At 33.3% G+C, this 72,089-nt stretch overlaps 2 protein-coding genes and 1 long non-coding RNA gene across 4 annotated transcripts; 1 reads left to right on the forward strand and 2 right to left on the reverse strand.

Annotated features, from left to right (window-relative positions):
• The first annotated feature begins 21,237 nt into the window (after positions 1 to 21,237).
• LOC148197037 (uncharacterized) lies at positions 21,238 to 25,781 on the forward strand. 2 transcript variants are annotated; one of them, XR_015780042.1, is made up of 4 exons: positions 21,238 to 21,644; positions 22,216 to 22,387; positions 23,659 to 23,696; positions 25,544 to 25,781. It is a non-coding gene; the product is annotated as an uncharacterized LOC148197037 (long non-coding RNA). The 2 variants fall into 2 exon arrangements; XR_015780043.1 differs by lacking the exon at positions 23,659 to 23,696 and having other exon boundaries at positions 21,240 to 21,644.
• Positions 25,782 to 26,651: 870 nt separating this feature from the next.
• On the reverse strand, positions 26,652 to 31,629 carry LOC148197038 (cytokinin riboside 5'-monophosphate phosphoribohydrolase LOG1-like). Its single transcript, XM_088092243.1, has 4 exons — positions 31,092 to 31,629; positions 27,582 to 27,674; positions 27,333 to 27,476; positions 26,652 to 26,928 (listed from the first exon to the last, which is right to left on the reverse strand). Exons 2-4 carry the CDS (start codon positions 27,666 to 27,668, stop codon positions 26,833 to 26,835), a joined length of 327 nt encoding a protein of 108 aa, XP_087948369.1. The 5' UTR covers positions 27,669 to 27,674; positions 31,092 to 31,629; the 3' UTR covers positions 26,652 to 26,832.
• Positions 31,630 to 41,619: 9,990 nt separating this feature from the next.
• LOC124847367 (MLO-like protein 9) lies at positions 41,620 to 47,731 on the reverse strand. Its single transcript, XM_047324849.2, has 14 exons — positions 47,460 to 47,731; positions 47,190 to 47,247; positions 46,804 to 47,024; positions 46,401 to 46,517; positions 44,314 to 44,374; positions 44,091 to 44,179; positions 43,822 to 43,896; positions 43,536 to 43,624; positions 43,330 to 43,379; positions 43,088 to 43,128; positions 42,807 to 42,980; positions 42,644 to 42,679; positions 42,457 to 42,585; positions 41,620 to 42,278 (listed from the first exon to the last, which is right to left on the reverse strand). Exons 1-14 carry the CDS (start codon positions 47,577 to 47,579, stop codon positions 41,817 to 41,819), a joined length of 1,722 nt encoding a protein of 573 aa, XP_047180805.1. The 5' UTR covers positions 47,580 to 47,731; the 3' UTR covers positions 41,620 to 41,816.
• Positions 47,732 to 72,089: the final 24,358 nt, after the last annotated feature.

Genomic DNA, 72,089 nt, shown 5'->3' on the forward strand with positions numbered 1-72,089 from the left:
ATAATTTTCATTTAAATGAAATATTTATTAAATTTTAAATAAAAAACGAAACCGTTAGCATATTTAAATTGTTTTTCTATTTTAAATTTAATAATTATTTAATTTATTTTAATATTTTAATATATTTTAACATATCAAATCAAATTTTATATTATTATTATTATTTCATTTTTTATTTTCATTTATTATTATTATTTTTATTTTAATTATTTTATTTTTATTTTTTTAATATAACTATTATTATAATATAAATCATATTTTAATAATTATTAAAATATAAAGTTATATTAAATAATATTTAAATTTTAAATTAAATTAAAATTGTTAAGGTGATGCAAATTGACTTTATTAAGAAACAGAAGAAAATAAAAAGATATTTATTAAAGTGCCTTTTGATAAGAAAGTGAAGAAAATAAAAATATATTTATTAAAGTTAAAAAATAAATTTTTTGAGAAAGTTGGAGGTGCAAGTTGAGATTAAAAGGTTAAAAATGAAATTTTTAAAAATAATGTTGGAGGTATAGGATGAAACACTCTAATATAAGTAGTAGCATGCGAAGCAAACAACTTTCGAATGAGGCGTGGTAAGAAGATGGGAGTGGTGGAGGGATCATCACTCAAGATATTGAATGAGCATTACTATGAGAAAACCAAATTTGCAGTGTTTCTCCGTGCACCTCCATCTTTTCTTGCTGCACTCTCAAAAAGACAACATTACCCCTTTAAGAAACACAATGTTTCAATATCTAACATTTTACCAAACACATTTAATTTTTACCAAACTAATTTAACAAGACTTCGATATTTATTTACCTGTACCCTTTTCTTTTCTTCATGCATCTCCAAAAAGACAAAATATGCTCTTTAAAAAACAATGTTTCCATATTTAACTTTTTACCAAACACATTTAATTCTTTTCAAACTAATTTAATGAAGACTTTGATATTTATTTACTTACACCTCTTTCTTTCACTTGTCTTCTTTTTCCTTTGTGGTTCGTTTGTGGTTCCTTTTGTGTCCCACGTAATCCTTTCCTTTGTTGCGGTTGACGAGCTGCTAGTTCCTTTTCTTGCAAACCCTTGGGTGTTTGTGCGTAGTGGTTCTAGTGTGTGGATGTGTTTGTGGTTCTATTCCTGGTGTTGAGGTCGCCTTCTTATGTAGGTGGTGATGCGTGGTATACTCGGAAAGTTTTGAAACCCAGTTAAGAAGTCAACAGTTTTCGAAAATCGTTTATTTTGTATGCGGTATTCAAAACCCAATTAAGAAATAAACAGTTTTTGAAAATAGTTGATTCCTAATTTTTTTAATTCAATTTTATTATTTTAGTTCATTTTATTTTGTTTCTTATTTAATTTTTTAATATGTTAGAATTTTTATTCAATTTTATTATTTAAATTATTTTTACTTTGTTTCTTATTTAAATTTTTAATATGTTATAATGTTATTATTACTATTAATATTATTAGGGTTAAATATGTTTTTGATCCCTTAACTTTTAGTGAAAATTGGAATTAGTCCCTCTTCAAAACTTTGGACTAATTTAGTCCCCAAATTTTAGAAATGTGTAAATTTAGTCATTTTAACCAAATTTTGTTAACTTTATTTGATGTTTCAAACGCATTTCTCAGTTAACATTGAAGCAAAAATGTGTCAAATGGTATAAACAACTCAAATGCTATCATGAAACGCACTTGAAACATCAAATAAACCTAACAAAATTTAGTTCAAAGGACTAAATTCACACATTTTTAAAGTTTGGAAACTAAATTAGGCCAAAGTTTTGAAGAGAGACTAATTCCAAATTTCACTAAAAGTTAAGGGATCAAAAACATATTTAACCCATATTATTATTAATATTATTATTAATAATAATATTATTAGTATTAATATTATTAGTAATTTTTACATAGGTTATTAATATATTAAGATGGACAATTATCTATATGAGTTGATGGACTCATAAATAAATTTGAGTTTCATGTCAGAATTTTCTTCTTTCATCAATGAAGTGGTGAAGGGTGACTACATAAGTAATTTTACCACCGATAAAATATTTCCCTCATGCAATGAATTAATTGAATGAGTTCGAGGGATTATCTTTGATCTTGGATTTGTTATGATTATTATAAGATTTGATATGGTGAACTCGAAAAAAAGACGTTCGTCTTATTAGGTTATGAAAGGAGTGGGACATATAGGAAGTACAAACTTGATGTCAAGCCGAGTGTATCAAGCACAAGAAAATGTCAGTGTCCCTTTAAATTGAGGGGCAAACCCTATTCTAATGGAGATGGTTGGGTGTTAAAAGTAAGGTTTAAACCCTCTTTTGGTCCTCATATTTGTTGGTGAATCTCAAGTGGGTCCTCGCTTTTTAAACTGTCAAAATTGGGTCCATATACTTGTAAAATTGAGCCAATTTTGTCCCCTCCGTTATGTTTTGACAAACGGCGTTAAAAGATGTTGAGCTGTATTTTTTTTTAAAATGGCATGATATTATGTATTAAATTAATGGGTTATGCGTTCTAGAATCAACAATTCCACGTGGGAAAGTAAATTATTTATGGTCTTGGGTCTCCAGCTTCTTCTCTGTCTCCGGCGCCAATTTCTTGTTCTTCTCAATTCTTTCTTCTTAGTTCAATCTTTATTTCTCACAGTCAAATTTTTCACTATGGCTCCAACCCCTTCTTCCAAACAAAACTACCCCACCCAAATGAAGACTCCATAGTCCAAGCACCGTCTTAATTTCCATGGCCCCAAATCAGCACTGCAAATGCACCCTTCTCCCAACCCAAATTGTGCTGCAAACAAGGAACCCCCTCCTGAACACCCAATTGAAGTAGTTTCCAGAATTCGTGACTACCCAGATCGAAAGGATAAGCCTTTATTTGTTCTTCAAACTAGTTTCAACTCGAGTTTTATCTGGGTTCGAGCTGATTTTGGGTACTGGGATTTCACCCTTGATGGGGTTTCTGTGTTTGAGAAAGAGGACCTGGATGTGTTCTATAAAAAGTTTGGGGAGTCGAGGATCAATGGAGTTAAGCTTGGGGACAAGTGCACCATCATGATGTATGGACCAACCGGTTCTGGGAAGAGTCACACAGGCATTGGTGCCGTTATCACCATCACAGACGGCGCGCTCAGGCGACAAGCTAACGCGAGATCTGCGACCTGCGGATTCTAGTTTGGTCACAACAAGTTCGATAAGGACAAAGGCTTCAATGTGCAGGTTCTCGTTCATTGCAGGACACTGAGTCCAACTCCGATTTTCAGTTCATTGAGTTCGGTTTGTGCGTGACTTGTTGAAAGTCGCTAATGGAGTTTATTTTGCTTCTGCTATTGTTCAGGTCGTTGGGTGAAGATGAAGCGAGGTTGAACACGCCCATTGTGATTTCGTTTAACGAAGGTAGAAGAGAGGTTTCGGCTATGCAGAATATAGCCAACAAACAGATCACATCTTATTGTTTGGATGTGGATTACTCTGGATTTTACGAATTCTTCATCCTGGTGAAAGTATTTATATTCTTGAACTTAATATGGAATGATCGAATACACAATGGAAGGAGGTGCAACAAAAAAGGTAATCTTTTTTCTGGTTGGGTCAGAAGAAGATGTTGGAACCGACGAGGTTGACAGTGGAAGGTTGTGGCTTAACGGTGTTGATGGTTATGTAGCATGGTGGTGGTTTGGGCGAGGATGGTGGCGGGCATGGCTAACGACGGCTAGGGTTTCTATGGAGAAGACGAAGTTAATGGGTGGGAGAATTTTTCTTTTTTTGTGAATGGAAATTTCTAATGTGGAATTAACACATAATTCATTCAATTTAATACACAATGCCATGCCATTTTAAAAAAATTACAGCTCAACATATCTTAACGCTGTTTATCAAAACTTAACGGAAGTAACAAAATTGACTCAATTTTACAAATATATGGACCCAATTTTGGCAGCTTAAAAAGCGAGGACCCACTTGAGATTTACCAACAAATATGAGGACCAAAAGAGGGTTTAAACCTAAAAGTAATATGCGGATATCACAACCATGAACTAACTCAGACTTTAGTTGGTCATCCTTTTATTAGGAGGTTAAATGCTCTTGAATAGTCATTACTTGTTGACATGACTAAGAGTCAAGTAAAGCCTTCAAATATTCTATTGACTCTTAAAGAACATGATGATTCTAATGTGACAAAAATAAATCAATTATATTATGTAAGGTATACATACAAGCGATCTTTAAGTGGGTCGAGAACTAAAATGCAATAATTGATGATGATGTTGGATCGAGATAAATACATCTAATGAAGTAGATGTGTGGATGATTCTGAAGTGGTAAATGACCTCTTCTGGACACATTCTGATGCAGTACATTTGTTGAATGCACTTAATATTGTTGATGGATGCCACGTATAAGACAAACAAATATTGAATCTCGTTGCTTGAGATAGATGACGTCACATATATAGGGTTAACCTTCTCAGCCGTATTCGCATTCTTATCAAGTGAAAGTCAAAATAATTTTAGTTGGGCATTGGAAAGGTTTAGAGGTTTATTTATGACATCTGAGGGCGGTCTACATGTGGTTGTTACTGACATAAACCTTGTTTTGATGAATATCATTGACAATGTATTTCTTGAGTTTATCAGATGCTATGTCGATTCCACATTTTGAAAGCTACTAACATCTTTATGCTGTTTGAAAGTATAAGACTATCCAGATAAACATAAATGCTTTTAACAAAGAGAATTTTTTATCATCATCAAAAAGCGGGAGATTGTTACCAATGACGAGCATTGATGCCTTGAAGTGATTTTGATGATGATACACTTGAAAGACTTGAAGAATCTATATTGTAAATATTAAAAGCATACATTGTAGAAATCATTGTATAAGAATCATTTTGCATTTGTAAAGCACTTAAAAGTTTCATTAACTAATGATTTTTTACGGCAATAATCGATTATCATAGGGGATAATCGATTATCACATGCCAAAACATAAAAGGGTTGGTCGCGACAATAATTGATTATCATAGGGGATAATCGGTTATCACTGCTTATTTTGATATTGTCCAGGGTTCGGCAATCATCAATTATCAATAAGGATAATTGATTATTACGTTTTCTTAAAACCCATAACGACCTGAAATAATCGATTATCACTTATGGTAATCAATTATCATTGGCAGTTAAGAGTAGGCTTTTCATTTTTTGACCCTTGGCCTATATATACAACCCTTCTAAACCTTTAAGAGGTCACCTAAACTACTTGATAGCACATATCAGTTCTGAGGAAGTTCTCTGAGTTTAAGTGTCAGTTTAATCAAGTATTGTGAAAAGGAGAAGCTTGTGTTTAGTCCGTCTAAGGTCCAAGCGATTCTCTTCAAGTTGATTAAGTTGATTTCTTTCCATCATGTGTTGAACGAAGGTGTATTGTGTTTCTACTCTTTACATTATTCTGATTGTAATCTGAAACTGAATTATAGTGAAAAGGTTAGTCCATCTTTATAGTGATTAAAGACTGGACGTAAAATCTGTTGATTCAAATTAGGATAAAAATCCTGTATGATTTTCTCTATCCTTTTACTCTTTGTTTACAAACTGTTCGATAAATTAATGAAAGAAAATCATATTTTTTAATAAAAACCAATTCACTCCTCCCCTCTTGTTAAAGCAAAATACAAAATGTTAATGGATTTTGTTGAGATGTGGGATGTATTGATGGAAGCATGGGAAAATGTGATGGACTGTGAGGAATAGTCCATGTTTAGTGCTAATGTTGAGTATGTTTCTACTGCATGGCCTTTATTTTTTGAATAGGTCAATCACACTTGGATCGTTCCATGTAAGACATACTTCGTTAAGGCATAGACGAACAAAGTTATTCATTTAAGCAACATTATAACAAACATGTAATTGTTATTGTTATCTTTTTTTAGTTATTTATATTAATGTCATTTGTATCAGGATTGAGCATGCATACTGGAGCCTGAAGAGAGTATTGAGGACTAGTATGAGAGACCTATGTTCTTATCGGGATGTTATACATAATGTCGTTTTCCTCCACATAATAAGATAAAGGCGTTGTTTAAAAAATGTCTTAACCTCATGAATGAGGCTTATAAAGGATACAAATATAAAAGGCTTGCTAGACAACTTTCAAGATATGATTTGGGTCTCATTGTTGAAAAACTTGAATGGGTGAAGCATATAGGATTGGACAGTAGACGTTATCGATGCGTCCTGAGATCAACATATGGTCTAGCATGTGCTTGCGTATAATGAGTTAGTAGTGATGTGTTTCGTGGACCTTCTGAAAATTCACTTACTTCTTCTTCTTGTCAAGCAAGATCTTCTTTCTCAAGAACATGCTCATATTGCTCTTCACTGACAATGTTCCTCAATAATATCAGCATCAGCTTCTTGAGTTTGTCCTCTATGAGCTCATGCTATAGGTCTTCTTCTTATTTTCCCTTTTGATGAACTCTCACCATAGCTAGATACACCTCTTATTCTAATTGTATCTATGACCAACAAAATATATTCAATACTTAAATATACAAACAACAAAAATATCAAAAACAAAATATGTTTTTAAAATATCAACAAAATATAACAAAAAAATTACAAAATTTGAAAAAAAAAAACACATTAAAAAAAAACTTAAAACCTATTCGCAACCACATATATTAACAAAACAAAAAAACAAAATAAATTTAAAATTAGCCTAAAAACCTAAACAAAATATAACCAACAAATTAAAACTAAAAACCTATTCAAAATACAACAAAGAAAATAATAAACCTAAATACATTTTCTAAATACATAAATTAAGAAAACAAAAAAAACAAAACAAAATATAAAAAATTAAAAAAACAACAAAATATATAAAAAAAAATTACAAAAATTTTAAAAACATAAACACAAATTAAAAAAAAAAACTAAAAACGTATTCGCAACCGAATAACAAAACAAAAAAAAAACAAAATAAATTTAAAATTAACCTAAAAACCTAAAAAAAATATAACAAAAAAAATTGAAACTAAAAACCTATTCAAAATATAACAAACAAACAAATAATAAACCTAAACACATTATCTAAATACACAAATTAAGAAAAGAAAATAAAGACAAAATACAAAACACAAAATATATTTTTTTTAAAAACAACAAAATATAACAAAAACAAATTTACAAAAATTGAAAAAATAAATAAACATAAATTAAAGAAAAAAACGAAAACGTATTCGTAACCACATATATTAACAAAACAAAAAAAACAAAACGAAAAAAAAAAGTTAAAATTAACCTAAAAACCTAAACAAAATATAACCAAGAAATTAAAACTAAAAACCTATTCAAAGTATAACAAAAACAAATAATAAACCTAAAAATATCACTAAAAAGATTAAAACTAAAATCTATTCATAAATTGGTTAAAGTTTCGTTAGAAAACTATTAAGGATTCAATGAATTTCGAATATCAATAAGTCTTTAAATGGATTTCGAAAATCAATAAAGTTTTAACTGATTTTTGAATACTGATTAAGCCTCCAACAACATCAAAACGCATTTCAGAACAATCAAAGTTCATATTATTTAATATAGTGAAAACTAAGTATGAGATTGATCTCCCTTATGTTAAATATATACATAAAATCTTTTGTTTAAAATAGAATAAATGTGAAGTTGTGAGAACCTGATAAATTAATACACACTAATTCATTCTCTGATCACTATTTTAATGCACCGTGACACGTCAAAATGCACTCACACTTCCACTGCATGCGCCTGCCATGTGTCACGGTTGGAGCATTCTGAGAAGGTTAGTGGGAGACAAGTGGCGTGTGGAGGTTGGGGAGTTTATTCTGCATGGGAAGAGAAAAATAATTCTGAAAAACTCTCCCTCTTCCTCCTGCATGCTTCATCTTCTTCTCAGAATTTCTGCTTTCAAATTCTCTGCCCTCTCTCTAAACCGTTTTCATCTTCTCTCTAAGATAACTCACCATCAAACCTCTGATCTCATTTCAGACACCATAGAAACCTTCCCTGCAATGTGAACATCATTCTGATCCGAACAGAATTGAGAACTGAACTGGTAAGTTCTCGTCTTTGCACCTTCGTCCATTTAGTTCATGCAAACCAAAATTCTGGTTGCATGCATGAGTTAGAAGTCTGATCTGTTTACGATTTTGGTGTGTTAGATTAAATTGAAGTGGTTGAGTGAATTTCTGATAGAAAGCCGTGAGAGCACGAGAGAAACTCTAAGCATTTGGAAGTGCACTGCTAGATCAGGTAAGGGAAGCTTATAAGTTTAATTCATACTGCTTGATTTTTGTGATATGAGTTGCATGTATGGAAAGTCTGATGTTTGAGCTGTTATGAACGGTTACTGATATCTGATATGATTTCTGATGTTGGTTTAATCTGTCATGAACAAATACTGCTTGTATGTATTATATATGTTGTTTTTGATTTTGATTAAATGCATGTTGATCTGATCATGTATAAATGGAGTATGGTGATTGTATAGTTGGAATGATTCAAATGTTGAAATCTGTATGATGATGATGTTTAAGGTGAATTAAATCTGGAATGAAAGTTATAAAGTTATAAATTGGAAATCTGGAAAATTTTGCTAAGGTTGAGAAATCTGAAATTTCATTCTTTCCCACTGATAAATGACGTTCGTCCCTGTACGGTCTTAAACCGTTCGGCATTTCAGTAAAGTAACTTAGATTGGGATTCTTTCATTTGGAAGGAATTCTGCTCATGAACGAGCGTCCCAAATTGAATGTCTGAGCGTTCGTCTAGCTCAGCAATATTTAAATATTTAAAACTTTATGAATAAGTAACGCTCGGTCTTATACCGAGGCGTTCGTCCTAATTAGCGTTCGGCCTTATGTTGAACGTTCGTCCTTGATAGCGCTCGTCCTTATGTCGAGCGTTCGTTTTTCATAAGCGTTCGGCCTTATGTCGAGCGTTCGTCATTCGTAGCGTTCGGCCTTATGTCGAGCGTCCGTTCTCAATAAGCGCTCGGTCTTATCACGAGTGTCCGTTCTGAATCTCGCTAGGTCTCTTACCTTGCGTTCGTACTAAGTGAATATTCAATTGATAAAATAGCATTCGTTCAAAGTATTTAAATATTCATTTTTTCTTTGCGTTCGTTCCATTCCTGGAATTGGATTCATATGTAAATCTCTTGAAAAATAATTCTAAGTGTTCTTGACCCTCCTTGGTACATTAAATCTGGTTCAAGTTTCTATCATGATTATTTTCTAAGTACCAGTACACTTCAAGTCGAGTCAGTTCATTTAACAGAATCCACAGAAATTACGTTCGTTCTAGGTATTTTTCCTGAGTATCCAGTGAAGTTATTTGGACGTTCGTCCTGAGTGTTCAGTGGACTGTACGTTCGTTCTGTTATTCTCTTACAGTTAAAGATGAAATTGATGTTACATCATATTGAATTACAGTGTGAACACTATATGGATTGAATCTATGATTATGGATATTGGATGAGCGTTCCAGGGAGGAACGTCTCTTATATGATTGAATATTGAATTGGTAAAGTATGACTGTGGTTAGTTAATGCTGGTTTGGTCCATCCTGATATTCCGTGATGCTCATCTTCACGTAGAAGGGGGTAGTCATGTGTGGGAATGGCAGGAGGTCTTTCGTATCCCTCACTTAGCAGGGGCGAAGGATTTACCTCAAGTGGAAGCTGATTAGGTATATCCCGGCTACTACACCACTTGGGTGCAAGGACGCCTATAACTACATGGTTCATACAGTCCGGACGGTCTGTCTTATATATCTTTCTATGTTAAATTACATGATTAAGTTACTTGATGTATGTGTGAATCGAATTACGAACTGTATGTGTGTTGTATTAATTAAACAGTATAAGCTTACCCTTGCGTTTTCCATTTGTGTTGTCTACTGTCCATGTGCTTTCGTCTTGTCAAAATGCAATGATCATCCGTTGTGGATGTGAGCAGATGGTGATGCATCCCTTGAAGTCATGCTGGAAGAAGAAAATTTGGAGGATGCAAATCTGGTGGAAGTTGAAGTTAAAGCCGAGCCTTAGAGCACTCGTTAGTTTAGTACTGTATATATATATTAGCTCATTTTGGGACTTTCAGTTATCATCTTGTAAAACCGTTCGTTATTAGTGCTCGTTATTTTGAGCTGTAATTTGTAACTCTGAAACCTTAAGTTGTTTTGCTTTATAATTCTCTGCACTTGGATACGCTCGTTATTTGTACACCAGCCGTTAGGCTTTGAACCTTGGTTCCTGTTAATATTAAGACTGTTTACTGTTCACTGTTAATTGTAATTAATTCTGAATTATGGTATTACTATATTTTGGGATGTTACATTAGTGGTATCAGAGCAGTTTTGTTCTTCTAAGGACACTGTAGGTTATGAGTGCACTATGTTTTTGCTGTGTGCTTATTGCTTGTTTAACGAGTTATTGTTTTAACTCTTGAACATTATTAACGATCGTTTTTCTCTGATCCAGAGAACTAATGGCGCCTAGACTCCCTCCTCCTCCGCAACCGAGCGAGCCTGATACGTCCAACAACACCAGGTTGTTGGAAACAGTGGTGGAACGACTGCATCAACAAAACACCACTTTAATGGAGCAGAATGCTGTTCTGATGCAGCAGAATCAGAGCGCCATGCAAAGTTTAGAGGCCTCTCGCGCTAACACTGAAGCAACTCAGAGGCAGCTGATGGATATTCTTGCTGCTACCAGAGGCACGCCAGGAGCGTCCTATTCTAACGCTGCCCAGCCTGCTACAGAATGGAGCTTGGAGAGTTTTCTCCAACATCATCCGGTGAAGTTCAATGGAAAGGGTCTTCCTGATGAGGCAGACCAGTGGCTAAGGGATATGGAGAGGATCTTCAATGCTAAGAGGTGTCCGGATGAGAACCGTTTAGCGTACACTGAGTACTTGTTGACGGGAGAAGCAAGCCACTGGTGGGCGAGCGCTAGAGCCATCTTAACGGACGCTCAACAACCAGTCACGTGGGAAGTTTTCAGGAATAAATTTTATGAAGAATACTTCCCTGACAGCGTTCGTTTTGCAAAGGAAGTTGAGTTCTTACAGCTGGTTCAAGGGGGTATGTCAGTTTCAGAATACACCAATAAATTCAAGCACCTTGTGCGGTTCAATACTATGGCAACCAGTGAGGAGTGGCAGTGTCGGAAGTTTGAGAACGGTCTAAGAAGTGATTTGAAGGTTATGATTTCAAGTTTGTGCATAAGAACGTTTCCTGCCATGGTTGAGAGGGCCAAAGTTTTGGAGAAAAATATGGCAGAAGCTGAACGACACAAGAAGCAACAACAAGTTAGTAGGGGACCAATTGTGTCCAGGGGAGGTTCTGTTCAAAGGAGACTACCTTACGCTCGTCCGAATCAATCAGCCAATACGAGTGGTTCTCAAGCATTGATTCCTGTCGGACAAACTGGACAAGGAAATGTAACTTGCTTTCAATGTGGGGGGCCGCATTATCGTTCGTCCTGCCCTCAGCTAGTGGGAGGAAAACACTGCAATCGATGTGGACGAAATGGACACGTGGAGAACGAGTGTAACATGAGTGGAAGAGCAGTGATGAGACCACCAAACGCTGGAAGAAATCAGCCCAGGGGGGGACGAGCACAAGCAGTAGGTCGTGTGTACGCTATCACTGGAGCGGAGGCAGCAAGCGCAGGTAATCTTATAACTGGTGAATGCTTGCTGTTTGGAATGCCTTGTCATGTACTGTTTGATTCTGGGGCGACGCACTCCTTCATCTCGAAGGCGTGTGTTGAAAAGCTGGGAATAGTGGAGAGGGATATGCAGTTTGACTTGGTGGTATCAACACCAGCGGCTGGAGAGCTTAGGACATCTACCGTGTGCATTAGATGTCCTATTGTGGTTGAGGGGCATAGTTATAAGGTGAACTTAATCTGTTTACCTTTGAAGGACTTGGAAATAATTCTAGGAATGGATTGGTTGGCTACCAACCATATTATTATAGATTGTGGGAAGAAGGAGTTAGTCTTTCCAAATGAAGAAGAGGAAGAACTGTCAATCACTCTTGGGCAGTTTAAGGAGGACATCATGGAGGGAGCAAGCTGTTTCCTTATCATGACGTATGAAGGCAATGAGATAGAGCGTTCATCCAATGTTGATAACAGTGGAGGACGAACAGTAGTGGATGAATTTCCAGATGTTTTTCCGGATGAAGTACCTGGTCTACCCCCCATCCGTGAGGTAGAATTCACAATTGATTTGGTAACCACTGCTGCACCCATCTCGGTTCAACCATATAGAATGGCACCAGCTGAGTTGGCCGAACTCAAGAAACAGATTGAAGAATTGATGGACAAGAGGTTCATCCGTCCAAGTGCTTCACCATGGGGAGCACCTGTGTTGTTGGTTAAGAAGAAGGATGGCAGCTCACGGCTATGCATTGATTATAGGCAACTTAATAAGCTGACCATCAAGAACAAGTATCCACTGCCAAGGATAGACGATCTTCTAGATCAGTTGCATGGTGCGTGTGTGTTTTCTAAGATTGACTTACGTTCGGGCTATCATCAAATTAGAGTGAAAGAGGAGGATATTCAGAAGACTTCATTCCGGTCTCGATATGGTCATTATGAGTATGTGGTGATGCCCTTTGGAGTGACAAACGCACCTGCAATCTTCATGGATTACATGAACAGAATTTTTAGACCGTACTTGGATAAGTTTGTTGTGGTGTTTATTGATGACATCCTCATTTATTCCAAGAGCTTTGAAGAGCATGAAGACCATTTGAGAATTGTCTTGAGCGTGTTGAGGGAGAAAGAGCTGTATGCCAAGCGTTCAAAGTGTGAATTCTGGATGAAGGAGATCCAATTTTTGGGGCACGTTGTTTCTGCTGGTGGTATTGCAGTAGATCCAGCCAAGGTGAAGGCAGTGCTGGATTGGGAGAGTCCACGCTCTGTCACGGAGGTTAGGAGCTTTGTGGGACTCGCGGGCTACTACAGGCGGTTTATTGAAGGATTTTCTAAGATAGTAGCCCCTCTGACTTACCTCACCAGGAAGGACCAGCCGTTTGCTTGGACAGATAGATGTGAGGAGAGCTTCCAGGAATTGAAGAGGAAATTAACAAGCGCTCCTGTGTTGGTCATTCCAGATACAGCCAAACCTTTTGAAGTGTATTGTGATGCATCATATCAAGGTTTGGGCTGTGTGCTGATGCAGGAAAAGAGGGCAGTGGCTTATGCTTCCAGACAGCTGAAAATTCATGAGAAGAATTACCCCACACACGACTTGGAGCTAGCAGCAGTCGTGTTTGCATTAAAAATCTGGAGGCATTATCTGTATGGTGCAACGTTTCAAGTGTTTAGTGATCACAAGAGTCTCAAGTACCTCTTTGATCAAAAGGAATTAAATATGAGGCAAAGGAGGTGGCTTGAATTCTTGAAGGATTATGAATTCGAACTGTTGTATCATCCTGGAAAAGCTAATGTGGTGGTTGATGCCTTGAGTAGGAAGGCCGTAAGAGTTTCTGCAATGATGGTGAAGGAGCTGAACTTGGTGGAGAGTTTTAGAGATCTAAGATTACAATTTGATTTAGGAGCGAACGTTATAAAGTGCTGTAATCTTAGAATTTCCAGTGATGTGTTTGACAGAATTTGGATGAAGCAACGTGAGGATGAAGAACTGGTGAAAATTTTGAGCGTGCTTGGTACAGATCAGGCCAAGGAGTTTAATGCTGGGACGGACGGTATGCTACGTTACCTTGGTAGGACGTGCGTTCCCAATGATGGCGAACTGAAACGGATCATCCTGGAGGAAGCGCATCATAGTCGTCTTAGCATACACCCTGGTATGACTAAGATGTATCAAGACCTTCGTTTATCCTTCTGGTGGCCTGGTATGAAGAGTGACATTGCACGTTTTGTGTCCTCTTGCTTAACTTGTCAAAGAGCCAAAGCTGAACATCAAAGACCAGAAGGATTGCTGCAGCCATTGGAAATTCCAGAATGGAAGTGGGATAGCATCTCTATGGATTTCGTGACTCATCTGCCACGTACAGTCCGAAACCATGATTCAATTTGGGTGATTGTGGATAGATTGACTAAGAGCGCCCATTTCCTGGCTGTTAATTTAAAGATGTCCATGACAAACTTGGCCAAATTGTACATTAAGGAGATTGTTAGACTGCATGGAGTTCCTTTAAGTATTATATCAGATCGGGACACGAGATTCACATCTCGTTTTTGGCAGTCATTGCAAGGAGAATTGGGAAGCAAACTGCAAATGAGTTCTGCTTATCACCCTCAGACGGATGGCCAATCTGAGCGAACCATCCAGACTCTTGAAGACTTGTTGAGGACTTGCGTTATAGATCATATGGGAGTATGGGATGAAGTTCTGCCGCTTGTTGAATTCACATACAATAACAGCTTTCAAGCAAGCATAGGAATGGCACCGTTTGAAGCTCTTTATGGAAGGAAGTGTAGAACTCCTTTGTGTTGGTTCCAAGAAGGCGAGAATGTGTTAACCGGACCTGACTTGATCCAGCAAACAACCGAGAAGGTGAAACTGATCCAGGAACGTTTGAAAACGTCTCAAAGCAGGCAGAAATCTTATGCTGATAAGAGAAGAAGACCCTTAGAGTTCTCTGCTGGTGATCACATTTTTCTAAGGTTGAATCCAATCATTGGAGTGGGAAGAGTTCTTCGTCCAAAGAAGCTTTCACCAAAGTACGTAGGACCCTATCAGATTCTGAAGAAGATTGGATCAGTGGCGTATGAACTGGCTTTACCTCCTCAACTGTCCAACCTTCATCCAGTCTTTCACGTTTCACAACTCCGGAAGTATATAGCTGATCCATCACACGTACTAGAGTTAGAAGACATCCAAATTCGCCCAGACCGGACACTGGAGATGCAACCTGTTTGTGTGGAAGACAGCCGCACCAGACTCTACAAAGGCAAAGATGTTCGTCTCGTGAAAGTGGTGTGGAATGCCAAGACTGGTGACTCAACATGGGAGGTGGAAGAGGCTGTGAAGAAATTGTACCCTCACCTATTCCCTGGTAAGCTTTAGAATTTTCGAGGACGAAAATTTTTGTAGTTAGGGGGAATGTGAGAACCTGATAAATTAATACACACTAATTCATTCTCTGATCACTATTTTAATGCACCGTGACACGTCAAAATGCACTCACACTTCCACTGCATGCGCCTGCCATGTGTCACGGTTGGAGCATTCTGAGAAGGTTAGTGGGAGACAAGTGGCGTGTGGAGGTTGGGGAGTTTATTCTGCATGGGAAGAGAAAAATAATTCTGAAAAACTCTCCCTCTTCCTCCTGCATGCTTCATCTTCTTCTCAGAATTTCTGCTTTCAAATTCTCTGCCCTCTCTCTAAACCGTTTTCATCTTCTCTCTAAGATAACTCACCATCAAACCTCTGATCTCATTTCAGACACCATAGAAACCTTCCCTGCAATGTGAACATCATTCTGATCCGAACAGAATTGAGAACTGAACTGGTAAGTTCTCGTCTTTGCACCTTCGTCCATTTAGTTCATGCAAACCAAAATTCTGGTTGCATGCATGAGTTAGAAGTCTGATCTGTTTACGATTTTGGTGTGTTAGATTAAATTGAAGTGGTTGAGTGAATTTCTGATAGAAAGCCGTGAGAGCACGAGAGAAACTCTAAGCATTTGGAAGTGCACTGCTAGATCAGGTAAGGGAAGCTTATAAGTTTAATTCATACTGCTTGATTTTTGTGATATGAGTTGCATGTATGGAAAGTCTGATGTTTGAGCTGTTATGAACGGTTACTGATATCTGATATGATTTCTGATGTTGGTTTAATCTGTCATGAACAAATACTGCTTGTATGTATTATATATGTTGTTTTTGATTTTGATTAAATGCATGTTGATCTGATCATGTATAAATGGAGTATGGTGATTGTATAGTTGGAATGATTCAAATGTTGAAATCTGTATGATGATGATGTTTAAGGTGAATTAAATCTGGAATGAAAGTTATAAAGTTATAAATTGGAAATCTGGAAAATTTTGCTAAGGTTGAGAAATCTGAAATTTCATTCTTTCCCACTGATAAATGACGTTCGTCCCTGTACGGTCTTAAACCGTTCGGCATTTCAGTAAAGTAACTTAGATTGGGATTCTTTCATTTGGAAGGAATTCTGCTCATGAACGAGCGTCCCAAATTGAATGTCTGAGCGTTCGTCTAGCTCAGCAATATTTAAATATTTAAAACTTTATGAATAAGTAACGCTCGGTCTTATACCGAGGCGTTCGTCCTAATTAGCGTTCGGCCTTATGTTGAACGTTCGTCCTTGATAGCGCTCGTCCTTATGTCGAGCGTTCGTTTTTCATAAGTGTTCAGCCTTATGTCGAGCGTTCGTCATTCGTAGCGTTCGGCCTTATGTCGAGCGTCCGTTCTCAATAAGCGCTCGGTCTTATCACGAGTGTCCGTTCTGAATCTCGCTAGGTCTCTTACCTTGCGTTCGTACTAAGTGAATATTCAATTGATAAAATAGCGTTCGTTCAAAGTATTTAAATATTCATTTTTTCTTTGCGTTCGTTCCATTCCTGGAATTGGATTCATATGTAAATCTCTTGAAAAATAATTCTAAGTGTTCTTGACCCTCCTTGGTACATTAAATCTGGTTCAAGTTTCTATCATGATTATTTTCTAAGTACCAGTACACTTCAAGTCGAGTCAGTTCATTTAACAGAATCCACAGAAATTATGTTCGTTCTAGGTATTTTTCCTGAGTATCCAGTGAAGTTATTTGGACGTTCGTCCTGAGTGTTCAGTGGACTGTACGTTCGTTCTGTTATTCTCTTACAGTTAAAGATGAAATTGATGTTACATCATATTGAATTACAGTGTGAACACTATATGGATTGAATCTATGATTATGGATATTGGATGAGCGTTCCAGGGAGGAACGTCTCTTATATGATTGAATATTGAATTGGTAAAGTATGACTGTGGTTAGTTAATGCTGGTTTGGTCCATCCTGATATTCCGTGATGCTCATCTTCACGTAGAAGGGGGTAGTCATGTGTGGGAATGGCAGGAGGTCTTTCGTATCCCTCACTTAGCAGGGGCGAAGGATTTACCTCAAGTGGAAGCTGATTAGGTATATCCCGGCTACTACACCACTTGGGTGCAAGGACGCCTATAACTACATGGTTCATACAGTCCGGACGGTCTGTCTTATATATCTTTCTATGTTAAATTACATGATTAAGTTACTTGATGTATGTGTGAATCGAATTACGAACTGTATGTGTGTTGTATTAATTAAACAGTATAAGCTTACCCTTGCGTTTTCCATTTGTGTTGTCTACTGTCCATGTGCTTTCGTCTTGTCAAAATGCAATGATCATCCGTTGTGGATGTGAGCAGATGGTGATGCATCCCTTGAAGTCATGCTGGAAGAAGAAAATTTGGAGGATGCAAATCTGGTGGAAGTTGAAGTTAAAGCCGAGCCTTAGAGCACTCGTTAGTTTAGTACTGTATATATATATTAGCTCATTTTGGGACTTTCGGTTATCATCTTGTAAAACCGTTCGTTATTAGTGCTCGTTATTTTGAGTTGTAATTTGTAACTCTGAAACCTTAAGTTGTTCTGCTTTATAATTCTCTGCACTTGGATACGCTCGTTATTTGTACACCAGCCGTTAGGCTTTGAACCTTGGTTCCTGTTAATATTAAGACTGTTTACTGTTCACTGTTAATTGTAATTAATTCTGAATTATGGTATTACTATATTTTGGGATGTTACAGAAGTAAAGCTAAAATACAAATAAAAAATAATAATAATAAAATTTTAATTTTAAATTATTATTTTTATTTTAAACAAATATCATGATTACAAAATAGTATGATATTTAACCTCAACCCCGTTAGTATGTAAATACAAAAATACCTCTTATCCATTACATGATTTACATGTAGGTTTAATTTTTTATTTTTCCATCTATAAACCCAAGGTTGCTTTTTTTATACTCCCATCATTATTTTTTTATGCATTCCATCATTTTGAATTTTATTTTTTGAAATGCATTAAATCACTTTTGAAAAGATTTTTCCGGAAGACATTAACTCACTTCTCCGAAAAGCACATGTTCACTTGTATTTTGAAAAAAAAAAATCAGAAGTTTTGATGGGGTGCAGGAAGAAGATTGATAGGGTATAGGAAGTAATACCCCTCTTTCTCCTTCGGGTGTTGCTCCCTACACCACCACGGAGTGCTTCCCCGTTCCTGTTTTATCCCTCAATAAAATTTAATTTTTATGGTTAATAGTTTTCAATTTCTACGCACTTCAGTAATGACCTATTACTGGTCCCATCTTGAATGCATGCAGCTGCAAAGTGGTGAAGGTGCAGTTAGTGAAGGTGCAGTTGAGAGGTTCGTCCAAACGTCCAAGTATATTATAAACCTTAAAATAAAGATTTTCACCTTAAACGGACGTGAGCATCTGTAAGCGGATGTCAACCGTAGAAGGTAAAACAAATGTCACCTTTTCTTAATTTCATAACATCCTTTATTTTGGTGCCTTCACGCTCTTTCTAACAATGGAACACCTTCATAAACACATACTCTATTGAGCATATAGAGCTATTTTTTTAACAAGATATCCGAGATGGATAAAATTCCATGTTTTTTCTACACCCAGAAGCCTCAAAGACTAATCCAGAGGTTGCTGCACTACGACAACCAAGGGGCTTGTCACAGTATGTTTCCCATCAGACCAAACTATGAAACCACTTTTGACACTAGAACTTCCAAGTGTAAGCTTAATAGCCCTAGTTTTTACCCTAACAAGAAAGTTCAATTTCTGACCAATCTTCCTGAAAGTCAGGGTGTCTGGTTTCACTGTGACCACCATCCTACCTGGTGGCTTGATGGTGACCTTGTACACTGAATTAAGGTCGCTGACATTTGTTATAGTCCTGATAAAATGTGTAGACATTGTCTTCTTTCCTATTGCTGAAACACTGCAGAGAATGAAGGGTAATTCAGATTCCCAGCATGCCCTGCCCTTTTAGCTCCATTACAATTTGTCCACTACCCCCATACACAATCGGGTACATCTGAGTCGGAGTTAAACCAGGTCCACCATAAATACTAATCCCGGGCATTATTTTTCCATTTCCAAGCTTAAGACTCGCCGGAAAATCTCTGTCTATAGTTCCAGCGCCTACAGTGGTAACCCACGGCGCCACATTCGTCACTGTGAGGCCACCGACACCACCATTGCTAGCTAGGAGGAGACAAACATGCCACCCGAGGTGGCGCCGAAGCCGCCAATCGCAATCTCGTCGAGGTGGTACGACACCACCACTCCTCCGACGCTAAGCGACACCACGTCGACACCGTCAGCCACATCAGCATCGAACGCGGAGAGGATGTCGGAGCCGTAGCACCCGCCCATCCAGCAGACTTTATAAACCACCAACCGCGCTTTCGGCGCCATGCCGGCGGTGAATCCTTTCGCGTAAACCAACGTTGCACCGACGACACTTACCTTCCAACGGCGATGGGCCAAAAATAAAGAGAAGGAAGAAGAAAAGCTCAAACAAAAATGGGAAGAGAATAGAGAATACGTGAGAGATGTGGTGGTGAGGAATGCAGCTGTTGCGGGAGTGAATAACGACTAAATAAGGGAAGGGTTTTGAAATATATTAAAAAATCCTAAATGGTAAAAATAAAAAAAGTTTTAACAGAAAAGTAATTTTGGAAATAAAATAAACTTGGGAGGTGGAGGGAGCAACGACCTTCTCCTCCTCACTTTCGTGGCATAATCCATTCTGGTTCTAGTCCACATTTTTCTTTCTTTCATTTCTCCTTCTCCTTCCTCTCTTCCTTGCACAACGGTCATATAGCAGTCCCTCACTCTTTGGATTCTCAAGCTCTACTTCTGTTTGTTGTTCTTCATCAGTTCCTTTTCCTTCGTTTCTCCTTACACTTTTGTCTATGCATTGGCCCGAATTAGTCTTTCCAGTGAAGTACATCTACTGTTCTTGAATGGTTTTTTCAATGAATAAACATTTTAAGAACGATTTTTCCAAAATGTCTTTTTTTCTCCCGATCGTATAAAATAGCCTTTCAGAAAACATTTGGCACCTCCCACTACTAGTTTATATTTTCTTTTTTGGAATGTTCTTCCAACAGTTCCAGAAACACCAATTCAAAGCATTTTTCCCAACTTTCATATAACTTGAAATTCACCATTTCGAAACACCTCCATGAGTTGCACCACCCATTGTCGACGTTGGTGGCTTCTAAACACCAACACGAGCTCTACTAACCCTTGCCAGAATAATTCTCTTCCAATTTTCAGCCATCACCACAACACAATTTCATCCATGGAAAACACATTTTTAAAAAAAATCGGAGGGGAAACACTCGAATTCCAAGTGGAGGTGCAAGTAGATATTTGAAAGGCGCAGGAAATAACTGCGAAAAAGGGCTACATAACGAAACGGGAAAGGAAAAGGGGTTGTTGTATCCCTATTTTCTTCCTGCACCCCACAAAATATAGTATTCTCATTTTACCTTTTAATAAAATATATTAAAAATCCTAAATCTACTTTTTATTCCCACTTTCTTTTTTGTTTCTTCTTCTTCAGAATCGTTGTGTCACCCTCCACCATATCCTCTTTTTGGATTGACCATTCCGGTGTTATGATGGTGAAGGAAAAATTTGAAAAAAGAGAAGAAGCTTGTATGGCATGAGAAGCTTGAGCCCGTAGAAAAGAAGAAATAGCTAGCAAAAGGCACATGGGTATAAAAAAACCTTTTTGAATTGAGTGATTCGGAAGGTATTTACAAATGTCCTAACACCCTACAACAGAACAAAACAATAATTTGACTAATATTTTTGCAAAAGAAATGAGTTAAACATAACATGTATTAACCTTTCACACTACAAAAAAAACCTTATTTAGAGGAGGTTATTTTGGGGAGGTTATAAAAAACCCCCTCAAATTAACATACTTTAAGATGTTTAATTTAAATTATCTAACTAACAATATTTGTGGGGGTTTTAATTCCTTTCAAGAGAAGTTTATAACCTCTTCAAATAAAAATATATTTTTATTCATCATCTTCTAATTCTTTTACATTTTTCCCTCTAAAAATTTTAGACTAAGTTTCATTTTAACAATTCTAAAATTTTATTCCCTCCAGATTTAAAACCCATCTGTGCCTAAAACCATTATTTTTCTAAAAGTTAATTTTTCTCTAAAAATCTTCTTACAATTCACCTGAACCCTAGCTCACTCTGCTCTCTGCTCACTCCTCTCACTCCGCTCACTCCGCTCACCTGAACCCTAGGTTCTGCAAAATCCCCAATTCCTAAGGTTTCATCTCCAACATCATCCGCACCTGTGAAATCAGTGGTTCCCAAGGTCTCATCTCCAACATCATCTGCACCTGTGAAATCAGCGGTTCCCAAGGTCTCATCTCCAACATCATCTCCACCAGCTGACTCACCACTATTACCTACTCCAACAGCATCCCCCACACCAGCCGAAGCACCAACAGCGCCAGCACCAGCACCGGCAACACCTAGGTTCTGCAGAATCCCCAATTCCTAAGGTTTAACTCTAACACCAATTGCTTTGGTCGTTTACTCCTAGTTAATTGCTATAAACCTTATCCCAATGATTATGGGTGTACATACCTTGAATTGCCTTACATAAAGCTCACCGATTCTAGTTGAGGAGTGTAGACTAAATTTCTCTTGGTTATCCGTATAGTAATGAAATTCTGTATTTGTGTAAGTGCATTGTTAGCAAAATGATATTCTCCAGTGGTGGCAGTGCTAGTGTCAGTGGGTGGAGAGAGATTAAACTTAGTGAGAATGATAAGAACGTTGTCTTTAGTTCCAACCTAATGGTAAATTTTTGGTGGGGTAATTGTAAATTGTCTCTGATAAAATACGCTGCAGTAACAACGACCAATTCAAGAAAAGAAAACAGCAGAATATTTCTTGACTTTTATGCTCATAAGTATTTGCAAAATCCCATTAACTGCATGCAAGTTATTTCTCTTGAATTGAATATTTCATCATGGTGTTCGTCTTTCCAACGCTTCTGTACATGAAGCTAAAACCTTTATCGATGCTTGTTGTATTGTTTTGTGCATTTCCACATTATGATGCTGCCAGTTCTTCTGATTCGGAAGCAAATGCTTTGTTGAAGTGGAAAGGCAGCCTTGACAGCCACAGTCAAGCTTCTCTCTCTCATGGAATGGCACTAATCCTTGCATCTGGCTGGGAATAGAATGTGATGATTCCCGTTCTGTTTCTCACATAAATCTTACACGTGTTGGATTAAAAGGTACACTTCAAACTTTTCCTTGTCTGGAAGTATTCCTCCACACATTAAACTGTTGTAAAACCATTTGTAATCTTTCCAAACTAAAGTATCTGAATCTTAGTGTCAATAGTCTCTCTGGTTCTATTCCTAATGAAGTGGATCATCTCCAGTCTCTTCTCACATTCAATATATTTACCAACAACCTCTCTGGGTCAATCCCTCCTACCTTAGGAACCTTGATCCTTTTAGAATCCATTCACCTTTTCGAAAATAAACTCTCTGGATCCATTCCTGCCAGTATTGGGAATTTGTCCAGGCTCACCCTGTTATCTTTATCTTCAAATCAACTCACCGGATCCATCCCTCCCCATATAGGAAATTTAACAAACGCCAAGGTCATATGTGTTATTGAGAATGAACTTACTGGCGAGATTCCAATAGAAATGGAGAAGCTTACTGATGAGAAAATTAAGTAAATTAGGCACGCCTTAATCTTAAGATGTCTTATCAATGCCCATTGCCATTTCTCTTTTCTTGGACTGTAGTGTAGCATGCATCATACACGACTAGCTACTCAGTCTTTCAGAGACAACCCCATTTTACATTTCCACACATCACCCAAATCTACATTCTTAATTTCCTTCATGTCCCAATTTTTTATTCAAAAACAGTTATTATAACACAATTTTTCCTTCAAATTTTATATTCCTTTTACAAATTTCTTATCCATTTTAATTCATGTCGTGGAAATAGGCTCAACTATTAAATTTTAAGTTTTACAGAAATTGTGAAAAGTTAGCACAATTTTATTGGATTTTAATTTTTACGAAAGTCGTCTAAAGCTGAAATAAACTGTGTAAATTGATTGCAACTGAAGTTGTATGTGGAAAGCATGACTTCAATGTAACTTGAATTGGATTGAAATTTGTAGGTTGACAAGACTTTGTCTAATAATATCTATCTTTGAAATAAAAACTATTTTATGTAAAAATTGATGTCATATATTATTACTAATTGTGTATATAAACTTATAATTTATTAAATTTAAAAATTATTTAGTGCAATTAAAAAAATACATAGGGTTTAGGAATACCGTGTAAATTATATAAGATAACATATTTTAAGATATAGTAAAAATTACTGGGGATATAACAAACTTTTTTTATTTCCTTCCAGACTTGAACTACATTGATCTCAGTCAAAATAATCTTCACGGTTATATGATTGTGTATTTTTTGTTATATTTCGGAATGAAATTGTCATAACAAAAAACTACTTAATTGATGTTGCAGGTTTCTCTTTTAAGTATTGCAATCTCACAGTTATCAAGGTTAGTAGAAACAAGTGTTTAATTTTTTTTAATTCATTATTTGATTTTATTTTCCATGAATATTGTATTCTTTCTTATGTGTTAGTGTATTTAAGTTTGTTTAGGAATATTTTTGAATGGATAAGTCTTGGATAACTAAGCCTCGAAATACAGTTGAATACTCAATTGGTTTAGAAAAATTCTTAGATTTTGCTTTTGAGAATGGAGCTTCTGGAGACACAATTCGATGTCCATGCCCCAAATGTGGGTTTGTGAAATGGCAAACTAGAGGCATAGTTGAAGAGCACTTGATTTTAAAACAATTTCCCATAAATTATGTTATTTGGAATCTTCATGGTGAAAGGCAAAGACAAGATATTTCTAGAAATGAAGATGAGTCACAAGAGGCATTTCATTTTGAAAATGCAATGGAAACAATGATAAATGAAGCATTGGGACATTATAGGCAAGAAGGTACTAATACAGGCAGATCACAACCACTGGGTGAAGATGATGTTAGTAATGAAAGACCAAGGGAGAATCATAATGAATTTAATGAGTTTCTCAATGACGGAAATCAAATATTGTGTGATGGGAGCAAGTACACAAAATTAGAATTTGTAATCAAATTATATCATAGATGTTAATAAGTCGTGTTTTTCCAATATATTTTTCATTATTCAAGTTTTGAGTACGATGGTTGCAGTAAGATTTATATGCATAGTGTGAGAATTAGGTAGTTAGTTATTGTCTGTATCTGTGTTGTAGTTAGCTTTATTGATTGTTGTAGTAAGATTTATATGCAGTGTGAGAAGTACTGGTCCATTGCCTTTTATATATGGTGTAAAGTAGTAACTGCTGAGACTATATGTTCTTTTCATGGAGAACAAGCCATGAAAAGAAACGAAGGATCCTTCTAGGAATTAAGAGTAGGAAGAATATGGATTCTATTCACATTATTTATGACGTTGATTTTCGAAAATAGATTCTAATAAATTAATATATATTATTTTACATTTTACTGTTTGTGAGATGTGAATCTGACACTGTTTACTGAGTAGTGTTAGTTTTTGTTTGTTAGAGTATACTTTTATCAAATATTAAGTATGAATTTTCTTATAGTTTGGAAGTATTTATGAGTGAGAAATAGTTGGGGATGAAATGTAGGGTTTATTCTTCTGGTAATTATTAAAGCTGCTATTCTGAGAGACATGGGCTTGCTTGTTGCAGCTGAAGCCCTAATGAAAATGATATTCGAAAAGCAGGAGTGATTTGACCAATAAGTTATTATTTGTCTTAACAAAATTGTGAATGATGAATAATGATATATTCAAAATTTTATCTAAACATCCAATCTTGATAACTCATCTAACTTTTTCGTTCTTAACAAGTCTTCTTTGATAAATACTGATTCTATTATGATTTGTGGTACTTTCAGTAGGACAAGGATTATATATAGGCTGGATTGTCCTTTATGATGTTGTGAAATTATACCATTTGCTTTTTAGAAACCCCTTTTTTTATGGGTTTGGTCTGATTGTAGTTCTAATATCAACAAACATTGGCCCAGACATTGTCACTACTTTAACTTGAATTCTATTGTTTATTATATATAACATCGTTCTTTCACTTTCAACTTAGATTACATAAGGACTTGGTTCATGCCACTCCCCTACATCGATCTCACTAACCCTCACTTATTTAATTGGTGCATTATTGTACTTCACAGAATGATCCAAACTAACTGACACATTATTGTACCTTGTGCATGAGCTACACGTCTTGAATTCTATTGTTTATATATTATTTTCAAAATGTGAGCACATGTAATTAAGTTTATTTTATTAATATTTTTTATATTATTTCAGCAAGCTCGTGATGCAAATGAGTCAGAGTCTCCTTTGGGAACAAGACAATCATCTGATGGAAGTAATCTTTAGGAAATTTATGATATTGATTTAGGATCAAAGTATACTTAGTTTATTATGAATTGGGATCACATTTCTTTCTTTGTAACTATTTCTGCAATAGGATTACATTGACTTCTAGTTTATCCTTATGTAACATACAATTGTCTCTCAATTTATTTTTCTAAATTCCTTCCTACTCAGGGGTTTTTGTTCTATGATATCAATTTTTTATTCAGAGAAATCATATTTGTTTGGTATTTAATAATTTTAAAAAAATAAATTTATTTAATTTTCAAATTAAAAAAAAAAGAAGAAAAGAAAGAAATTGGTGAAAATAGGTAGTTATTATATATGTTAATAATCATTAAACAAAAAAAAATATTATATATTTTAATAATCATTAAATAAAAAAACTGACAAAAATATAGAAAACTTTTGTGATCAAATAGTTGAAAATAAAAGAGGTTAAAACCCCCCACAAAATAATAGTCAGTAATAGAGGAGGTTTTTAACCTCTGCAGAAAAACCTCCGCAAATTGAACATGATACCAGGGGTCGCAAAAAACCCCCGCAGATAGTTTGTGGCGACTCAAACTTCGGCGGTTTGAAAAACCCCCGGAATTTATTTTGCGGAGGGTGAAAACCTCCGCAAATCGAAAAAAAAACCTCCTCTAAATAACCTTTTTTTTGTAGTGTCATTGGTTACATTCAACGATAATAGACCAAGTCTCCAAGTTTCACTTCTTTTACTAGATGGCAAGGTAAATGCCCCATCCCAATGAAGAATGAAGGAGGAAACACTACAAAAAAGAAGGGCATTACCGAAGGCCAGAAGCCCTCGGAAACAGCCCAAAACCGTCGGTAAAAGGTAATTACCGAAGGCTTATCGACGGCCAAAGAGCCCTCGGTAAATCCCTTGTCGCTAACATTTACCGAGGGCTTTTGCCCTTCGGTAATTACCGAAGGGCAAAGGCCCTCGGTAATTACCGAAGGGCAAAGGCCCTCGGTAAGGCCTTGAGAAATAATAATAATAATAACTTCAGAAGCAGATACTTACAACTTCAAGAAAATCGAAGTTTCACAAGTAATTGCAATAACTAATATAGTAGTATCACATATCAAGGTCAATCCTGGTAATTTACACAAGAAATTAAAAGGATAAAAACAAAACAACCATAAAAAATATAACTTCTTCCAGCTTCAAAATTCTGTATGGTTTCATCTTCCGTGCACGTGAAGTAACCTAACTACCTTGACATATCATAATCTTGAGGGTATGCAAGTTGTTGTTCTATCTGCCAGCTCAACTTGGAAGCAACACCCTCATGGCAGGGAACGTAATCCTGTGAATTAAACACAAAAATAATTCATATTACTCAATTGCATAGTTTTGCACAACAAAAGTTGATTACGTAGAATAAGCTTGATGACATAAATGTGCATGTCCTCAGACATCCAAGAAAAGTTTTGTTTTGTGCGTCTATAAATCTTTTATTTACTGTTTTCATATACAGTATGAAACCAGAGAAACCTTTGTTTTGATGTGACTTTTCCAATGAAATCAAAGAAAGTGGTTTTATGTGAGATAGTTGCTTCAAACTGTGAGAATCAAATTAAAAAGGAGTTGTGTAATGCCCACAAAGCTTCACTAGACTTTTCAAAATGAGTATAAGGTTGATTCAAAAGGGTAAACGTCAAAATCTATTTTAAACAATATGGAAATATAATTTTAGTAAGGAAACATTACCTCCAATTTCTTCACTAGCTTCTTTGTTGTTGGTGCTGATACAATTATGTGACGAGCATTTGGACTGATAAATCCCTCTTCCACGGCTTTGTGAATAAATGACAGCAAGGAGTTAAAGTATCCATCAATATTTACTAATCCCACCTACAATTTTTAGAAGGTCAAACCTAACTAGGATGCAAACACCAGTCAACTAAAGGAACATAAAACATTTACTAACATGATTCCCATAATGATCGAGTCAATTACCGGCTTGTCATGAATCCCAAGTTGTGCCCAGGTTATGACTTCAAGAAGCTCCTCTAGAGTCCCATATCCACTGCATGTGATTTTCATGAGTTTCTTCAAGAATTGAAAGCACACATATAGAATGAAAAAGTCAAATTGAAAGAAGGGTTTAATAGAAAAGGGAAGTACAAATTTAATTATAAAGTTTGAAAACTGTATTTCAATTATTTGTTTGTTTTTTAGGTATGATTGTGGTATCTATGACCCTAGCATTTAGTACTACCAACTTGTTGTTGAAACAGAATCATGGATTTGGCAGTGTCAAGGGAGAGTTCATCAGAGATCATGAATTGACCCTCCTAGGGAATCCTCTTTCCTACGAGGGACATCTAAGATAAGGTTCTAAATACTCAAACTTTGAGTTTGAGGTAATTCTATGCTTTTGACAAGTTTCCTAGCTTCATTCCACTAGTTTAGACATGTTAGGATGTTCACATTACTTAAAATAAGTGTACATTAGGACAAGTTGCAAATTCTCACCTTTTAAGTACACTTTTTTAGGTTCCAACTACTCAAATTTTGAGTTGTATCTAATTCTTTGCTTTTGAATAGTTTCCTAGGTTCATTTCACTACTTTAGACATGTTAGGATGTTCACATTAGTTAAAATAAGTGTACATTGGGTCTAGTTGCATATTTTCACCCTTTAAGCACACTTTTTAGGTTCTAAATACTCAAACTTTGAGTTTGAGGTAATTCTTTGCTTTTGACAAGTTTCCTAGCTTCATTCCACTAGTTTAGACATGTTAGGATGTTCACATTACTTCAAATAAGTGTACATTAGGTCAGGTTGCAAATTCTCACCTTTTAAGTACACTTTTTTAGGTTCCAACTACTCAAATTTTGAGTTGTACCTAATTATTTGCTTTTGAATACTTTTCTAGGTTCATTTCACTACTTTAGACATGTTAGGATGTTCACATTAGTTAAAATAAGTGTACATTGGGTCTAGTTGCAAATATTCACCCTTTAAGCACACTTTTTAGGTTCTAAATACTCAAACTTTGAGTATTAGGTTATTCTTTGCTTTTCACTACTTTCCTACCTTGATTTCACTAAGTTAGACTTTTTAGGATGCTTACATACCTTAGAATGAGTCTACATTAGGTGAAATGACAATTTCTCACCTTATAAGTACACTTTGTAGGTACTAAATACTCAAACTTTGAGTTTTAGGTTATTCTTTTGATTTTTATGGATTTTTTACAATGTTTTAGTCATATCTTTACATTTGGAAACATAAACCTGCACATGCCAACCCATAATCGAAAATTGGAGCAAACAAATTTTCAAACACCACTTGATTTGAACACTGCACTAGGAAAATGCTTGTAATTTGGTGGTTTTAAACCCAATATTGATTGGAAGTCATTCAAAAGCTCAATTGATGCATCAAACAACTTTGTATCATCATTTTAAAGATGTTTAAACAGTGAAACAGTTTGAAAACATCTTGCAATGTGAATTCACTGGTTCACTCCATTTTAAAGCCAATTTTGATGGTTTAAGAGATGATTATGCATATAGGTATAAAAATGACCATTTGAACAGTGCACACAACTTTAAAATGGAAAAATAAACTTGCTCAAACTTTGTATATGCACAAACATAGCAAGATTCAACAAATCATACTTGCTATAGCCAAATATGCATGAAAATGTCACCAAAACTGCACCAGAATTTAGAATTCAGTGAAATGAAATGAAGACAACAGTTGCAATGACTCTAAGACATCCTAAAACACTTGATATAACTGCAGAGAATCAGCTAGAAGAATTTAAACACCTAAGACACAAGCAAAGATATCAATCACGGTGAAAAGATTAATCAAAAAAGCAATAACAACACCTTGTTTCAGGATTTATTAGCAACTCAACTATGCTTTTTGCACTTTAGTGATTAATACAGGTTGCTATTACTTGGAACATGTTTAATATCATTAAACAAACTTGCACATTGCTTAAGAAACAAAAAACTTCCACTGAAACAGAGTTATGAGATTGCACCAGATTTATTCTATTTTGTGCAGAATTTTTGAAACAGAATCATGTTTTAATTGATGTAGCACATATAATCAAGGCTAGACATTGTCTCATTGACTTATATGATTCATAAATGGCTACAAATGCACTGCAACTAGAGAAAAGAATCAAACCTTAGCTGGAAAACAAATTCTGCACTAGAAAAAGTCCCTAGTTTGGTGGTTTGATACTCAAAAACATATGCAAGTGATTTAAACACACAACTGAATGTTCAAGCAACTTTGTTTGATGATTTTAATTGTCTTTAAACTATAAAATGAGTTATAAACAGCCTGCAACTCAAAATCACTACTCCACTTCTATTTTAACTCAAAAAGTGATGGTTTAGAAAGATAAACCCAAAATCAACCCTTGCTATTCCAAATCAGTTGTGGATACTTTTGCATCAAGGAAAGCACATCAAATAAGCTATGAAGTGCATTTCCACAGCTTGACTTCTTAAACCATATGACTGAACAGTTTTCAACTTATCACCATGCTAGCTTTGCTTTGAATCATTAATTCGAGTTTAATTTCACCTAGTTGATATTTTCCAGCTTGGTTCAGTGTTAATACCTATTTCAAAGTTGTTTGCATTATTGTTTGGTCCTTTGTTTCACTAAAACTCAGTTTGGGGTGTGAGGTTGCTTATTTTCCTGCATAATGGGGTGTTAGGAGGTCATATTATGATCTATGTTGTTTCTGTACCAATTCCCAGCTTAAACAAATCTAATTTCATAATATAAAGTTACTGGAATTGATTAATTGACCTTAGAGCAACTTGTGTGCATTTTCACATCTCAAAACCTCATTTTGAGTTCATTTTTGCTATAAGTGGATGTTGTCAAGTCTGATTTTAATTTTACATTGCAAGTAGACTTGGTTGGATTAAGTAAAAGCCTAGAATCAACAAAGTTAAATTTCCAGATAAAGCTAAATTCAACATATCACAATTTTCAGATAAAGATAAAGTTCAGGACTCCCCTGAACTTGAAGCAGAACATTGAGATATTGATCAACCAAAAATACAGCAGGAATATCAAATATTCGTTTCATGTTTGTAGAAATTTTGTTAGATATTTTAAGCAACGAGTTTGCAGATTCCCTTAGTCACTTGCCACTTACCATCTTATGTTAGACTTGCTTACCTCAATTTACACACTTGTCCCAGTTTAACCCTTTAGTGGCTCAGTTAGTGTTGATAAGCATCATTTACTCCATTTTCTTCTCTGTCTTGAACCAAGACCTATCATTTACTTTCACCTCTCTTCTATACTCTTCCTTGATCACTATAAATAGCTATATATTGAGAAACTACGTTCTTTGTATCTCACAGTAACTCTTAACCTAGTAGCAAACATGAATACCAAAACCACTTTCTTCTTTTACTCCTTAGGCACACATTTATCTCTCTTCTCCGAATATATAAATTTAGCCAGTAAAGAACATACCTCGACGCGTCTCCAATAGCCTCCCTTGACGAAGACAGGCACCCTCACGTCACAGGAGCACCCTCTTGACAACAACGTGCACACACCATGATGTTAATGGACCACCCTCTTGACGGCAACGCCAACACACTGGTGGAACACCACTCAAACCCTACCCACACAATGCCACCGGACAGACGGGAAAGGGAAAGGGAAAGGGAGAGGGAGAGGAAGAGAAACGTCAAACAAAAACGAGAGGAAGAGAATGGGAAGCACAAATTGGGGACGAGAACGGAGAAGGAGGAAATGGGGGAGCACCACGCGAAGTCGATATAGGTATAGGGTCGTGTCTTACGAAATTGGGGACGACCTCCTACAATAGCCCCAATTAATTAGTTTAAGGGGTCGAGCCTCTTACCGAAGGCCATAAACCCCTCGGTAATGCTCTTTTGACCTTCGGTAACAACATTTCATTATGCCCGTCTGTAATCCTCAATTTGACCGTCGAAAACACTTATTTACCGACGACCCTTAGGCCTTCGGTAATAAACCTTCGGAAATAAGCTAAATTCTTGTAGTGAAAAAGAATTTCCAAATGATGTTGTAGCTTATCAAGATCTAAGACACCCAATCTTTTACAACGCAACTCTTTGAAAAATGAGCAATACTCCACCAATACTGCAACCACACGGTCAGGTAAAACACTGCATAAAACTATTGGAAGTAAATGTTGCACGAGGATTTGACAATCATGATTCTTAAGGCCAAATATCCTAGAGTTTTCATCATCAATGCATCGATATATGTTAGTCGAGTAACCGTTTGACATCTTCACATTAATGTATTTAGAAATATGTATGTTTGTTCTCTTGTCATTATAAATAGTAAAAAAATATATTTTCCATTTTTATTTGGCCAAAGCTCTTCTTTTAGATCTTAACGAGCTTGAAGATGATATTTTTATTTTTCATCTCGATATTCATAACATCAAGATTATGAGGTAAAATATTGTTCCTCCGACAAGGAAGACTAAAAAATATGCCTTTTAACTTCCATTAACTCGCTCTACTATTTGACTCAAGATTTCCATCAAAGGTTATAGCATCAAGTTGTTTCAAAATTTCTAACCCACATAATAATTTTGTTTCAGCTTTTTCTTCAATTCTACCATCAAATTGTTTCTTCATCAATCTAAACTTATAACTTCCTCTAAAAATCGTGAAGGATCCATGAAACACCATTTGTTGTTATGTCTTAATTGACAAGAATAATATATCAAAATTACAAGTTGGACAAGCATAACTAGTATAGGTATTCCATCTAGATGGAGTTCAATGTCTAGGAAGATCGCTAATTGTACACATGAGAGTTGCTTGCAATACAAACATATCTTTTAAAAAGAAATATTTGCACTCTTTTTACCCACAACTCATTTAACTCTTTCACTAAAGGTTGTAGGTACACATCTATCTTATTTCCTGACACTTTTTTTCCAAGAATGATCATACAAAGAATAAAAGATGATTGTTTCATGCGTTCCCAAAGAGGTTGATTTATGAAATTAAAATCACTGGCCATATACTATGATTATTATTCATGCTTCAATAAGAATTGAAGCCATCGGTTGCAAGGCTAAGGAAAACATTTATAGGGTTCTAGAGAAAACTTAGGGTGAAGTTGATCAAAACTCTTCCATGCTTTAGTGTATCTTAGATGCCTTAACAATCCATTCAGATTACTATTTAAAATATGTCCTCTCATGGACTTTGTATTTTAGGACACATGAATAACCTTTGCAACCTGGTTTCAAGGGAAAGTAACCTAAGACCTTTGTTGTTAGTTTCTTTTTGTCCCATTGCCTTTTTCTTTCCATCGAGATTTATTACAATATTTGCAATTCTCTAGTTTCTCATATTTTTCCCAGTATAACATGCATTTTGTTTGGCAAACATCTATCTTGGTATAGTTAAGACCGTTAAATATAGTAAAAATTATGTATATGATTAATCTCTCTTGTGTTGCATATATACATAGGATACTCTATTTATAATAGAAGAAATATGGGCTAAGTCCAAAATAAAAATAAGAAATAATAACAAACTAACTAAAGATAAAAGAAAAAGATAATATATCTAACACTCTCCCTCAAGCTGGTGTATACAAATCATATGTACCAAGCTTATTATTAATAGAATCAGTAAAGACATAGTGAAAACATCTCCTTCTACATTCGAGTGACACTGAATTGTTAATGATTTGCAAAGACGACATAGAAGACGAAATAGCCCCAGAAGACTCCCCCTTAGCAAAAAATGAGGGAAGTTACTCCATATAAATATCTTCTTTCAAATCGTCATTGAGGAATGCATTGTTAACATTTAGTTGATACAGATGAAATTATTAAAGAGCCACCATAACTATAAATAAACTAATAAAAGTCATCTTTTCCATTGGAAAAAAAATCATATATCGACGGGTCCAATGCACCGATGACATAAGAGAGGTTAGAAGAGACAACAGAAGAAGCCACGGAAGAACAATAGAGAGAGAAACCCTAAAAATCCAAGATTCTCCAGTCAAGGTACCTAAAAGAGGAAAAAGAGCAACCTTGATGTCCTGAATAGATGCTTGAGAGGAAACGGGATGTGCATGCTGTTAAGACGGACCTAAAAGAAGAAAAAGAGTGACCTCAATGCTCTAAATCGTTGCTTGAGAGGAGACTGGACATGCAACCACATACGACAAAAAAAGGAGTAGATCCATAACTTTGAAAGGCGTTAAGAGTGCGTAAGAGCTCCAATGAAGGCGTCGTTAATGGCATGATGGTCACCTAACTGCGACAATCAAAATTGTATGGTCATCGACCAAAATTGAAACTCTAATGGGTGACGGTAGATGACAGCACCGCCGACAAGAGTAAGTGTAGTGGTAGAGGTGACGAAATTTTTTCCTAAAAATATCTTAGGCTCTGATACCATATTAAATATAGTAAAAACTATGTATAAGATTAATCTCCATTGTGAATATACACATAGGGTACTCTATGTATAATAGAAGAAATATGGGCTCAGACCAAAATATAAATAAGGAATAATAACAAACTAACTAAAGATAAAATATAAAGACAAGATAAAGATAATATATCTAACAAAGACGTAGCTTATAAATCATCTTCTTAGGCTCATAAAAAAGATAACTTTGTTTATTTTTACACCTTGCATATAACTCTTGGTTACAATCTTTAAGCAACTCATCATATTCATGAAAAAGTCATATGCAAATTTAGAACATCCATCATATACATCAAAATTCACATCATGTTGTTTATTCATCCTAAATACATCATTTATCATATCTATCACTGAATTTTCATTTTGTAATGGCACAATTCCTACTTTTATGCTTATGTTTCCCCGTGCCAAATCTAGACTTTGTAATTTTTTTTAAACTGCTTACAAATCAAGTGGTCAAACACAACATTTGTTGTTCCCATTTATTAGAGTGACATCTAGGACATGGACACCTTATTGCACCATTAACGGATCGATTCTCATATGCAAAATCCAAAAGCTTATTTAATCCATTCAAATATTCATTTGTATTTCATGGTATATCAATCCATGATTTATCCATCTAGTTGTGTTCAAGGAAAAAAAATATTTATAACAAGCCAACTAAAAGTAAGTTAAGCCCACAAATTGTTGGATTTCATCCAATTCTTTATATCTAGCTAGGAAAGAAGTGAAAGGGTTAATTGTTGATTGAAGGTCACACCAACTAATAAGAGACAACTAAAATGATGCATTAATTAATAATTTCAATTAAAAGGTGAGTTATCTTCATCTGTGCCAGTACCATACCATGAATCATAATTTTTTCTTCTCTACAAATCCTTTCAGACTCATAATTGGGTTTTGAGTTGTAAAACAGAGATCAAAATAGAACAACCACACCTACAACTATGAATCACTCTCACTTAATTCTCGCTCTCGATTCTTGATCTAGTTTAAATCTCACTCTCAACACTCGCTCTCGCACAACTTGAAGTTACGGAAAAACACTAGAAGGAGGGTTGAATAATATTTTCATAGCTCCTTTTTGCGACTATAAGACTAATCGTGATGTACGATGAACTTGTAAGCTAGATGTGCTTCATCTATAAACGTTATTCTGTCGAGATCGTTTATAGCACTAGCTTCAAACTCATTTTCCAAGAGATTTGTAGACAAGAATTAATGCTCGTTGAAGATATGTTGTTGACTTGTGTGTTTGGAAACTATTTCCATAGAGAACTAGTCGTTTACTAAATAAACTGTAATACACAAAAGATTTTTATATTGGTTCACTCGATAGAGATATGTCCAATTCTCCTATAAATTAATTTAGAGGGTTCCAATAAATATTCAATAAAGTACATTTGAGTATTCTAACCACTCTTGGTATCTCTAGTCAAACTGAGTAATCACTGTTACTTTGACTAGTTGAGTTTCACCCACTCTTGGTTGTGCAATATTCTTCACCCACTCTTGGTTGTGTAAAATTATTCACCACTCCTAATATCCCTAGACACTTCTGGTATCCCTCTAATACACTATCTAATTAAGTTTAACACACTCTTGATTGTCCTTGTTCAACAATAACCTCTTGTTACTACGACCTCGACTAAGTTTCACCCACTCCTGGTTGTTCAATATTATTCACCACTATTGGCATCCCTAGTCAGCGAATAGTCTTTCGTTAGCTTAGAGTATTTGAGTATTTGCACCACTCCTGATATCTCTAATCAGCGGATAACCTCCAATTATACTAGATCAGTTGAGGATTCACACCACTCGTGATATCCTTGATTAGCGAATAACCTCTAGTTACCTTAGATCAGTTTAGTATTCACACCACTCCCGGTATCCCTGATAAGCGAGTAACCTCTAGTTACCCTAGATTAGTTGAGTATTCAAACCACTCCTAGTATCCCTAATCGGCGAATAACCTAAAGTTATCAATTTAGTATTCGCAATACTCCTAGTACTAGACAATTCTGATATCTTTTGATACGCTGCCTAGATTTCCTCAACTCTCTTGAGTTAAGTTGCAAGTATTTTTATTCTTTTCAGAATTGCAATCAATTGATTGCTTACAAGTTGTTTAGACTATTACTCTTATAGAGAGGGTATGTGTTCAATACAATACAATTTATAGACTCGCTTAGTGTCACTTTCTTTTCTCTCTTCTCTCTTCTTACAAAAGTAAGGTAATATTACAATAAAGCTTTGAGAGATGTTCTTAGTACTTCGCTCTATCACTCTCTTTTCTCTCTTCTCTCTTCTTACAAATGTAAGCAAATATTACAATAAATATTTGATAAATAATCTTAGTACTTCGCTCTATCACTCTGTTTTCTCTCTTCTCTCATCTGACAAAGGTAAGTGTACATTCTAATGAAGCTTGGGAGTATTCTTTTTTCTTGACCTCTTTTCTTCCTCTATATTCTTAATCAAGGAGTTTTAACTTTTATAGTTTAAAGAGATTTTTTTGCTCAACCTTGATGATGTTATATCTTTATATTCTTCTCTTTTTCCATCATCATCTTTTTCTTTTGTTGATATTTTACTCATACACCTTTGATGAAAGTAGTCGTTCAGATGGTGCTAGTCTTGATATTTGATAATATGACCATTTGACGAAGCTTTTCTTGGAATTTGATCTTGTTAGAAATTATGAGGCTTGTTTCTCAACACCAAGAGGGGGGTTGAATCGATGATTTATAAAAACATTCACTTTTAAAATCTTTTTTCAAAAATAGAATGATCTTGAAATCTTTCTTTCACGGTAAGCAAAGTATGTACGCAATGAAAATGTAAAGAGATAAGGAGAGAAGATCAAACATAGTTTTTATCCTGGTTCGGCCTCAATTCCTACATTCAGTCACCCTTTCAATCAACCACGGATTGAAGGATATTTCACTATAATGATTGGAGAATTATACCAAAGGTTTTACAGTGAACACACTCTCTCAATGTAAACATATTTCTCACTCAAACAATCAAATATAGAAACGAATACACCTGCACATACAACACCACACGGTCTTGTTGTAGTATCCCTTTGAGAATCCCCTCTCAAAGTCCAAGAGCTCCTCTCTCTTCTTCTTGTTGCACACGAACAGGGAACAACACAATCATCAAGTGCATATTTCCTTTCTGATCACAGCAAGTACACCTTCAGTAGTGCAGATTTGATCAGTATATCAAAGCTCTTGAATCTTCTCTCAAGAATTGGTCAAGGCTCTTTACAATCTTTGCTTCTTGATTCTTGGAGCGTATGTGCAATCTTTAAATCTTTCTAAGATCAAAACTATAACATATGAAATTGTTATAATGATAAAAAGTCTACAGAATTACAAACAATGTGTCAATTTATAGTTTCTGTCATATCAGACGCAAAGTAATCGATTACGTTAGTAATGTAATCGGTTATATAAAACAGGTGTAACAGTATTATAACTAACTCAGCTCTTAATTGAATACTCAATTAATGTAATCGATTTGCATTTAATGTTAGTCAAACATATTTAAAAATATGATCGTTAAAGCAGTTATGACTAGCATGAAATCAGTTTTCAAAACATAACAGACTTAATTGAATACACAACATATGTAATCGATTAAGCTTAACACTTAAACAGATTTTGAAAACTTTTCTTCTCAAAAACTCATCACAGCACATTTGAAAAAGATATATGCAAACACATGAGTTTTAATCGATTTAACAACTAATGTAATCGATTCAAACTAGTTGTTTTGCCATAGTTCAAAACATAAGCTCTCTAATGACCTTAATTGATTACTACAACATTGTAATCGATTATGTCATGCAAATATGCTTTTGTGCTTGTGGTTTTCATTACACATAAACATACAGTGTGCATACATAAATATAATTAAATCATAATCACAATAGTATGCATAAATAACACAGTATGCCCAACATATGCATTTGTCACAATATATGCATTTATCACAGTATGTGCATATAACACAGTAAGTATGTACATATTCTACATATGTTTAACACAACACAAAAACACTTTTTTGTTGTGACATGACAACATTCATGTGTTGTTTCTATTAATGTGTTGTAATCATCAAAAATAACATAACAAGGATTGGGTTCAGTTATCACATTGCTCTCTCTGTCAACAGATCTCTTATGGCTATCAGTGTAGGTATTTGTCGTAAGATGGAGTTTTTTTGTCAAAGCAGACACACTTTTTCAGAGCTTTATCAAAAACAGGTTTGACTTTTCATTTGGCACAAATTTTGATGAAAGGATCATCCTTCTTATATCTTCTTCTTTCTAACATTCGCATTTGATCTGCATAAGGTATGACAGATGAATGCTTGTAGTAGTTATCCTGCACAAGTTAGAATAGATGTTTATACAACAAGTATGTCTTATTTTCTATTTACCTTGACGTTTTCAACCGTTGGATATTTAATGTTGTTCAATGTTTGTTCAGAAGACTCAAGACTTTATGTTTATTTATTGTTTTACTAAGGGTGTGTTTGTTATCGTTTAGCCTTAAGACGTTTTTTAGTTAGTATTTTATTTGGTATTTTCAGTTTTTGCTAGAGGTGGGTTGTACTGTTTCTCAGTCGCGTTCTCCAGAGACAAGAACATTCCGTAAATGTCTCTTTGTACCTATCGTCTACTTTTGATATACTTCAGATGAAGCAGGTGAATGTGTGTAGTATTTCAGCAAATATCTTCTATCTATTTTGTTATTTTTGAATGTTGAGCATTTAATGAAATTTAATACTTGTTTAGAACAACAAAGTGTTGTTTCAATTTTCTACTGTTGAGGTAGCGTTTATCAATAAAGTTTTTTCTATGATACCAAGCGTTAAATTGGAACTTCATTGTTGGACGAAGTAAAGATTTTAGCTTATGGTACCGTCTAGGTTGATGTAAATACTTTTTGAAATGTTGCCTTTAAGGGCTTGAGCGTTTAGCACTTATCTTTTCTTTCTTAACCTTTTTTATAGTTATAGAGGGTTTGGTCAGGGACATTGTCTTGACACCTTTTTCCTTCTTTAGAGTTTAACTGAATACCCTTAGGTATAGATAGCTTATGCGTTTAGCATAAATCTCTTTCGACGCTTTGACTTATGGATCGTTTAGTGTTGTGTCTGGAAGCTTTTATCCTACTTGTTTTTCTAAGATTTATTCACTACAAAAATACATGGAATTACCGACGGAAATATTTTCGTCGGTAAAGGATGCATTACCGACGGATTTTATCGACAGATGTAAATAATGTAATTACCGACGAATATTTGTCCTTCAGTAATTATCGATGGACAAAATATGTTGGTAAAGTCTTCAGTAATTATCGACGGACAAAATCCGTCGGTAATTCCGTTGATAATACATATTTTAGTTATCGTCGATCAAAAGCCGTCGGTAAAGCCTTCGGTAATTATCGACGAACAAGTTCTGTCGGTAAAAAGAGTGGCAAAATTCCCGCCCATTTTTTCTCTCTCTGCGCGAAGAAGACTATTTTTCTATCTCACAAAACACTTTCGTCATTTTTTCTTTCCTCTCATCTCAAGAACATTTCTCACCTTCTCTACAACCATTTTTCTCTCTCGTGAAACCATCTTCCCACACTACCACCGCTGCCGTTGGAGAGTGCCACCGCTGCCGTTGGAGAGCGCCACCGCTGTCGTGGGAGAACGCCACCGCTGCCGTGGGAGAACCACGCGGAGCGCCACTGCTATCGTTGAAGACTGCCATCGCTGTCGTTGGAGAGCGACACCGCTGCCGTTGGAGAGCGTTACTACTGTTGTTGGGGAGCGCCACCGTTGCCATGGGAGAACGCTACCATTGTCGTGGGAGAACCACTGCCGTCGGAGAACCATGCAGAGTAGTGCTGCCGTCGGGATGCTAAAAAACGAATTGGGGATTTTTCCCAACTTTAGGGTTTCTAAAACAATTGGAGAACCTAAGTAGAGCCTTTGATTTTGGTTTTGGAATGAATTGGATTGTTGTTTTGATTTAGGAATGAAGAAAGTTTGATAAAAAAAAATTAAAATCTGAGAAAACCGAAGAAGGGAAAAGAGGAAGAAGATGAACCAGATCGAGATATTTACCAACAGACTTACCGACGGCTTTTTCCTTCGGTAAGTATCGACGGATTTTTGTGGTAATTACTGACGGATTTGGCCTTCGGTAATTACCGACGGCCATAATAATCCATCGATAAATATTACCGACAACGCTATTTTCGACGGATCAAACTCCGTCGATAAACCGTCGGAAAAATGACATTATCGACGAATTTTGGACGTTTTCGACGGATTTTGGTCGTCGGTAATAATTGTTTTTTTGTAGTGTTTCTATGTTGATGGATGACTTGGGAATCTTGTTTCTATCGTTGTTTCTATCTATCTAATTTTCAAATCCCCTTAGATCCACTCCCTCAAATCCACTCAAAAGAACAAGGCCTTAGACTTAGTGGTTTTATCCTAGCATTTGATATTTATATCGCTTTCCTTTTATGAGCATATTTAAAACTGCTTCGTTTTATATTGTCTGTTTAAATTTCAAAACCAAATGTTGTCCCAATACAACTCTTGTTCAACTCTCGTTCTCTCATCTCCACGAGTAATAACTCAAAACAACATAATCAAAATAACCCGTCACAGTAACAATACTAGGAAAAAAAAGTTAAAGCAGAAATCTCAAAGCAAAATTACTAAAAATGGAGATGTAGTTGAAGAAGAAGGAACCTACAAGTAGTTGCTCTAACTAATTGATCCTCGAAAGTCTCATCCTCAAAAACAATACATTGTCCCGTAACAATTTTAAAACAAATGAAGATGCAGGTGAAGGAGAAAGAACTTTGAAATTTAGAAGAGAAAAAGAGACCCAAGAAAGAGAATAAAACAATCCAAAAAAAAAAAAATAGAAATATGAAAAACTCACGAGAGCATTACGGAGTATTTAGCAAATTTGAAATTATACACCTTGCCCAACTCTCAAACTAATATAAAATTTGTAACAATTAAAATAATTAAAAAAATATTTTCAAATTTTAGCGATTTATATAAATGCTAAAAATACACCTCTAATAAAAAATACATCCTTTGTTGTGTATTATCCAAATAATTTATCTTCTATTAAATAAATTAAATTATATAACTTTCAAAAAACTATTATTAAAGATCTTACATTTCTACTTAAACTAAATAAATGAACATTTAATTTGATTTCTTATTACATAGTTAATCGAGCTTAAGATGCTTCATATCCCATTACAGTTGAATATATTCCACTTATATCTTTCCAACTTGGAATGTTCAAACAAACTGATATATTTGGACTAAATTTCAATTATGCTAGGTCAATTTGAATAATAGTTGTAGTTATTGACATGATGCAATGAATATCTAGTATGTTATGAAGGATTCAAATCACCTGTCCCTTTCAATCGTCTCTTTCTCTACCCTTTAATTGAAAAGTGTCATCTATGGAAGAAAAAGTACACAACTGAGAAAGAGAAAAGTCAGTGCTTAGAACAAGAGAGAGAACTTTCCTTGCTGGTGTTATTTTTCAATTCAGGCAGACAGAAGAAAGGGTAGAAAATTAAAGAGTAGGTAATTGATGTTGTTGACACTTTAACAAGGGATAAGCAAGGGACTAAAGTTTCTTAGTGATGGCTCATAAATGTTGCATGTTACATATGTATTATCTATGGATAAATTCGGGTAATTTTTCAGCGTCATCTTCTTCAGTTATTGAGACAATGTCTCTAATGCCTCTGCTACTTCCTACATTCTTCCAGCTGCTACCAAATGAGATCTCACCGTCATAGGTTCCTCTGGTGATGATGATCTTGGAATTCTCTGCCTCAGTAGCTGTGATTTCTGAAGTCGAAGGACTTGATACATCTTGCTCATTGTTGGTGGGAGCAATGCTCTTTCCCTCATCAGAGGGAGAAGGGTTGTTTGTGACCACTACAATATCTGGGTTGTTCAAACTATGCATTGTTCCTCTTGCTGAATTGTCACCTCCTTTGGAATGCAAAGAATCTGAGTGTTTTCTTGAGGTTGATTTGTTCTGCAGAGATTGTTTAGCCCTTTTGTGCCAATTTTTGAGGCCCATAGAAACACTCTCAGTGAAAATTTCTCTCCTCATGCTAGAACCCATCTGACACAATGACAATGTAATGTGAGTGTCATGTTTACTAAGAGATTCTATGAAAGTATTTGAATAATATTTCTCCTCCCTTGTTAATATTGGCATCAGTTACATGTAAATTTTACGTAATAATTGACAAATTAAACAGCAAGTAAAATGAATATCTAAAGGACTTATTTATATTTACCTGAGTAACAAGTGCAAAAAGGGGAAGGGTGACATAACCACAAAGAAGCTGCACAGCTATACCCATTCCAATCCTTATGCCAATGTCCTCATTTTCTCTATTGAAGCAAGACCTTGGACCAAATTCATACTGTTGTTTGTGAGTATTATCAGCACAAAAAAATAAACTTCTCTAGAGTATTACTTACCCAAGTCCAGGTGAAGAATGCAAGTTGAAAGGAGTTCTGTCAAAAACAGTAACAGATGACTCATTAGGATGTTTAAACATAAGCAAAATCCTTTTCATCTATTGTTCATGATGATACTTTTAATGATTTCATCGATGGTATGTTTGTTATAATATATACCTACCTGGATAAGGATGAACTTGAGTAAATGCAGAAGCCATTCAGGTCTATGAAACCAGAAATGGGCATCACTGGGTGTAACAAGTAGACTTCCTTGGATCACTGGGTTTGCCTTGCAACTATCTACACACATCTTTGTTATTATGACTTGGAGTTTTGTCCCAGCTAGTAAAGCAACCTTAAATACAAAACATAATGAAAACAAGTCACGACAAAATCAAAAAAATAAAAATCACATGTCTGTTATTGGGATGAACAATATTGTGTGAAATAGATAAAGTGTACCATGAGTGGAATAAATGGAAGCCAGTAGTAATTATAGAACTCTGCAAGAAAAACGAAAGCATTTGTTAAACACTGATGGTTTGTTGCAAAAGAAATTATTTTTATCCCATAAAACTGTAGTCTTTGTTTGGATAAACTTTTCAAGAAATCATATGTAAAAGATTGTTTATAAGTTTGATTATATAATTTAAAAGAGAAACTTGCTGTGTATACTAGGGAGATATTAATGCCACATGTCATACCATGTGCACTAAAAAAGATGAAAAGTATGGAGAAAATCCAGATCCAAATCCTGCAAGAGCATCAAAAGCTGGGGTTTGTGAGTTTTTCGACCTTGAAATTTAATCTTTTGTAACTACAAGAATCTGCTATATAAATAATGAGGTGGCAGAATCTGGTTGTTTACAAGACCAGGAACCTTGTTCTGATTTGATCATAGAGGAAGTACCTGATTCCCATAACCTTCTCGAAATCTTCATCATAAGTGCGGGAAAGAAATTTCTTGAAGTTGAAATTGCTGCCTAAAGAAACATTAGCCTGCAATTTCAGCAAAGAAAAAAAGCCTTGTTTGGTGTCACTAGGGAATAAGAATGTTTGATAACTTACTTTATTATAATGAGGCTCGTTCCAGAAAAGCCAAAACCTATAAACAGTAACTTTTGTCTAAATTCTTGATGCTCAAACAGTGCCATGAATTCCTAGTAAGAGACTTGGTATAGATGATTTTCACTTACTGCAATGAACCCATTTCGTAGAGTATAGTAATCATCTTCTGAGACTGAGACATAAAACTGCCGAATAAAGCAAACCTATAGAACCAACATAACTTTTAATCAATAAGGTGAATATTTGGATGGTTTTCTAGCAATATTTAACATCAGAATTGAAGATATTTTACTTGTTTAAACTTCTTCTAACATCAGAAATCATATGAAGGGAAGACATTAAATAGAAAGAGAGAATGATAACTATTACATCTAAATTTTCATTTACTTTCACTTACCATCCAAAGCAAGGGAGAATGATAACTCCAGAAATTCAAATGACGTTTTGCAATCGTTGTTTGACCTGTATACTGGAACCTTCTTGGGTCTGCAAAAGGAAAGTTTAAGGAGGATTGAAAGTAAATAACACTATGTAACAGTGAATGTCATTTGATAAAATTTTCTTGTAAAACCTAAGTACAGTTTCTCTACAATGACAAATAAATCAAGAACTTAGGTCACCATTAGCTATCTGATATTCCAGTGTTCGAGTCTCCTCCTCCCATCTTTTCCATCTTCTCATCTGTCAATAAAAAAAAATAGTAATATCAATTGTGGATTGAACTAATACTATCAAGCTAGGACATGTCTCCAAAATAATGGTTCGTACCTACACTCAACATGTATAGAATACCGATACTCGACTAAGTGTCTAATTTAAAAGATATCCTTTTATCTATTAGATAATTTTCACATAACTCTAACATAATATTAATAAAATTAAACACAATGACACTTTAAAAACACTAATTTGTTTGCATAAGTTTTCATTATGAATATAGAAATAAACAACAAATGTTAAATCATGTTACTTTTTACTTTTTAGATATTAGATAGATGCATTAGATTAATTTTCATTTTAGATAATAATATGTTTAGATTATTATATTTGAGTAAATGATTTTGAACATATCAATCTTAGATATTACACATGTAAGTGTCTATATATGTGTTGGGTTTAATGTGCGTGTCAGTATCTGTCGTATATAACTATAATGAATAATTATTCTAAAACTTGAATGTAACTTAAGATAATAAGTTTATGGTTCTTTGTATGATTTTTTAATTTTTTTTCATTTTTAATTAGTGTACAACTTAAATTTGCACTTCAAATTTCCAATAGTTTTTATTACTATAAAATATGATGACCCTTAATAGGTTTGTTGTGATGCCTATATACCATTATATATGAAAATTATAAAGCTTTTATATTTTAAGATGAATATATAAATTTAAATATTGCACAAGTTCTTTTTATCGACAAATAAATATTTATATATATAATGAAGTATTTGGAGTGCTGCAACCTATTTATAGAATATAGGTACATAGATTTTCCTCTTAGATCCTCCTACTTGCTTCAACCTATTAGAAAATGAAAATTCATTTTAACCATGGGATGTCTAGTTTGAGAGGATACTTTATTGTTCCTGCTTTCCATTATAAAAATGTCATCATCTTATTTTCATTTAATCTTTTATTTTGAAAATTTTATATAAAAATTGTAAAAAATGTAAATGGTAAACTTATTTTTAAAAAATCAGAAAGAAAATGAAAACATTGGTTATATATTCCAAAAGGAAAATTATCATTTAATCACAGTCAAACCCCATTTGGTCTTTGAATGAATTTAGTTGAAACAAATTGGTGAAAATGGATATGCGAACAAAGATATATATACATAGCTTATGTAAGATTTTCTTGGTCTCTAAAGCAAAATCAATTTTGACTTTCACATTTGTGTGCTCTTTGATCAATTTATATTTGTTGCACATTATACAATAATAAAAAAAATGGGTATTATAAAGAATAAACTTAGTTGTGTACTGCCATTTTTAATCATCATTGTTGTTTGGATGTAATTTAACTTGGGATTATAATAATTCTACTTACATATATTCTATATTTCCACATGTTGGTTAAATTAGTATAATATTTTGTTTAAACTAGTATAATTGTTAGTTAAATAACCAATATGCTAATTATAATCCAAATATTACATAAATTAAATTGTTACCAACCTTATGATCAATTATGACAGTGTATGGAATCAAATTTAATTGATTAAATAAGTTAAAATAATTGGTTGCATAATTCAATTTTTTTTTGTTATAATGGGGACATATGATATATTAATTGTTTTTCAATACCACAATATTTTGATTAACTTTGGCACAATATTTTGGTTAAACTAATACAATTGTTAATTAAATTCTAAATAAGTAGTATTAAATTAGTATATGCAATATTAGAAATATAAATCTGTGTTTATAAATTAAATAAAAGGAGGGAATATATATTAAGAGAATAATCAAACTTTGGCTTTAGGTGTAATGGTGGACAGTTGGTACTTCTGACTAAGTAAATAGTATCGCACTCTATAATTTATATGCTGATAATGATATAAGAAATAATGTTGAAAATTTTACAATATATAGAAAAGCCAGTGTATGGTTCTTCTCAGGTTTCAGGTTACGTGTTATGAAAACTGCTATGGGTAGACAAATTCTTCCTTCATATTTTCAAATTATTGAAAATGGTGGACATACCTTTGCCTTCCCGAGGCACATTGTCAATGTACAGAACAAGATGTGAAACACAGCCAGAAAGGAGATGAATATATTCAGTTGCAGGATTGCATCACTTGAAATTAAACTAACCATACCCTGCACGTCATCATAACAAATTTTTTATTTTATAGTTTTTAATTAATAATATGATTAAAGATTATGCTATTACTTGCATTTGACTTACGGTATGTATTTGATGAATGGATATAAAACATCTTCTGCAGTTTTTTTTTATATATTTATTTATCTACACACTTAAGGAGCTTGATTATTGAAAATTCTATGTCACGAATTTAAAATAAATAAATGGGTGTAAATCTTAAAATTGAATTACACTTAAAATTTAATGATTAACAAATATAATTAAGTTAAATTGTTTGACCTTTGCTTCGCAGTAGTTGACCTCAACTTCAGATTCGTTTGTTGCAGGAGCTACGTCAAATTCTGAGGGTGATGTACGAGTAGCTGATAACCCTGTTAATTCTGCAGCATCTTTGCATGGCAGAAAATATGTTGCCACATCCTTGTTGATGCATATTTTCGATATTGGCACTTCCGACATGACGGTGAGAAGAAAGGACATGAAACCGAATTTCATCATTTCTATGATTCAACCAGCAACAATACTAAATTCATAAGCGTTTCATCAAAATCACAGTTGTTTTTTGTTTCTCATAAAATTAATAATGAACTCTCCATCTTAATGCATGCAAGTTGCAGATAGAAGATAATAATTAATAACAAAGTCAATTCCAGAGATGAACATACCTGTTTTTGTTTTAGTCAATGCCCTCCCTAGTGATTTTCCTTTCCTTTTCCTTAAAAGCTGGAGCATATAAGCCAAAACTATAGGTCAGAATTAATCAATTTTAAATATTTACCATGAACCAAAACACGTATTTTAAAGCTATAATTTCTTTCTCTTATATATATTGGAATTGTGTTTAAAGAATTTATAATCAGAAGTTCTTTTTAATATCATTAACAAACTTTTATTGAAATTTTGAATGCATTTTCTATTGGAATTCTGAACATTACCTCAGACAATTTGTGGAGACTACCCTCAATGATCAAAGATATTAGAAGAAAGAAGAAGCAAAAAACTGATACAGCCCATGTTGCAGTTTCTTCCAGGGATCTTTCTTCTCCTATTTCCATAAGAACAAGCCTTTGATTCCTTAATTTTCTTCACTTTCTGCCAAAGATCTTGAGAAAAAGAGAAGACGAAACTATAACTGTGATGTGTGAGCATAGATATCCATGATAGTATATGACAGTAGGGTTAAGTTAAGGCAAGATTTTGGTGAAGAATGAAGAACTGTGCCAAGTAGAAGTGGGTGAGTCTTACATGTGCTGTGATCTTTTTATAGAGATGATGTGTGGTAGTGACATAGAAGAGGGAATGGATTTCCCACTAACACAAGAAAAAAATATTAATAAATTAGTCCCACAAGCAACGTATATGTTTTTGTTTTATGGTTGAATCTTAGAACAAAGTACACCGTACACAATGCTAAATTTGGTTTTTTTTCAAAGCCGTCAGAGCTGTCAAATGATGAATTAATTTTGATGCTTCAATTCTGCAAAATCTTGGCCAGGTACAGCCAAACACACATTGACTAATCTCCAATAATCTATGATTATGGACTAATCAATAGAAGTTTATATGGCTACATTTTTTAAAAATTTAAATATATGGTTGTTCATTGTTGGTTATACATATATATGATCATGTGGAGGTTGGTGAGGTGAATCATGAGTTATTTTATATACAAACTGATACTATTAATTTTTTATAACTACACATTTATTTAAGATCGAGTTAAAATTTATTAAAAGCTTATATAATCTCTAGTGGAATTCAGTTGTAGTTTACTTAAAGTTAAGCAACATAGTTAGTATATTTATTATCAGTGCAAATAAAATGACAATACTTATATACAAACGTTGCTTATTTAAGAGAAAAGTGTTCTAGATATTGAACACTAGTTTTAATACTTTTAAATTTGAAGAAATTTTTCTGTGTGTGACATTTCTAACAAAATGGATAGAGAATTTAAGTTTGTCTGTGGATGCCTTTTAGTAGAGAAGTTTAAATTGGTATTAGAATTTAATTAAGAAAATTACATGTATATTGAATAAGAAGAAATGAGAAAAAACAAATTAAACAAGTAATGTTGAATCAGAATGTAAAAATATTACTATTCAGATAGATCCAATAACCTCATATAGTTTAAAAGGTTAAAGATTAAAAGTAATTTAAATAAATAATCTAAAATTTTTGAGATGGAAACAATTATGTAGAGTTTAGACTGATTAAATTGTGAAAGATATTTGATATTAGTAATCTTTGAAGACTTTGACAGATATTAAGTTTGGAAGCAGCCTCACCCTGGAGTTTGACACGTTCCAGTTGTCATTTTTCATATATGACTTTAATTAATAGCAGGTCAATTAAAACACTTTAATTTCATGACTTTTGGATGAACCATTATTAGCTCGTAGCATTGATGTTTCACTCCAATTGAACAAATCTTGAGTTGATTTTATTTGTAATGGCTAATATGCAGTTAAAACATGTTAATAATCAACCAACACTCACCTAGAATGAGGAAAATGGCATTAAAAAGCTTCATCCGTCAATTAATTAACAAATTATAGTTGTTATGAACAAAAATCATATTTTATTTTTTATTTATTTATAATCGAGAACAACAAAACAAAAGAAGATTTCAACGAAGAAGTTCAAACACCCAAAGAACGGAAACGAATGAAATGAAATACCATTTATATTTCGTTGACTTTTTTGTTCTTCACATTGTGCAATATTTTCTCTTTTAAGATACTGAAAACCTAGCCCTATTTTTACTTCTTAACCAAATTCAATCCATGTAAGATCTGTCTAAAATGAATGAGGAAACAATTAAAATTACTTATAATTTACTAAACCATAATGAATAAAAGTGCAATTTTGATATTTTCATTTTAAATAAAAAATAAGATATCAAAATATATTTTATAAATTAAAAAAAACCAAAGTACAAAATGTTTCATTAGTTAATTATTTCATCAAATCTATTAATAGCACGATTTCATGTGCCTATTTCCTTTTAATCAAACTATATACGAAAAGAAGTAAAAATAAAAATTATATATATATATATATATATATATATATATATATATATATATTCATAAGATATACAAATATATATTAAAAAATAAATATTTAACATAGGTTAAAATATTAGGCTAATAAAAACAGTAAAAATAAATAATTATTAATATTAAATTTGTGTTTGATGAGACATGCAACTCTAAAATCTTAAGAAAACTAATTTGTTATGGATTTTTTAAGGTTTTTCTTTAAATAGTGTTTATTTAATCAACGCTGATTCATTATTAATTTTAAATTACTATTTTTTATTAAAGAAATTCAATATCAAAGTTAATTTGTTTTTATTTTAAAATTTATTTAATTTAATGTTGACTAAGTCAATGTTAAATAAAATTTATTTTAATAATTATTTAATTTGTGTCGGTATAACTTACATTAATGACAATAAGTTAAGAAAAATTCTCGTGCAGTGTACCTCCTCAATGTTTAACAAAAATGAAATATAAATTAAGAAAAAAATAGAAACTATAGTTACAGTGGAAGAAGAAGACAGAAAAGAATGTGATGAAGAAGATACATGTGTGGACGAAAAAAATGTGTACTGATGGAGTGAATATGGATGCAAAAAATGTGTGTATAGATGAAAGAGATAAATGTGAGTGAAGAAGAGATAAGTATGTTTAAAGGAGAAGAATGTGAAGAGATCATGAATATGAATGAAGAAGATAGATATGATGATATTTATATAAAAAATGAGATAGTAAAGTTATAGGTAAATAGATTTCTTATCTTCAAATTTGAATATATAGATTAAATAATTATTTGTAATCATGAATGCATAAAGATCACTACAATAATAAAAATAAAAATAGTATCCTAAAACACTCACCCTAAGGAAGGAAAGTCGATACTAATAAAACAATTTCGGTCTTTGAGTCGATTAAAAGTCTACCTTAATATCGTGATCTTAATAGTATGAAAGTTATTCACTGATTGTGTCAGCTTGAGAAAGTGACTCTACGAGCATAGACTATGTTAATGCTAAACCCACTCTAAGAAAAAAGTTAATTTATTATAAGCATTGGTCTAGACACTAGTAAAAAAAAGATATTAACGCGCCTATTATGCTTCGGTTGACCAGAAACCGAAACATAATATAACGCGGTGGCATTTTTAAAATTTTCGTTAACGTATATGTCTCGGTTCTTTGTTAACCGATACTTGTACAAATACTTTGTTAAAAAAAGTGATGCAGTGATAAAATTATAAATATGATGACACATTCTATGCCGGTTGAACCTAAAACTGACATAGAAAATGGACAAATGAAATTTTGTAATAAATTATAAAGATTTTCTATATTGGTTTGACCTATAACCGGCATAAAAATTGACGTGGTGAAAATTTGGTAATATATTACATAGACTTTCTAAACTGGTTGGACTTAGAATTGACATACTATGTTTAATTTTCTTATTCCCTTTAGGATTTCCGAGCATTTCTCACTTCCTTCTATATGCAACTATGCTTTCCTCCTCTTTACCCTTTTCACTTTCTCTTCTCCCTACATTCCTAACGTTTTTGCTCAGGTGGCCTTCGTCTCGTCCCACCGTGACATCCATGGTTGTTGGTCGCGCTCCTGTAGTGTAGTTGCTCTCACTCTCTCGTCTCTCTTATTAGGTAAGTTCTCATTTTGGGTTTTCTTTATTTAGGTATATAAGTTTGTTAAGCTTGTTAGGTTTCTTTGGCAAGAGACTTTTTCTTCTTGCACGCTCTCATCAAACAACTCTTTTGCCAAGAACCACAACAATTGCCTTCCACATTAGCTTAGGGCATAGTTGGTGGAGTCGCTCAACATCAAATGTGCATAGCCACCACGTCACTCCTCCTCTTCATTACTTCGTAATGATGATAGTTTTCCTTTCCTCCATTAGAGCTTCTTGACCATGGAGGCATTTCTTCTCTGACGGGCTTCCTATTCCTAATCAACAAAATTAGTCTCGATGAGTCGACTGTAAATGAAGTTGTCGCTAGCATCCTAAATACTTGTTTCATTTTTAATTTCTTCGACACGTAAGACTTTCTCCCTTCTAGATCTACAGAAAAACCACCACACTACACCCCTCCGTCCACTGCCTCCATATTCTCTATTTTTATTTCTTATTTTGCTCATTCCTTCTTCCAATTGTTAGTTATTCTGCAATTTGAGGAATTTGTCTAAAATAGTGGCCTCACACAACTCAAGATTTATTAAAATGTACTGGATGTAGGATGATTAGGAGAAGATAATGCATTGGGTATGATTGGTAAATGGGTTTTTGAATTCGGTTTCTAGGTGGCACTTTCTATACCCACTACCAGAAACACATTAATTACCGAAGGATTCATACCGACGGCCTTTTGGTCATCGGTAAAGATGTATTACCGAAGGATTTATCGACGGTCAATTAAGATACTTGGGCAACGAACTTACCGAAGGCTTTTGGCCTTCGGTATAGACATAGACTTAATGAAATCAGGAAATGAAATTCCCTCCTCTGTTCTCCCAAAATCCCTTTTCGCAAAAGTAAGCTTCCCCTTTCTCTCGTTCACTGCTCCGCCCTCTCCCCTCTACCCACGTCTACCTTTCTCGTTCAGACTTCGAAAACACCATTGCCATTGTTTCCCACTCGTCTATTACGGTTTCGCCATCACCATTGACCGTTCTCGAGCTCCTCTCCATTGTTCAAAAGCGTGTGTGGTTGAAGGACGAAGGCATTGACGTGACGCCTTCCATTATGGACGATGCTTCTCTTAGGGTTTGTTAATGACGATCCTCTAGCGGTGTGAGGAGGTGTGTCTCCGAGTCAGTGGGTGGTGTTGCGGCGTGCACACAGCTTCGAGTTCGCGAAGGAGGCTAATCCAGGGGCTGCGTGACGATTTGGCTTTCTATGCGTGAGAAGGGCTTCGCAAGAGAGGCTATTGGAGGTGCTAATACACCTAGGGTTGTTGCTGCCGTAGAGGTAAGTTATTGCTTCAAATTATGTACCTTTTGGTGGCTGCCCTGTTTGTTAATATGATTTTTTTCCCTATGTGATGTTTTAACATTTCTGAACTGGAATTGTTGTATGAGTCCGGAACGAGTGGGTATAGTAATATTGATTGAATAGTCGTAGAATAATGAAAAGAAGTGGGACTGTTTTGATCAGTTCTTGTTTGGATGTTAACTAAAAAAAATTGGGTTGGAAAGTAAACTGAAGAAGATAATGTTATGTTCGGTGGAAATGAAATTAAGTTGTTGATGTTTTGCGTTGATATGAGAGGGGTTGTGGAGTTTTGGAAAGGATATATGTGTTGGATGCTTTGTTCAGTTAATAAATCTGATATAGAGATTAGGAGTTCTTGTTGTATGGAATTAGTGTATTATTGTTTGATTCAACATGATTATATTGGATTGAATGTGATAGTTTTTGTAAATGTTTCTGGCTAGTCTGGGTTGCCACGATGAGGACTACCTGCAACTGAAGTTCCTCTGCTCCGAACATAGGAAGTGTGAGTTTTGAAAATATCTCCTAATTATAGAAGATTTTGATGAGTTGGAAAAATTATGAAACCTTTTTTAATTTTATGGGAATGAAAGGTGAATAGGAAAAATAGGTAGCATGATAAGTGTGTGGAGGATTGAGTGGAGCCACAAGCAAAGAGTGAAGGAACAAGAATGCTTTATGCAGTGGTTGCTATTGAAAAATGAAGGGTACAAGTCCATACTAGTGTGAATATTTTTCAAACCCACTCACTTTCCTATGTACTTTTGGAAGGAGTTTACACCATTTTCTAGATTATTTCAAGTTGATATAAGCATGTACAGAATAGTTGCTGCTGAGATATTGCTTCCTTTAAAATTAGGTAAGTTCATTGTGGTTTGAATTCTAAGTCTTGGCATCTCCATTGTAGACTTATAGTTGCAGTAAAACTTTCTCTTAAATTTGTTGTTGTTATATTAGATTGTAAATACTAAATACATTTAGTAAATAAATAAGGAAAATTATTATCTACTTTTTACTACAAAGATTATACAAGTGCTTGTAGACTATAAATGTTCATTAGATACAATATATACTCAATTTTTTACTAAAATTAAAAGGTTAAAACCATTAGACTTCAAATGAAAAATAGAAATTCTCAAATTCTATGATCATATATATATAACTAAAAAACCAGTAGAACTAGACTATGTTCTAGTAACTATAAGTTACCAATAACTATTTTAGGGGTTTTTCACATAGGCATTAAAGTATGTATGAATATCTATTATAAGGACAGAAAGTTGCTCCATATTTGGACAAATTAAAAGAACGTTGCAATATCACTAAAAGCTAAAAATAGTAGACAGTAGACTAGATTAGACCAGACACAAGTTTGAAAGATCAGGGACAAGTTAAAATGAGCACATACTGTAACATTAATTGACCATAGATTGACCTGTCTTTCATAATGTCTAAGAATCCAAAGTGCATGAAAGGAGCATATCACAAGTCCAAATCCACTTCATCCCAAAAGCCACAGTATATATCTACAAAAGAAACATCTAGCTAGAAAACAACACACATTCCAGTGGTTCCAATTCTGAAACATATTCAGTCATTATTAATGCCATATGCCATTCACCATTAAGCTTTCAATTTCACAATCCAAACATTAAAACAAATCAAACTTCCAAAGGGTGAGTGTTCACATCATAGAAAGCATCTGCAACATGCAATTAAAGATCCCCGACAATAACAACAGAGCTACTCATTCTTTTGTATATTAAATTAGTGTTTATAGACTAAAAACTTGTAGTAAATAATGGTTTTTTAGTTATACAAGTGCTTCTCATTCTTTTGTATATTTAAGCACATCTTCCTGTGGAACTATATATATAATTTTGTATCAAATAACGTTATTATAGCCAAATTATAAAAATATGGAACAAAATAAGAGAGAAATTTTTTTGTTAGAGGGAACACAGAGGTATGACCTCCTAAGATGAACTGAGAATGGATTTTTAAGATGTGAAAATGCACACAAGTTGCTCTAAGGTCAATTAATCAATTCCAGCAACTTTATATTATGAAATTAGATTTGTTTAAGCTGGGAATTGGTACAGAAACAACATAGATCATAATTATATAGATATAGATATAGATATAGAAATTATATAGATATAGATATATTCAAGCTGGAAAATATCAACTAGGTGAAATTAAACTGGAATTAGTGATTCAAAGCAAAGCTAGCATGGTGATAAGTTGAAAACTGTGCAGTCATATGGTTTAAGCAGTCAAGCTGTGGAAATGCACTTCATAGCTTATTCGATGTGCTTTCCTTGATGCAAAAGTATCCACAATTGATTTGGAATAGCAAGGGTTGATTTTGGGTTTATGCTTTCTAAACCATCACTTTTTGAGTTATAATAGAAGTGCTTTTCTCTAGTTGCAGTGCATTTGTCTAGTTTAGAACTTCCTGCTGGACATCTTTTAATTCATTCCTAGAGTCTTGTTCAACTTTTAATCATTGTCCTAGAGTCATATTAATAGTTTCCAAATCAGTTTGATTCATCTATTGAATTTTGGTTGGTGAATTAGCTTGAATTTTGGTGTTAAGAGCAACTCAAACAGTGAAATTCTGATTTGTAAGTATTTAGCCTCTGATGGCAGCTTAAACAAGTCTTACTTGGTAAAACAAAGTTGCTCAAATCATAAAATTAAGTGTCCAAATTCGTTTGAGCAAAATTGTCATTCAAACCATCAAGTTTTCAACACTTTTCTGATATGAGTTGCAGAATTTTTTGAATCTGTGTTGCTGTGATTATTGCACTGAATTTCATCTTAAATTAGTAGCAAAAGCTTGGTTCAATTGATTAAAAAGAAGTGCACAATTCAAAATTAACAAACAGCCTGCATTGTAAAAAGCGAGTGAACTAGTGCTAAGCTAAATTTTCAAAATCTGATGCACATTTTACAGTAGCTCTCTTAGGCATTTCATCAAACACTTTTGCCTATTTTAAAATTGAGTTCAAATTAGCTATATCTGCAACTTATAATTGTTTCTTGCTTTTTAAATCCACTTTAGAGTCTCTCCTAAGTTCATTTTGAGTGCCACCTTTTGTTGCAAGCCTATTAATTGCTTTATTTAATTTGTTGGAAAATCCTGCAACTAAATTGTTTGATGAAAGTCCAGTGGTGCATGACAGGACTAGGTTCAGAATGTCCTTTGGTTATTACCGAAGGCTTTTGGCCCTCGGTAATTACCGAAGGCTTTTGGCCCTCGGTAATTACCGAAGGGCAAAAGCCCTCGGTAATTACCGAAGGGCAAAAGCCCTCGGTAAATGTTAGCGACAAGGGATTTACCGAGGGCTCTTTGGCCATCGATAAGCCTTCGGTAATTACCTTTTACCGACGGTTTTTGGCTGTTTCCGAGGGCTTCTGGCCTTCGGTAATGCCCTTCTTTTTGGTAGTGACCAATTATGACTTTAAATAGTATAAAAAATGATAATTTCTATATCAATTTTGGAACCGGTACAGAAGTGAAAACTTTTTATAGTTCTTGTATCTATGTCCGTTATGGAACCAACATAAAAAGCAATTTTTAATTGGCATTAAAAGACTTCATTACACTAGTGAAAATCTGCATCTTCCTCACCACCTCACCAACTCGACTTATGAGTTTATCGAATGGGAGCTTGATTTGTATTTTAAGAGCAAAAAGATAAAGATGGAGGAGAAAGAGAATTGAAGAAGAATGGAGAAGGAGAAATGGAGAAGAGAGCAAAGCTTGAATTTAGAGATTTTAGTGGAAAGGGAAAAAAAAGGAAAAGTGACTTCCTCAGTAAAGGCGTAATTTATTAGTTTGCACTTAGAGTCTGTCATACCTATGCTCTAATTTATATATATATATATATATATATATTAACTTCATCATGATTAAAATAAACACATCTTCCTTTTTATCTCCATTATTTACACCAAATATTATTCAAACTCCACCTAAAGAGTATACTTACTTGGAATAAATCATTCTCATAATTTCCTTTCACTACACACTTGCATCAATGTCAATGTCCATGTATAATCACCATACACATTGCATCAATATTAGCCAATATTGGTACTCCTTTCAATGCCTTGTGTAGTCCAAATTGTATCATCAGTTCTTTGATTTAAGTTTTCCATAAGCCAAATTTCATCCTTTAATCAAATTTTTCTATGTGATAGCACTTGCAAATGACATTGCAACTTTTCAATAATAAGGAATTAATATTTTCTAGTGTGGAAGATTAAACTAAGTTACAACTACATAGCATACTAAGAGTGAAGCATATAAGCTCTCTGATTGAAAAAATACTCATGAAGAATATCAAGGTTACTCCTGAGACTTACCCTATAATATAGAAATAAGATAAAAACAATCAACACAAAAATATAATTTGAAACTCCAATAACTAACATAAAATCATGACCGCAAAAGAACCTTGTGTGAAAATTTTTGTAATAATTAAACTACTCTCACTTATCATTTGACCCAAGCACACATAAACAAAATCTCACAATACTCTACTAAAAAATATATATAAAAAATAAAGTCAAATACGACTTAAAGTATTTTTTAATGTAGTGTTTAAATATCATAAACTTGTTTGTTATATAATTACTATTACCAACTCCATTGTTTATATTAAATAAACTTGTTTGTTATATAATTACTATTACCAACTCCATTGTTTATATTAAATGACACGAGACATTAATATATTATTTTCATCAACCAAACTCACTTTAAGATTCTAAGATTAATAGTTTTCATATTTTTATTTTCTGTATTTTAATTTATTTAAGTATAAACATCTTTAAACATCGGTATACTCATTTATTAGAGGTTGAAAAGAAGGAAAAGAATACCGTAAAAGAATAATAATAAAGAAAACATATAGATCTTATAAAATGACGACTAAAAAAATCAATCTTTTGAATATTGTTTTTACAATGATATTCCTTTTACAAAGGAATAAACCATGCTTTGAAATATCTTATTCAAATTAAGATGAAACAAAATCCAACACATTGTACAGGTGGTTAATTAATTCCCTTAATCTGGGCAAATATTGCCAAAAGTCAACACAACTGACGGCTATACCACGTTGGATAGTCACATCTGTTCTTATCATTTTCCTTCTTAATTATGATATGTAGGAACTGTTGCAATTTTTTTTTCTTTTGCAAGCAACATCGTACGGATGGTCCATGTGATTTTTCAACTTAATTAATTAAATTACTATAAGGCAGAGTTTTTCAAGAATACTGTCTATATTTAAATAACAACTTAGCTATCATACATGATTCGCATTTTGATAGGTCATTTCTTTTTTCTTCTAGAATCTGTAGTTGCATGGTACCAATTGAGAAAAAAAGTAAGAAAATATGATCGGCAAAATCATATTTTGTTACCATTTGAATTATATTTTTTAATAGCTTTTAAAAATGTAAATTTAATTAACTCTTATGATGTTTATTTGTTATAATTAAATATTATAATAATTTTCTCAATAATTTCAAAATGTTGGTAATACTCCAAACAAAAATATGTGAAAAATGAGATCCAGAGATGTCCAGTAGATAATAATAATAATTATTATATATTATTATTGTATTTACAAAATTGAGCAAATCTATGTAATAAATTGACAGGTCTGTGTTGATGTCAGCAAGGGAAAGTCAAATTATGTGATGCACAACATTCCAGTGAAAATGTAAAAATAATTTGCAAGTGGCCATGTGTTTACCAATTTGTTGGTGATCGAGTACTCCTTTGGTTAAATTTGAATACAAGAATTTCTTTGTTAGGAGTAATATTTTAAAGATTAGTTTTGGGAGATTTTGTATTCATATAAAAATTAAAATTAACTTTATAAACAAATTTGATAAAATGCATACTGTTGAAAAGAACAAGTTGAGAACGATCTCTATACTTTGATTAATAGCTCAACAACCCCTGGAAAATAACAAAAATAAGTAAATATTCATGAATATAACACACACACAAACACATATATATATATATATATATATATATATATATATATATATATATATATATATATTATATTTATAGAGAGTGTTAAATATTGGGGAGAACCAATTATTATGGCATTTTATCATAATCACTTTTGTTTATTTTACGTCATTTTCTTTTATTCTAAAATCAAGAATTAAAATAAATAGTCAGAAAATAATAAAAAAATATTTTAGATTCTTTGTTTTCCAAAACACGCATTCTTATAATTTAACGTTTTATTCTATTCGGTGCCTATTACCATGACTAGGTCATGAATGAAAGTTTTCACATTATTAATATTAATAATAATAATAATAATAATAATAATAAATATAATAATAATAATTTTTTATTGAATAAAGTAATCTTCCATATTTTAATAGTGTAAAACTACAAAATGAATGTTACAAAAAGACGATAATTAAACTAACACATAGGATAGAATACAACTATTATGTTATAACCATTTGTCAAGCATGAATCAAATATGTATAATTTATATATACAAATTAACATACATTATAATTTTTCAAAAGAAATGGGAATTATATAAAACTTGACCATTCCTATCTAAGCTATTGTGTCTTTCTTACTTTGCATTAAATCAATTGGAATATCTTCATCTTTTCACACCACTAAAGTGATAATTACAAACAAAAAGGAACAAACAAACAAATAAACAAAGAAGAAAAGGTAAACTAATGTACAAAAAGAGTTTTCATAACATTTATATAAATATTAACACACATAAACATCCATATCAACAAATCCTAACACATGTAATCAATCATAGATACTAGACTGCACCATCTGAATATATGTATTGATATCAAACTCTGACAAGTTTTGCACTTGTAGTGGTGCAACAACTTACCTACCCAAACTACCACACAAGGTTAGTCCATCAACCACCTATGACCAAGGAAAAAGTCATAGACTAGGACGTCCTGTTACTCCTCACAACATAACCCACCATTCTCTACTTGAAACTGAATGATTATTAAGAGTGTCAAGATAACCCCCAATACATAATCCCTACATCAATACATCACACTATTGAACAACAACAAGAACTTCTCCTTGGAAATTACTTTCAAAACTGTAGAAATAGTAATGCAATATAACAATTATATGAATCAGTTACCCTTTTAAAAACTTGATCTTTCAAAAGCTTTTAAAAAATCTTTCAGGTTTCTTGGAATGCAATATAACAATTATATGAATCAACAATAAAAAGGGAAGGAAGAGAGAGATCAACATAGAGATTTATACTGGTTCGGTCAAGCCTACATCCAGTCTTCCTTCAACAACCTGAGTTGAAGGGAACCACTATATTGGTAGAGTTTACAAGTAAGAAAACAGAGAACTCTCCTCTCAATGCACTCTCCTTCTCCAACTCAATATCACCTATAGTACAAGATGTGAATAACCTCACAATCTTACAACCCAAAAAGCAATCCTAACTTTTTGTAACCTTAGATTAATCTAAACTCTAATATACAGAACACACACATTCTCTTCCTAGCTCACAACAATAGGGCATAGAATCCTCAAGTGCAGAATATGATTAACAATTAGTAAGAATAACTCTCTTGCAAGAATCTTTTTGAATTTCCTTCCAAATCAGTAATCTTGATTCTCCAAGAAGTTTAGGATGCTCCTGCAATTCAATACTCAACAAACAAATCAATTATGAAAGTGTAAGATCATTAATTCGTATTGAAGCAGCACATAATGTGTCTATTTATAGAATTTTCAAACTCCGATGTAGTTTAATCGATTAACCAATTAGGAAAATAATGTAATCGGTTAAGTTCCATACTTAAGCAAATTTGAAAACATTTTCCATTCTAAACACGTCAATGCACTTCAGCAAACACATTTTGGAAAAGCAATGTGTTTTAGTCGATTATACAATTAATGTAATCGGTTAAGTCAAAGTTGTTTTGCCCCTGTTAAGCATGTACTAAAGTCTAAAGAAATTTAATAGATTATGTAAACAATTTAATCGATTATTTCTATCAGATATACAAAGTGCAATAAGTTTCAACCTATTATTCATTTCATACAATGAATGCATATACTAATCAGTTCAGACACATACTAGATATGATCAAGCAATTATTTTGCCATTTGTTGTTCAAGAAACTATAAAACATTTCTTTTGTTCATCATCAAAAACTTATATGTGAGATGTATTTTGCTATACATAGCTCCTCCTATCAATAATCTCCCCGTTTTTATATGATGCACAACAAGAAATTTGTTTCCAATTAATTTCCCTATTTGGGCATTGTTGAAAGGCTTTTAGATTGCACTAAAAGTCAACAAACCCTAGTCCCCACTAATGTAGTATAGGACAACCAGGGAATCAATTCGTAGACTCAGTGAAAATCAAGTTTAGAAAATGTAAAGTTAGATCTTGTATTATTTATTAACTACCGTGGGGACATTAAATGAAATTAAAAGAAAGGAAACTAAAAAGAAAAGAGAAAATAAATCTGTTTTAAAAAGAAAAGAAGAAAATAAAATTTAAGAAAATAAAACCTACGCTAAACTATAGAATCTATATATATAACTCTAAACAGTAACGAAACTAACCTATAAATGTTATGAAACAATGACAAAAGAAGACTAGAAATAAACTGGCTATGAAATCAAATGATGTATGAAATCAATTCAGCGAAAATGAAAGATATGTACACATAACAAAACCAAATGAAAGACTAGAAAATCTCATTATCCAAGCTAATGTATCTAATCTATATTCACAGGAAAATGAAAAATCAAAGAAACAAAGCAAGAAACACTAGTTAGAACAGAAATTAGAATCAAATCCATGTCGATCAGTGCAAAGAATGTGTGATCACTTTTCAGAAAGATATCCTGGGAAGTTAAGCCCATCACGGGGTCTTAAAGTTCATTTGATGAACTCAAAATATGTGATCTTCCAATGAATTCACCAAACCACAGTAAATCCAACTCTAACTTTTGTTTCTAACGAAGATCAGATTCAGAAACCTATTCTACGATTATCTCAATCAACCTATTAACATGAATCCTATAAAGCAGAAACTAACTAAAATATACAGGAACAACAGCTAAAATCTACTCACGGAAGTCAAATTTAAAAACATAACTTAGAACACTAAACAAAACAAAATCATTGGATAAAAATCACAAACCTAAACTGAAATTATTTGGAATGGTGTATCAATTGATTTGTTATTATACAGGAAGACATCCTGTTCATAATATACCCTCCTTGGGGTCTCAAGTTCTAATATGGAACTTAAAATGAATAGCAATCAATTGACTTACCAAAATAAAACAGATTCCATTCAACTTCATCATTTTTAACCAAATCTACAAACAACAACTAACAGAAAATGAGACAACATGAATTAGAATATTTTTTTTAGTCATTGAACTCCTATCTAACTCGAGAAGACCTCTCGTTCATTCATGCCCACCTCAGGGTCGTCTAATTCCAAAAAGGAATTATAGCTGTGCAAATTTACGAGTTCAATTCATTTTCAAAGCAACACAATTACAGAAAATCAAAAGGAAAGAAAGTTCATTAACAAGAAAAGAAGATTACAACTATACCAGAAGTCACCAAGATTCTCACGGCCTGTCACCCTCGCAATTGTCTCGCCGAAATCTAGAAGAAAATGTAAACCCTAATCTATGAAAGCGATAAACCTAAGCTAAAGTTGTGTCTCTAGAAATGTAAAAGTGTGTATTGTGTAGTGTAGAAATGTACATGGCATAAATAAACCCCTTTATATAGGATTAAAAAAATAAAGAAAAAGAAAAGCGGGGAAAGGAAATAGGGACGTTTCTTCTTCTTCATCGGACGGTCACCATTTATCTGCTTCCTTGCTTTTTCTCTGGCCGTTTGATCCTCACCAGCGGGCAGCTCCGGTCATCTTCTCCGGGCAGGTGATCCGCTCCAGCTTGGTGTCGTCATCTTTGGTCAGGACACCTCTTCTCTTCGTCTCGCATAGGAGCCCTAGCTTTTTGGGTGCATTCTCCCTTTACCAAACGACTTGCTCGAGTGTGCTTTGCTCCAAATGAAACATGTCTTCGAGCTTTACTCCCACAGCAACAATAATGCACCAGATGACGTCGTTCCACTTAATTGCATCCCAAACCACTTTCAGACCTCAAAACGGCAGCGTCCCACTAGAGCCTAATATTCAGCTAGTGGCCCATTCTTCAATCTGCAGTAGCGGCCCACTTCTTAAATCAACATCAGCTCTAAATGGCAGCAATGCACAACAACGGCCCATTCTTCTTCAATCAACATCAGCTAGTGCTTGCTGCAGGGCCCAAAACTGAGGCCCAATTCTCCAAGCATGGCAGAGGCAAAAATGCCAAGTGCAACAGCGCCTACTCAATCAACATTTCAGCAGCACTCCAGGGCCTTTTCTTCCAATCAGCAGCGTCAGCGGCCCAACAAGTAAAAAAATCAATTCTGCTAGCCCAATGTTATTTCATTCAGTGCTTTAAATCAGCAGCACATTTGTCAACCAGATTATCAATCCTATGTTCAAGATCTCTTTTCTCACTCTTTAATTGATTAACCTGGTACTGCATTTCATTGGCCTCACCATGCAATTCTTTAAGTGTATCAAGAAGGTGATAATAATGTCCTCTATTGGCTCATCATCAAAGCTATAACCATTGCTTTTAGAACATACCGAACCTTCCATCAAACAGAGATTTGTTTCTTCGTCCAAGTTTTGATCATCACCACTTGAAGAGTAATTGGAGTCATTGTCCTCCTAGGCCATATAGGCTTTCTTTTGCCTATTCTTTTTGCCATCTTGACTTGTCCTGTCATCAATCTTTTGCTTCATCTTTAGGACAGGGTAATTTGGATTGATGTGTCCAGCTTGTTCGCATTCATAGCAGGTTGGATTGGCAGCTTTACTCCTCTTTTTGTTGCCTCTTGAATTACCTGCAAAATCAGAAACAACTTTTCCGGATTTCATAAACTTTGAAAATCTTTTTACCATCATATTCATGGCTTCTAGTTCTTGCATTTATGAATCTGAATATGCTTCCTCTATTTGCTTTCTTCATGTAGTTTTGCTCACCATCTTGAGGGCTATAGAGTGCTTTTGTTCACTTTCTTCCTCTTCCCTCAATCTGCACAGTCCAAGTTCATGCTCTCTCATTTTTCCAAATAAAGTAGCCATATTCATTGTTGTTAGATCTCTGGCTTCTGAGATTGTTGTGACCTTAGGTTGTTAGCTTATGTTGAAACTTTTTAATATCTTGATGTTTATCTCTTCTTTATCAAAAGTCTTCCCAAGTGCAAGAAGGTGATTGACTATGTGTGTGAACCTTTTCTGGACATCATAAATTGTCTCTCCATCCTTCATCCTAAACATTTCATACTCTTGGATGAGTGAATTCTTTTTGACCCTCTTGACCTCATCAGTCCCTTCATGACTCGCTTCAAGAACATCCCACATATCCTTGGCAGTTGTGCAAGTTGATATTCGATAGAACTCATCAATTGTAAGTACGGAGGAGATGATGTTTTTTGCTCTAACATCATAATGCAATCTTCTGTTTTCATTTGTTGTCTACTCTGAGAAATCTTTGGCTTTCAGCTTGCTATTCTCCATTTTTGTTGATTCATATGGACCATTTATGATTGCATCCCAAACTCCTCTGTCAACTGATTCCAAGAAAATTTTTATTCTTATTTTCCAAAAAGGGTCATTTTCACCTGCAAATAGAGGTGATCTATTTGTAGATGCACCTTACACAAAAGTTTGAGACATATTAGCCATCAGGAAAAATTTAATCAATTATACTTAAAATCTAACCGATTAAAATTCGAGTAAAATTCGAATTGCCATCTTTGGTGCCAATTGTAGAAAGAATGATGTCAATAATCTCAACCAAGAAGGGGGGGGGGTGAATTGGTTACCCTTTAAAAAATTTGATCTTTCAAAAGCTTTCCAAAAATATTTAAGGTTTCTCGGAATGCAATAGAACAATTATATCAATCAACAATAAAAGAGAAGGAAGAGAGAGATCAACACAAAGATTTATACTGGTTCGACCAAACCTACATCTAGTCTTCCTTCAACAATCTGAGTTGAAGGGAACCACTATATTGATCGAGTTTACAAGTAAGAATACAAAGAACTCTCCTTTCAGTGCACTCTCCTTCCCCAACTCAATATCACCTATAGTACAAGATGTGAATCACCTCACAATCTTACAACCCAGAAAGAAATCCCAAATTTCTGTAACCTTAGAGAAATCCCAACTATAATATGCAGAACACACATATGCTCGTCCTAGCTCACAACAACAGGGCACACAATCCTCTCGATTGTAGGTAGACACCGATCTCCAAGAATACACCTCAAGTTCATAATATGATCAACAATTTGTAAGAACAACTCTCTTGCGAGAATCTTTATGAATTTCCTTCCAAAATAAGTAATCTTGATTCTCCAAGAAGTCTAGGACGCTCCTACAATTCAATACTCAACAAACAAATCAGTTACGAAAGTGTAAGATCATTAAATCGTATTGAAGCAGCGTTCGATGCGTCTATTTGTAGAATTTTAAAACTCTGACACAGTTTAATCGATTAAGCACATAATGTAATTTGTTAAGTTTTTCCTTCTGCTTTAACAATTTTACATATGTTTCAGATTTAACAGATTAAATGGTGCATGCAATCGATTAAGTAAATCATACAAGCGAACAACTAACAAATATGACCATTATAGGCAGTTATGGCTTTCAAAGAAAATGATTTTCACAAGAAACACATTTTAACCGATTAGGAAAATAATGTAATAGGTTAAGTTCCATACTTAAGCAAATTTGAAAACATTTTCCATTCTAAACACATCAGTGCACTTCATCAAAACACATGTTGGCATAGCAAGATGTTTTAGTCGATTATACAACTAATGTAATCGGTTAAATCACAATTTTTTTGCCCCTGTTAAGCATGTACTAAAGTCTAAAGAAATTAACAGATTATGTAAACAATTTAATCGATTATTTCTATCAGATATACAAAGGGTAATAAGTTTCAACCTATTACTCATTTCAAACAATGAATGCATATACCAATCAGTTAGAGCACAAACACATATATGATCAAGCAATTGATTTTCCATTTGTTGTGCAAGAAACTATAAAACATTTCTTTTGTTCATCATAAAAAACTTATATGAGATGGGTTTTGCTATACATAACTCCTCTTATCAACAACAACATCTCTTCAACCATACTTACATTAATGTTTAAAATTCATAAAGCATAAACAATTTCTAATAAATATGCATTGAATCAATATAACCAAATCCAAACCAGTCAATAAACATAAAATCACATAAAACAAGTACATAAACTCGAAGTAGGGAGTGCTCAGCGGTACAAAGTCATTGTTCAACACCTTGAAGCATAGAGGCTCACTGTTATGCCAACACTTAGTGTCACTAAACATTGCTCTGTGCCCTGGACCACAAAACGCCTATTGTTTTGTCAGTGCTTAATGCCATACCAGTACCCCTCAACGCCACACCAGAAACCAAAAACTTCAACGAAGGGTTTTGAGTAACCAAAGACTTATTCAAAACAAACTTCACAATAACAACTCCACATACCAATTTATCAATTTCAAACAAGCAAACATAGGTACATTATCAACCAACAACCCCAATAGAAAACCCTTGTAATATACTACCAATTCTAGACCAATTCAAACATGTCAAACACCACACTATCATAAATTTCAAAACACATTTTATCAGTGACTCAATCAATTAAAACAGTAATTTAAATCAATCACAGACCATCAAGCATACATACGCAAATCAAATTGTATTAAAAATTGAGAACAATGGTATTTAGCTTCCCTTAAATTGTTCTAGAAAATCTAAAACACCTCCACAAGCATGGGACGTCATATCTGCTTCTACAAACCATAGAAAGACGATCAGAGTACAACGTTAGGACCACTGATCAAAAGGGAGTCTTATAGAAGACTCAAACGTCACATGCAACTACAACAAACTCAAAAGTCCGAGAACACTAGAAAAGTAGTTTCTAGAGGGATGGTGTGTTTTAAAATAATGAAAGTCATTCACAACGAAACTATTTATATTAAAACTCTTTAATATTAAAATAATTGAGTCTCATTATTTTTAAACCACTATCACTTCTAAAATATCATTTTTTTGGAGTTTTACATTCTTCCCAACAAGAAAATTTTTTGTGCTAAAATTCACTCATCAGATAGAAAGAAAAGGATGCTCTCCTCATTCTCTATTATCACAAACACCTAAACTTTACCAAGTTACAGTCCCCAACACCTTAACTAACTGTAAATCTTACCCATGTTTAAATGCTCCAGTGTTCATCAGTATAGATTGGTCTAGCCACCATTTCCGAAACAATTTCTTAACCTCAAACTTAAAACTTAAAAGATCCTTAAAATCTACCAACCAAAATTGTATATGCTATGTTGAACTCAATTTCCATATGCCTTCCATTATCTCCTGTAAGATCCTTCTAAATCATTAGCTCGCCTTGATTTCAAACTAACACATGCTAAACAACACTTCACATCATCTTGTTCCCTATTTTTAGCACCACATAACTAGCTTGATCACACCCCTCTTATGATCTACTACCAAACGTTAACACCCTTGATTATCCTTATTCACAACTACATTGATTACTTCACGCTTCCTTTACTAATCTTAGTCAATGAATAACAAAGTCCATAACAAAGTCATCTTATTTCCAAAGTAGAATTTGTTGCAACAATCAAAACCAAGATTGGTACTCCATATGCAGTTCTTGACCCATTCGTCTATAAATATCTTTAAAATTGCATCATTCTCAACTTGACATCTCTAACTTGATCAGTACCTAACAACGATATGATACATCTCAAACTAGGAAGGATTGTCTAATTTTCCCTTCTTCATCCATTTTTAGAAACTAACTAGTTATAGTATGGAGACTATACTAGCAAAAACTCCTCACGACTTCACTTCAGGCTTCGGTCTTCATACTTTTCCACTAACTTTTACTCTATCCTTATCAACTCGACAACTTGAATCTTCTTTATGTTCCAAGCATCAGTTAACACTTTCTCACCTCAAAATTAACACTACAACTTGAAACCATAGCTTAGTTCATCTCCTTTGTCTCCTAACCAACTTTCTCTATGCAACTTCTCACTCTTAGCTCTTGATGATGATTAAGGATCCTTAACTCATTTGTAGAAAATGACAATATCTATTGGTTTAGAAAAAATCATAACTAACAAACCACCAACACATTAATATGATAACTCCTCTTGGACATCAGTTCTTGACCCATTGGTCTATATATATTTATGCTTTTAATATAATTTTAAGTGAGTTATTTATTGCACTCGCTTTAGTTTTTGTTTCAATGTATATTTATGCCATTATATTATCATAACTAATTTTTCTCTCCAATGTATTAATTAACTTAAGAACATAATTAAAAGAATTATACTATTTTAAAATGAACGAAAAAAAACGAATTTCTTTGTCAAAAACTTCAGCATTTAAAAAGGAGCAAGCAAAAGAGGTTACATAAGAAATGCACATATTTAATAATTCTTTTATGAGTAATAAATGAATATTTAGAAACTAATACATATTTTATTATAATTCTTTTATGAACAATAAATGAATATTTACAAACTAATAAATATTTTTTTGGGTTTGACCAAGGTCTTTATCTATATCTATATTTATAGTTATATATAAGGAAATTTCTTATTTTAGTGTCTACGTTTATTTTCTAATTTTATTCTTTAAGTAAAAAAAATTTAAATTAAAATAATTAGTTTTCCAATTTTACCATTTAAGACATCTTTTTTAAATGTTAACCATTTTTATTTTAAATTAAATAATTTTAATTAAAATATTTATTTACAAAATAAATAAAAAAATATTTACAATATAATTATAAAAATTATTTATATTTAATTTATAATTATAATAATAATTTTATCATCATAAAAAAAATATATAAAAGATATTTGTTTGTCCACATTTATTTTCAAAATTTACACTTTAAATAATTATTTTTTAAATTAAAACTTTATCAAGTTTAAAGTTTTTTTAAATTTAATTATTTTCAATTTGATTTTTTTTAATTTTAGTCTTTTTTTAATTATAAAATTTTTTATGAAATAAATAAAAGTTGTTTATAATAAAATTAAAAAAAGTATTTATATTTAATTCATAATTATAATAATAACAATAATAATATAAATAATTTTATTATTTTTAATTATCATAAAAGAAAACTAGTTACCTTTATGAATATTTAAAGACATCATTATATATAACTAATTGTGTTTAATATTTTATACTAATTATTAAGACTGTGTTTGATTGAACTTAATTTACCGTTTAAACTAATTAACGCAGACGGATTACATATAAAATTATATTCGTTTTGAGAGAATTGGAAGATTAAAAAGGACTTATTTACGGGATAAATACTTTATTGATCACTGATGATACACGGAGTTGAAAGGATTTAATACAAAATCTCATCTTTGTCCTATTGAAATTTCATAATTTCCAACTTTGTATATGTGTGAAAACACAGGCTATAATCAATTCCAAGTTGAGGTATTCGATTCCATTTTGTGAAAACCTAATCCTGTAATCGTTTAAAAATTGGAGGTATTTTATTTCATGTCTTTGGTAAATGGAATAATAATACGATAGAAACTAAAATAAATTCAATTTTACTTAAAAACATAAAATTAAATCACTTATGACTAAATTATATTATTTAAAAATTAAATTTAAAAAAAAATTGATTTTACTTAAATAAAATATTATTTTAATTTTTTTTATTAATTTTTATCTTTTTTACTTTTTAAAATATTTTTTTACAATAAATATGTTATTTATAAATATTATTATTACCACTAAAAATAATTTGATAATTTTCATTTTCTATCCATTAAAATATTTTTTACACTAATTTTCATAAATTTTATTTTTAAATCCATTTTTAATCACTCTAAATTAAAAACAAAAACACAATTTGTTTTCAAATATCCTTAAAATGCATTCACTCCCTTCCTCTCAAAGTAAGCACACCCTCCATTATCATGTCATAACCTACTCTTTAAGCTGATTGTAAAGGTGATTTGACTTGATAATAGTACCATCATTAATTAATTTTCATTAATTTTTCTTTCTGGCTGATTTTTAATCAAATATTTTTTCATCGTGTAATGTATTTAATTAAAAGAAAATCATTAAAATAATAATTAATTTTTAAAAAATAATTATAATAATTAATTTAGATACAAACTTAATTAAAAATTGTAATGTGTTTAATTAAAAGAAAATCATTAAAATAATAATTATAATAATTAACTTACATACTAACGTAATTATAAATTAAAATTTATTAGCATATAAAATAGTTTCTGTTATAAATAAAAATTATAATTAATTTATGAATTAAAATTTAAATTAATGTTTAACATGTTTTAACTGTAAAAAATTTAGTGTGTAAATTATTATATTCTAGTTATCATATTGTTATGTTGGAAGAAAATATATAATATTGGTTAAAAGATAACTTACTCATCCTCTTTTCCTCTACCTCCTCCCGTCATCTTTTTTTCTCATTCCTTCTGCTCAAACCTCTACGTATCCAAATGTAAACGGTGTCTCCTCTTTCTCTGTTTTCTTTCTCTCTTTCCTATTTCAACAATAAATCGCTGACATAAACACAGCATTATTAGGGCATGAATATGGGAGAAAGTGCAATGTTTGTAATAGTTAGAAGTGTTTTCTTATTTTGGCTGCTTATGCAACCTTCAACATGCTTTCTTGTCGGAAGAAAAACAACTGTGATTGTGAAAAATGGTTTAGAAGGACGTGAAGATCTGTTCTTTCATTGCATATCTGCAGACAATGATCTTGGTGTGCAACATCTTCATTACAATGGAACTTTTAGGTGGAGATTTGGAGTTCACTTATTCAAAACAACGTTGTTCCATTGTACCTTTGCATGGGAAGGTGCCTCTCACAAGTTTGTTATTTACAAAGCGACAAGGGATCAATACATTTGTGATTTTTGCAGTTGGATAGTGAAAGAAAAAGGACCATGTATGGTTTTTACTGATAATCTTAATTGCTATAATTGGAACAGTTAAGAACAATAATGAGTTTGATTCTCAATATATTTGTGCCTTTCTTATCCTAATTACTCTCAGTACAACAATCGTGAATAAACTTCAAAAGATTCATGCTTTTGCTTGTGGTTTTAAGGTGGAGCACTTGTACTTTTATCATTTTATAACATCCCTTTGGTAACTTTCGTTTTTTAATTGTGATATCTTAGTTTCGTAATTTTTAAATTTCTACATTTTATTTCTTTTGTTATTTGATTGATTGAGAAATATTAATTTTGATATGACTTTTTAACATTTGATCAAAAATCCTAGTCCATATCAAGGAGAATTTCCCAAATTAGTTCAGATGTGTATGCTTTTTCAATCATGCTATAGTATTTGCACGGTAAAAACAAAAAACTTATAGTGGTGTGCTAGGAAAAAAAAATTATCCATCAGGTCAGTTAAATTCTTTACTCGATATATTATTCTTATAATAATATGATAATAAAAATGTAGAAAAGATTTTGAATTTCAAATACTACAATAAATTTGAAATTATAGATGAAATATTATTGATGAATATTTAAACCCTAAATATAATACATTATTTACATAAATTTATCAAAAAGTTTCAAAGTACTAAATAAATGTGATAATATTGACTAAAATTCTATCCATAATGTGATAATAATGATATAAATGGTAGATAAGCTTCTCAAAAAAAATATCCAATAAGGACATGTAAGTATTTTTTTTGTATTTCAAAAAATTGAGAGATAATTTTCTTTGCCTTGTAGTTATGATTAGATAATGTGTTATTTTTTGAAAGTATCTTCTTCACCAAGTCTAACAATTTGATGAAACATTTATTAGTTAATTCATTTCTTGTTTTTAAAGTATAATGTTGAAGTTGTCAATAATCGTGTAAACTTAGTGTATCCTAGGTACACTTGTTCTTCTTCAGATTTTAAAAAATCGTACAAATGAGCTCTTCAAAAGTTTTTTTACCAACATGACATATCATGTTCTCTAAATTATCATTCATTAATTCTTCAACATATTTTGTTGTTCATGATGTAGTAAGATTATCTAATATTTCTTCATGCCAAGTCTAAATTGTAAAACCCTTGGTTATATTGAAGAAGAATAAGTGATCACATATTTCTCTCATATCTTGATATATTTAATTCAAACAACAAATACAAAAGCAATAATATGTCTCGTTGATAGGTTTTATGTTTTCTTGAGCATTTTTCAAGAACTCAACAACTTCCTTTTCATAGCCTTCACT

Source organism: Vigna umbellata, chromosome 6 (genome assembly GCF_029865625.1).
Source record: "Vigna umbellata cultivar VRB3 chromosome 6, Vumbellata_1.0, whole genome shotgun sequence".
Taxonomy (NCBI): domain Eukaryota; kingdom Viridiplantae; phylum Streptophyta; class Magnoliopsida; order Fabales; family Fabaceae; genus Vigna; species Vigna umbellata.

Bases quoted from the DNA above. Each gene is read 5' to 3' on its own strand.
- LOC148197038 (XM_088092243.1), bottom strand. From the start codon at position 27,668: ATGAAAATCACATGCAGTGGATATGGGACTCTAGAGGAGCTTCTTGAA. The intron at 27,477-27,581 runs GTAATTGACTCG...TAAAAATTGTAG, and splicing joins TTGGGATTCATGACAAGCCG to GTGGGATTAGTAAATATTGA. The intron at 26,929-27,332 runs GTAATGTTTCCT...TTTAATTCACAG, and splicing joins AGCTAGTGAAGAAATTGGAG to GATTACGTTCCCTGCCATGA.
- LOC124847367 (XM_047324849.2), bottom strand. From the start codon at position 47,579: ATGGAAATAGGAGAAGAAAGATCCCTGGAAGAAACTGCAACATGGGCT. The intron at 47,025-47,189 runs GTATGTTCATCT...GTTGAATCATAG, and splicing joins ATTGACTAAAACAAAAACAG to AAATGATGAAATTCGGTTTC. The intron at 43,380-43,535 runs GTACTTCCTCTA...ATGCTCTTGCAG, and splicing joins GAGAAGGTTATGGGAATCAG to GATTTGGATCTGGATTTTCT.